Below are 69,114 nucleotides of genomic sequence, written 5' to 3' on the forward strand. Positions count from 1 at the left end.
TAGGGGTATGGTCTCCTTCGCACTCATGGACCCCCAGGATGTGTTTTGTGTCCCAAGGGAGATGCATCCCCCCACCACACAGCAAGGGACCAGCAGGTCTTACATAGCAGGTGCTGGGAAAAAACAGCTGAACTCTGGCAACTCTAGAACTCAGGAGATCAGACTTTACATAAAGATGATGCACATTCCTCAAGGGCTTTTTTGTATGTCCCCAAACAAATCACACCCATGTGTGCACTGGAAAGGATGCTCAGGGAGGGAGATCACCAGTAGGATGTGTGTGCTGGTGAAACCCATGCTCCACTAAGGGAGTGGCTGGAGGAGGTTTGGGCTGTGGAGCAGGTTTTGTTTCAAAATCTACTGTGATTACGTTAAACAGCTCATGAGTGATTTTGAACAACTAAGTATTTTATGTGGGTTAGGAAGTTTTCACTGCTTGCTCCGTTATCTTCAGAATGAAGAAATCTCAGGCCCACTTTAGCAGCACAGCCCCAAACTTCTCCTGAGTGTGGCATGAGAGACAGCAGTCACCCCAGAGCCTTGTGAGGCTGCCCAGGACTCTGCCCCACGGGGGACATTTTCCATGTTCCCCATCCACAGGATCAGTCTTTGGTCGCCCTTGCAGAGGGACCTGTCACATCACTGCCCCCAGCAGTTCTCCCATGGGCATGTCTCAGATGGGCAAGGCCCATTCACACCAGACATCCTCCTGATGTAGTTCTCACCATGGCTAGTTTTCCTCCAAAACCTGGCTATTTATTAAACAAAAGATTGCCACCAAGGAGTCCACAGCCTTATCCACAGCTCACCCCTTAAGATGGACACATTAATGGCTTTGGAGCTGCAAAATGAGGGTGATCTTAGCTCCCACAGCCAACTTTGTAGCAACGTGCTTGAAGAGTTGCTGCATAACCTGTGTGCATGGCTCAGCTTGGGAGCAGCGGCTCTCTGCCACGGGGAGCCAGTGTCAGGAGCGAAACATCTTTCATCACCCCAGCCAGCTCCTCTGGGAGACACCAGGCTCTTTCCCGGGACCTGCCTTGTTCTTTCCCTCACCTCCTGATTCATCCTACAACCATTCCCACGTGTGTGGGCTCTCCAGTGCCTTGGAAGCGGCGAGGGCGTGCTGCTGCCTTTGCATGATGCGGTTCCAAACCAATCAGCCACGACAGACACGCGAGTCCATTGGAAAGCAGCCTTCATTACAGCCAGCACAAGAACAATTTGTTTCCCTCATTCCATCCAGAGCTGAGCTTGTCACTGCTCCGTTTGTGCTGACTCAGTACATAACTAACACAAAAAAAACCCCATAAAGAAAAACACCCAACTTGAAGTGCTTAGTGCTGACCATTCTGCTGGCCAGATGGGGGCTTCACGTTCTGCATAACGCAGAACAGACCACACCATGTTCAGGAACTATCTGCAAAGTGCAATAGGATTTATTTTATAATTAGGGGAGGGGGGAGAGTTCACTGTAAAGGTGAGAAGCAGCCCAGGGTTCAGCACAGAGTGAGGAGTTGCAGATGTTGCTGCGGGGAAAACTAGCTTGTCCTCTGGCTCCCAGCCACAGACGCTGCTTCTGCTCCAGTTCAGCCTCATTAATGTGGTCCAAGCTGTTGACAGTGCAACATGGGGATCGGGGATTTCACACCAGCTAGATTTGCTCATGTTTAGTGCATAAATATTTGTTGCAAGCATTGACATTCGATTTCGACATGTTAGAGATTAAGGGGTGGCACAGAGGTGACAGCACCTTCCCAGTAGTGCCTCTTTTTTTCCAGAGGGGAGACCTGTGTGTTCCTTAGAGTGTCCTCAAAGGCATCACCAGCTTTCGCTAAACTGGAATACGCACTGGGAACATCATGACCCCGTTTTAAACACAGCTGTCCCTGCTCTGCCCACTGACCTCCTCCTGCAGATGAGGCTGTCACCATCAGACCCGAAAGTCCTGTTGCACACAGGTAAAACAAGTTTCCCTGTTACAAAAGCAGCAGCAGGAGGAAAGTGTCACCATCCTAGCTGAAGAGGAGGAGGAGTGTTGCCATCAGCAAGGGCCATGGGGGTGGCGCAGATGTACGAGAGCCAGTGTAGCTGCTGGGCAAGCAGACAAAGAGCCAGGGCCAGATCCAGCCTCAGCAGCTGTGCAGACTCACATGTGGCCCCATGGTTTACAGCACCCTTTCAGCAGGGCTGTGCCTGGATCCCAGCTTGCCTGCAAGCCTTCAGACTTGGCCTAAGGAACTATTTTTACACCTCAGTACGTGCAAATAACATACACGGAGATGTTTACATCATACCCCTCCCAGCCTGTCAACAAACACATCAGCTGCCTGGAATCTTTGCTTTCTTTGCATCGTAATATTTCTGGATCTGGGATGTTTTTCCACCACTGGGTTTCTTCATTTGCCATGGGCTCTTCAAAGCCAGTCCTGGGAAGTGAAGCAAGAGGAAGGGGAAGCAGGTGGTGTGGGAGACTCTTTGTCTGCAGTCACAACTGGTCTTTTATAACAAGCACCTTTTCTTCCAGGTCTCTGTATGCAACAAGGGGAGATGCTCCGTGCCTGGTTTTCTTTCAGGCAGAGGCAAACAGATTGCCACACCACTCCTTGATGTTTGGTATTCGAGGTCTGCTGTGCTGACTAGCTGTTGGGCAGGGAGCAGTCATAAAAATTATATGGTGTTGTTCCTGGGTACTGAAACTGCTGCTTGGGAGCTCAGAGAGGCCCTGGCTCTCAGTAAGGAGGATCAGATGTAAACAGGGATGAGGAATTACAGAAAATGTTAATATTTTCCTTTAAAGAAAACTTTTAATATTTTCCCTTCTGAGTCATACAGGCTTTGCCTGAGGCATCATCATTCTGAGATAAATTAGTGGATTATCAGATGGACTGGCAGGACACAGAGCTACGATGCAGCGTTACCTCATTGCTCATGTAACTGGGCTTATGCCTGGACTGGAAACCAGAGAATCACAGGGGAAGAGCTTAGATCAACATCTGGCTCATTTTGCTCTTTTGGGCCAAACATCTTGGCAAAGAGGCTGGCATAACATTATCACTCCATCTGGCAAGCAAGTCCCACAGAAATGCATGGAGATATCTTTTTCCACGGGGAGTCCCGTATAAGCCACTTACCTGTCAGAAAGGAGTGCAGCTAAGAGCAAAGTCAGAATTGTCCCCATTATCCAGGGGGAAGCTCTAAGATGGGTGACAAGACCGTGGTCTGCAGTGCAGGGTGCTATAAGCTTGCCCTGATGCTTTGAAATGGTTTCATTGTTGTTTCAAGGGCAGCTGAAGATCCCTCATCTGTAGGAGATCCCATGGTGGGGCCCAAAGTCAGCACAGCTTGTTCAGCACCATCTACTCCTAGGGTACGTAAGTGCATGGATAAATTAACAAAGGGATTACAGGAGGAAAAGCCATGAAGAACCCATTTTCTGAGGTCATGACTTGACCTTTACATTGAGGCAAGCACCACCACTTCCATGGGGAGTGGCGTGTACAGGGAGCTGCGTCCTAGTGAGCCAGACCTGGAGATCCATCACTCCCTTCTGTATGGGGAGACCTGACTGATAACCAGTCCTTACAGGCAACAGCTGCGGGCTTCACAAGCTGCTGTGTGCCCACCTGCCTGACCTGGGATGTGTAGCTGGGGGTGACACCGCGGTGGCCCCTTCATTGCAGCTTGGGCACTCACCAGGCTGCCCTGCCCTACTCATTCACCAGCCCCTGTGGCCTTGGCTTCTGGCCCTAGCAAGAAGCAAGTACGTGCCACCTCCCTCATTTGTTCCCTTTTAAATATTTCCTGTTTAGCTCCCACCCACCTGACAAAGATGCCAGCAGGGCTGGCGGGGACCCAGAGCTGCCTTTTCCCTTTGCCAAAGGAGGCTGCAAGTGGCACCAGTGGGCTCTGCAGAGAGCAGAGCCTGGTCTGTAGGGATTGCCTTACCCACCTTGGTCAGGTCAGGTCCAGAGTCCAGCTTGTCTCACTCATCCAATGCCTTAGTGTGTAACTGGAAGGGGCTAATGGGTGGAGAAGCCTGGCTCCCCTTCATAGGGCACTGACTGGGACTGACTGCTGGTGCCAGGGGGGTTGTCTGGGTGCAAGGCAAGCATGGGCAAGCTGTGAGGTCCTGCAGCTGAGCATCCCCTCCATGAATATGTCCTTCCCCAGTGGCTAGGAGCCGCTGGGTGAGTACTCACACCGGCTACACTGCCCAGGGACCTCCAGATCTTTCATTGTCTCTCTGGTCTTGGTGTTGGCTGCTGTACAAATGCTTTTCCAGGTGAACTTTTGTGTGTGGCTTCCTCATCTTCTGCCTTGGTTTTCTTTCTTTCAGCTCCAGCATCTCCACCAGCCTGATAATTGTGTCCTTTGTGAGGACAAAAGAGCTCTCGCAAAGCCAGCTCAGACTCACGTCTGACCGTGAAAGAGAGCAGAGTACCTTGAAGACTCAGGGAGCAATGCAGATGGCTGCTGAGGGTCTTACTTCAGGCCCCCTTCCCCACAGCCAGATGGTGGGAAGTCCTAAAACACAGCTACTGGGCTGGTTTTCAGGCAGAGTGAGCAAGGCTGTGTCTCTACCACAGTAACAAATATCTGTTTGTGGGCTCCCTGGCTGGCTGCAGCAGCAGTGGCCTGGGCAGAGCACTCTGCTGAGGGAGCAGTCGAGTATTTCTGTGCCTTCTTGGTTTTTTTTCCACGGGGTGTTTCTCCTCCACCTCTCGCTGCACTTTGGACCGCAGGTGAATCGTGTTTGGGTGGGTGAGTCACAGCCTGCTGCCAGCGTTTCCTTTCATAACGCGCCCACGTCACGGCTTTTAAAGAGGTCAGGTTGTTAGGACTCAGCAGAAAAGCTGTCACCCAGAAACCTGTCCTGGTGGATCCACCGGAGCAAATTGCAGGTTTTCCTTCACAAAAAGCTTGGCATCTGTTCTTTGTGGATTTTAGGAACGCATTGCAACGAGGATTGGGGTGTAAAGAGCCCACTCTGCTCTTCTGAAAGCGAATGCCTAAGTCCTCAAAGAGCTTGCAGGGGAGAGAAGGATGCTGTGAAAGTTGTGTAGCCATTTTTAGGAAGCAAGCAGTTCAGTGAATAAAACTCTGCTGTAACTTTTAGCTGCCAGTTAACATAGCAAAAAAAGTCTTCATTTACAGAATGGACAACTTGTAGAAGGACTCAGCACAGAGAAGAGCGAGTGCCCTGCAGGGAGCAGGGGCAGAAGCAGGGATTTGACCTTCCAAAACACCCTTCACCTGCAAACCTCAAGTTCTGTTTGGGTTTTGCTTTTCTTATTATTCGGTGCAAAAAGAGTTGCATAGGAAACCTCTGCCTGGCGCTCTGCAGAGATTAGCAGATCATAATCAGGGCTGCAGCTTCTGTGGCAAAGTCAGGATTTCTAACTGTTTCCATTTTTTAGTGGGATGAAAAAGCAGCTTGAAATTTTCCGTGGAGAAGGTCACTTGGGAGCCGAGGAAAGATTTCTTTTTGATCTTACAGAGGTTTGTTTCCCTAATAAGGTGCTTTATATAATAAAGGCCCTAGATGCAAGATGAAAAAAAAAATCATTGCAAAATAAAGGTCCAACCTTTTTGTTATGAAATTGCTGGCATTTATAGAAAAATGGCTTAAACTGGGGGCATCTCTGCATGAAATGGTATGGAAATTAGTTCTTTCTCCACACCTAAGCTCTCTCAGCATCTTTGCTGCTATGAGGCCCCAGAGGCCCATGTGCTGTGCAGAGTCTCTGCAGGTATCCTAAATGCTGCAAGTAGGGACAGTACAACCCCTCCTCCTCTCCGGGGACCAGCTGAGATTATCATGTAAAAAGGAGCAAGTGTCTGTAAACAAAACTTGCTTAAGTAACTCCATGGCTGCCAGTTTCTCTTGCTGGTCTTCTTCTCCTACCCCACTGCTCCAGTGCCTAATGTGATGGGTGCCTCCATCCGCACTCCCAGCTAGCTGAAAGCGCATCAACTCCAATAAGCCCCTTGAACCTGGCAGATGCTTCAAACAAATGAGGTGGTTAAACATCCCAATGAAGTGAGACCTCCTGCCCAGCAGCACTTGGGAAGCTGCTGATTGTCACGTCCATGGGCAAGCACCCATCCTGGTGCACTAGGGGATGCTCCGTAGCTGTATCCCACGGGACAGCCACTGGCCCCCTGCAGCTGAGGGTCCTCAGCATCCCCAAAAAGCCAAATGCTCCACCTGCTTTTTGCCTCCCCTACTGTTTTTAGAGCCCTGATCCACATGGCTGGCGTGAGTGCTGGCGTTGTACGCCCATGCTCATCACCGGGCTTCGAGCCAGGGCTGAGATGCAAGGAGGACTCTGGGATACCAGAGAACTTGAAATGGTTTTCACCCTTGCAACTTTCTGGAGAAACCTGGTCTGTTCAAATCAAGGCAGCACACAGCCACAGAGGGGAGCGAGCTACATGCAGGGTGAGGTGCTGAAGGCAGGACAGAGAACATCTCGGCTGCCAGAGGAGACGCCAGAATGTTCGCACAGCCGGTCCCTGGGTGTGTTTTGCTTTTTGCTTTCGTGCCACGGGGATCTGGCTGCATGTCTTATATTTGCACAGAGCTTAGTGCACTGGCCTGAAGCAGGGACTGGAAAACACAAACAGCAAACAGTAGGATTTTGCCTGGCTTGGTGCTTGCCATCACCTGGCAGTGCAGGGGGTACCCAGTGCTGGCTCTGAGGACATGAAGATGCTGATGTTTGGGGCACTGTGAGCATGTTGGTGGAGTCAGCTGCAGGCTGCTGTTGGCAAGCTTCACTCACTTTGGGAGCTGGGGCACAAGGAGCAGAGGACCATTTTAAGGCTTTTAGGTGAGATATCTGTCATCAGATGAAAAGCAGAATCTCGCTCCGGCGAGATGGAACACCTCTCAGCTCCACCTGAGCATCTAGAGGCACGCTTGACCTCAGAGAATAGCCTGGCACAGTGTGCTTGTAAAGTTTCCAACCTTTAGTACAAAAGGCAAAAGCAAGGCCTCCCTTCTTCATGTCTAGACACAGAAAATTGATTCCAAGAGATTCTCATCCTGTGGGAACACGGCCTGAGGGGACTGTAAAATACTGCATCTCCATATACTATTTGGAAGTAGGTTGTGTCTTGTGTGAAAGCTCTTCACACTTGCATGGAGAAGAAAGTAAAATATGTCAAATAACCCCACACAGGGTTATTAACCCTGCATTAAGGCACTCTTGTTCACGGAGCAATAACACACGTAGGCTCAGTCTCTCCCAGCTGAAGCCAAACCAACACCTTGAAAACTAGTTTATTTTCCCTGTCTTCCTGTTTTCCCTTTAATCTTTGTGCTGGATAATTAAGACAACATTCCTCAGCATCTTTCCTGCTGTGTGTTGTGATTATACAAGAGCCAGCTGCATTTATTCCATGAAAACAACATCTAAAGCCACGTTCTGTGGTTTCAAGTAACATCCTCCACGGCGTTGACTCTTGAACTCCAGTTTGCCTGAAATCTGCATTACTCAGGAAAATACCCTTAGAAACAGGCTCCTGCAGGAAAGCGAATCGAGGCAGTGTCACCGCGGGTACAGCCTGTGTTCTGAAGGTTTTGCTGACCATGAGGCTTCTGGGCTTGCCGGCCCCAGCGCCGAGTCGAGGAGCTGGCATTGCTTTTAAGGGCACAACCCCCTCCTCCGAGGCCCCTTTCCGTCTCAGGGAGCCTTACAAAACAGGCGAGCGGTTACGAAACGCGGGGCGGCGCTGCCACACGTCCCGGCCCCGGTAGATGGCGATGTCAGCCCAGTTTTCCCACTTTTCCCCCTTTCCCGTCTTCCCGGCGCTGCGCACCCGCTCGGCGCCTTGTGCGGAGCACTGTCCTGCGGGAAGGGATTGCTGCGGGTTTTCCCCCTCCCCGTAGCTGCTTTCCGTAGGTATTCGATAGATGTGCGACCACAGGCGGTGGCAGCAGCTCAGCTCAGCGCAGCCCAGGCGCCCGGAGCCGCCTGTCGCGCAGCCCGTGTGCCGCAGCTCAGGCTGCTCCTTCCCGCACCACGCAGCGTGCGGGGCACAGCGGAGAGACCGGCTCTGTTTAATTCGCGGGGACTGGGCTGTGCCGGCAGCCACACCCCTTGAATTTCTCTCCAGATTCTTTGATGGTTCTGGACAAAACCTGCTCACCTACATCTCAGCTCCCTGCACCTTGTGTTCTCCTCAGCCGTTCCCTTCTCGGGAGGGACAGACAGCACTGGGCAGGCAGTGAGACTGGAGGAATCAACAGCATTTCTGTTTGGAGCCCACAAACACCTTTATTTGCCTAAAAGCATCCCAAGCCCCCTCCAGTGCGTGCTGTCGTTTGCACCCCCTCCCCTTCAGCATGCCCAGGGCGTGCACGGCTGCTCCAGCACAGAAAGGCTAATCTTTGTCTTCTTTCTCAGCACACTTGTCACTACCATGGTCCTGGGGCAGGAACAAAGAGAAAAAGGGCAGCACGTGAGGGGAGTGCTGGGTGTTGTGTCCCATCCCCTGGTACCTTCAGGTATTTGATAGCTCCCACAGTCAGCACCTATGCAGGGGTTTGAGGTGCAAACCTCGCAGGGCTGGTGTGCTGGGGCAGTGGTTACCTCCTCTGAGTCGCTGTCAGAGCTGCTGCTGCTCCTCCTGGCCTCTTCCCCATGTCCCTGCAGGGGCAAAGAGGGAAGGAATGTCACCAGGAATCCCGGCACTCCTGTTTGCTGTTCCAGGCACAGCCTAGAGTCAGATGTCTGGTCTTGTGGGCATCTCAAGCCAGGCTTTGCAGCACTGGTGCAGCTGGGGACCCAGAAGTGCCCATGGCCCCACCACAGTGGTGTGTACAGTGCAGACAGCATCACTGTCTACAGCAGCATATGATTTGCGTTGAAACAGCAGGAAAGGAAAGTAGAACTGACTAGGAATATTGGGAGCAAAGAGAGAGCTGTCTCTCCCTGGAGAAGCCATGCATTCAGCGTGATTTCTAGGCCACAGGTAGGATAGCCCCATGTGCCAGAGGTGTGAGGTTGCCATGGGTCAGACATGGCTTCCCTTCACAGTCACAATGTAAATCAGTTGGGGCTGGTGCTTTCCAACACCCAACAAACTCTGGCTGCCACCCATGCCTGTCTGTGCCGAGCATCCTTCTCCATGGGACCCAGTGGCAACTTGGGAGCTCTGTATGCCACATCCCAACCGTTCAGCAGCTATCTGCAGAAAATGCCATCATTCCCCTACCTCCTTCTTTTTCTTCTTCTTCTTCTTGTCCTTCTCTTTTTCTCCCTCAGCCTTTTCCTTCTCCTCTTCTTTCTTCTCTTCTTCTTTGTCCTTTTCCTTCTCCTCTTTCTCCTTATCTTCCCGTCCAAACCCTACAGCAGGGCACAGAGGGAGGTTCATTGCCAGTGTGCAGTGCCCAGCACACACAAACCCAGCAGGTGCTCCTGTGTTCACAACACTCACATTTCAGGATTGTCGACATTTCACCGAAGCCAGAGAGCTCTGAGGCACGAGACTGTCACACCTACAGCACAGAGAGAACCTGAATAAGTAACTGGAGAGTAGAGCAAAATGAACTTTTCAGGGATGAAAACACCTCCTTGGATCTCACATACAGTTTTCTCTATGTGAAAAGAGGCCCTATGCACTCCCTTCCTCACAGAACAGCAGAGGAGGAGGTAAAGAAGTCTAAGGGCCAGATCTTGTGCTCACCCAGGCAGCACCCACTGTCCACCACTCAAGGAAGCCACAAGTGGAGGGAAACCCCCTGTAAGCAGGTGCAAATTACAGGAATATTTCAAATGATATGAGGATGAATCAATAGACTGCAGGCACTGAGGCTCCCAGGAAACCCCAGCAGAGAGGAGACCTTCCCTGGGGCCAGGGTGACGGCAGGCAGAGAGATGGAGACAGCAGTGAGCACAAGAGAAGCTGAGAGAAAAAGTCTGAGCATTAATTTGGTGCCTGGAAGATGACAGATGAAGGCAGCTTGCTTTTAAAAATAGCTTGACCAAACAACATCCATAAAGTGGCCCAGGCAGGTGAAACCCTCCCTCTTGCACAGAAACAGCAGAGATGAGGGGTCAGGTCCCTTCTGCTCAAAGGGAAGAGCAGGGTCATTGCTCTTCCACAGCAGGAAACAAGGAGACAGTTTCTTTTCCAGCCGCTGATGGAGGAAGGCAGAGTATTAATGCTTTCTTTTAATGTGCTGGGGTTGTGGTTTGAGGGGTTTTTGCCACAAAATGACATCAACTAGTTAATATTTGGGCTTTTAAAAGAGCTGGTCACAGGCTCTGAGACTGCAACATCGATTTGTGTTCTCTAGACAGGTTTGAAAACCTGGGATGCTGGGGGGCAGTGGGAAGCAGTGGGGTTTGGAGCAGCATCTGGGGAGAGGCAGGTTGAGCAGTCAGGGGCAGAAGTGTGGGAACTGCTTGAGAAAAGGCATAATCAGTGCAAAGTTAAGATCTAATTAATAATGAACAGTAATCTAATTCATCTCTGTAATTAAGAAGTGCAACCACTAATTGAAAATAATTACATTTTAATCTAAAATCATTAAAAATAATCAAATGTTAACAAAAGAAAAGGTAGCCCCTGGGAAGGTGCAGGAGGTGTAGTTGATGCCCTCACCCCACGTCCTGCTCACCAAAGCTGCTCTGCAGCTCCTGCAGCATGTGCCCAGCCCCAAATCCACAGGGATGCCCCTGCCTTGTGCCTTCACTGCTGGTGGGGAGCAGATAGGAAAGGCACAAGGTGCACTGAGGTGAACCTCAAGCTTTGCACTAGGAGATGGGCAACTAGACCAAAGCCCAGCAGCCAGGACGGGGAAGGGGCAGTGCTACCCCAATGCCTGCTAAGAAATGCCACCATGAGGGGGTTACAACCCTTTAATTCCCCACCCCACCCCAAACCTTGCCCCTGAGGATCAACCAAGGTGATTTCCAAGAGATGGGGTAGGTTCCTCAACCCAGACTCTGCCTGCTCCTGTGCAGGGAAGTGGCATCCAGCACCCTGTGCAGCCTTGGCAGCAGATGGTGGCTCAGATGAGGGCTGCCAACATCCCAGACCAGCAGATCCAGTTTTGCCTGTTGCTTTGGAGTCTCAGTCATCCTTCATTTAGGGCAGGCAGGTTCCCCTGACCCAGATGAGCTGGTTCCCTGAAGCCTGGGCAGGCAAACCAGCAACACCCTGTGACCAGCTCTATGGTCCCCACTGACAAGCGGCGGTTGTCCCACACAGCCGAGCTCGGCGCAAAGTTCACATGGATCAGACCCCTGGCTATCAAGGCAAACCTGCATGTTCATACCCCACCAGATGCAACAGCCTGAACGGCCTTACTCCCCCAGGCACAACAGGCTGACAGGTCCCAGTGTTTGTGCTGGATCCCGTCTCACCCAGGGGACTGGAGCCCTTCCTGGGAGGCTCACAAGCGGTGCCCAGTTGCCATCTCCACAGAGGGTACAGAGCGTGAGCCATCCCAGGGATCCTCCTGCTGCACCCTCTGCTCCCCCTGCCTTCCCACTCTGCTTTTCCAGCCTGTAAAATTGATATGCAAGTCTGTAAATCTCCTCAATGATGACGAGACAAGAAAGCACCTTACCTGGAGCTGGAAAAGGCAAGCGGCGTCTGCGATGCTGGCTGGCAGCTACCAGGGACCTGGGTATTTGAGTGATGCGGTCTCCTCCCCCAGTCCCATATTCACAGCAGAAAAACTGGCTCTGCCACCCTCCATGGACGGCACATGACACCAGGAACACGACCAGTCACATTCATACCCACAAGAGACATTGCCTCCAGCATGGGCCTTTGCAAACAAGCAAGCCAGGGCAGCTCTGGAGGCTGTGACATCCACAGGGACCAGCCCTGGGACCAGAGAGGGCACTGGGGACTCAACCGGGGAACACACCATGGTCAGGACCCTGCTGGAAGCAGAGAAAAAGGCATTTGGGGGTATCCATAAAACCACGCTGAGAGGAACTTCCAGCAGGTTGTTGCTCCCCTCTTGGTAGGAGGTGTCTGGCAGCCCTAGGAGTTCCAGGCAAGGCCAGACCAGGCAGAGCTCAGTGCTCCCAGCTCCCTCCAATTCTTGTCCTTGCTGCTGGCTTTCACTCCAACATATCATTAAGGAAATACCTGTCAGCAGAGAGCAGTTACCAGCAGGTCTAAACACTTGCATAATGTGCTTCCCCTCTAATGCAATGGCCTCATTTCTAATAGCACCAATATGGGATAATAACACTAACAGTAATGTCAAGAAGGGCTTGTGCACCTGAAAGCTAATATGTTTTCTCCACCTAATAAGAGGATTACCGCTCCCACAAGATTTGCCCCATTTAAAGCCTTCAACTCTACAACAAAGTTGACCCCACAGTCATTTGACTTTAATTGACAGTAACTGCAGCGTGCACGGAGCCCTCTCCCACTGAGCACAACTAACCCTGGGTAACTCACGTGGGGAGGAGGCGGCTGTACAGAAATCAGCTGTCCCAAAAACCTAGCCATGTCTGTCCCAGGCCACCTTCACCAGAGCCTGCACCAGCTCCTAGTGCAGAGCAAGAGTCCCCTCAGCAGTTTTAGGTTGGAAAGAAAGGATGGGTTTTAATGTCAAAGGTGGATCAACCCTGGAGCAGCACAACAAAGCCAGTGCGACAGAGCCATCAGGGGGGTGCAGCCAGGGACCACTGTGGTGGAGGTGTTCACAGGTCCCAGGGCTGCCAGGGAGGCTGTTTGGTGTTGGAATGGGCTGCCATCAAATCTCCCTCCTCTGAGCAGTTCCTCCCACCTGAGGAGGATCCTCCCTCCCACCACCATGCTTGACCTTGTTTTTAACCAGTGACCTCATTGCTTGCTCCCTGCCAGCCCCAGCCAGGCTCTTGGTACTCTGACATGAGGGACCTCAGCCTTCAGCATCCTCCAGTTAGAGCAGCCCAGGGGAGACTGCCATCACTCCCTGGACTTGTGGACACAGAGCATTGCCCCAGGAAACTGGCTCTCAGGGGCTATCCACCCTGGCCTACCCGCATCTTACAGCTGGGGATTGGGGTCTGCCACTACCCTGCAGGACAGCAGAGAGTGGCAGCAACAGCCACTCCTTGGTACTAGCCCAGCCAAGGCACAGGCCCTGCTCTCACCCTGCAGGGGGCACAAAACTGCCATTTGAAGGGAAAAAAACTGCCAACGGCACCCAAAACACCAGCACCTGGCCACAGGGAACGGGGCTGTCAAAGAACAGGGCTGCAAGGGACTAGTGAACCTTCCAGAAAACAGTAATTGGACAGTACTGGACATGTGCATCCTTCAGCTCTGTGCCAAGGAGCCTTTGGCTCCAGAAGACCCACCTCTCTGCTTAAATCACACCATCATACAGTGCTGCTTATTTAGGATGCACTGTGCACACCTGGGGAAGAAACGCTGGAGCTCTCCCTCTGACACAAATCCTCCCTTCCTGCCTCTGAGTGAGGCATTTAATCCGTGCTGCAGATGAGCTTGGGACAGCTGAGCCACCCGTGGCAACAGAGCTGCTGCTTCTTCCAAGCGAGGACAAGTGCTCATCCCGCCCGTGTCAGAGGTTGCTACTGAACGTGTGTGTTTTAACAATGAAAACCGAGGCCCTGGGAAGCTGGTTAGGCTCGGGCCTCGCTCCCAGCCCTTGCCCATCAGGAGAACCAAGCCTGTTTTGTTTTAAACCTTTCCACAGCAGCTGCCAGGAAGCAGCTTTTACAGCTGCAAGGAACAGAATCTCTCCCAAGGAAAGAAAATAATTGTCGAAGGTGGGTTGGTTGGGGGTTTTTTTTCCTTCTTCAAGTCAGTGCCAGCATCTTAGCTAACTCCTCTCTATTCTCAGCCACCTCTCACCTCCCCAAACACTACCAGCAGAGCTCAAATTACTGCCAGCTCTCATTAGGTTCATGCACGAGGGAAGGCTGAGCAGTAAGACCTCCAGACAGTCGGATGCTGAATTCTGATTAATCCTTCGGGTTGGGAGATTTCAGCAACTGTGGAACTGTTCCTGTTGGCTCTGTCTTGCACTGGGCACACAAATGAAGCTGGTGCACGTTTGATTATTAGCTGCTGTAAGGAAATCCAGGTGGGCATATGACTGAAAGAATTACTGTCTGAACTGTCAAAGAAAAAAAATCACCTCGTTGCCTTTAATTATTAAACTACACTAAAGCACTGCAGGTCAGTAGGATTCATCTGTGAGAAAACCAGCTGCTTTATATAGATGGAACAGATATGTATGTTGCATCTATATAACAGAGCCCTGTTATCTCTATTCCTTGTGTTCTGACACGTCTGTAAATTGTGGCTTCGTGGCAGGAACAAAGCTGCCATTTTACACTGCTGCAGGAACTGGAGCTCGGCTGTGGGAGCTCTCACGCAGGTATCACACAGACCACAGCTCGCTAGCAGAAAAGCCTCAGCTGGCCCTGCCCCAGAGCAGCACCTGGCCCTGCCCACTCCGGGCTCAGAACAAAAGTAAGCCCACAGTTGTTCTCATTTCACTCATGCCCCAGCTATCTTGCTTTTAACTGAAACTGTTGTCAAAACAAATCCTTTCTTTAATACTGCTACCAACCAAAAGAAGAGAAAAAATGCAGAGCTCATTGTAGTGCAGATTTTTTTACCCCAGACGTTGCTCCTTTCAAGTCTAGTTTTCTTTAAGATGTAAGAAAAAACCCCCAACCAACTCTCCCTTCAGAGATCTGATGGGGACTAAGGGAAGGCTTTTTACATACATATAAAATCAGAGGAGCATTAGCCAAAAGGTATTCTAATATTAAAAACACTCCTCTACTGCACAGAGAGAGCAGAGGAATGTTAAGCCTTCAGTACAGCAGAAAGGTGCAAGACCTGCTGAACCCCAGAGGATGTTCGAGATGGGCCCTGAGCATCATTGTTACCAATGAGCAGGCACAGAGGCAGGTGTGACACCCGCTCACCTCCGGTCAGCTGCTCCGGACCGACGGAAGTTCTCTTTTAGCTGTGCATTTCTGCTCTTGTGATTCCAACAGAGGCTGCTCCCTCCCAACAGGCAGGCTCAACAGACACAAACTGCAAAAGGGAACAAAGCAGGCAACTTTCACAGCACAAAGGAGCAGATACTGTATGTGGAGCAGCTTCTGAGACAAAATAGGACTCCTGCTAACAGAACCAAATTGCTTCCTCTCCCCCTGTACCTTCCAAGAAGGAGCATGTTATTGTAGGGGTTTGGGTTTTGTTGTGGTTTTTTAACACAGAAATAGAGGAAAATCAGTATCTGAGTTTGTGAACAGCCCGTGGCTGACACATCAAGCTGCACTGGAGAAGGGGAATCCTCCTGCTCAGTCCTCTCATAACATTTCCCAAACACAAATCAATCTCTTTTAGCCAGTTCTCGTTTATTGCTATAAAGCAAAATATCCACATTCTTAGGGCCAGATCAGCATTTTCCCAGCTCCTGCTGAAGGAGCACTCTGCAAGAGAATGAGAAACGGCACCCTAGTGAGAAGCCCCATCCCACATCCCTGAGTCATTAACAGGCATCTTCAGGAAGCTGAGGCTTCTTTTCAGACAACGGCTTGATCAGGAAGACTCTCTGCTTCGTTCTTTCCAGCTCAGGAACTGCAAGGCTCATGATCATAAATATTTGCCTTTTCCTGCACCTCCTATTCAATATTCACTATCAATGCAGAGCTCTCAGGGATCTAATTATGTCTCTCTGACTTAAAAAAAAAAAAAGATGCCACCGTGACTTTAGCTAACCCTTCAGCTAGCCAGCCGCTACTCCCTTTCTCCAGCATGCTCTTTGCAGCCCAAGGAGCTTCTTCAAAGAGCTTGTTAACACATACAGCAGAGGGATTTCAGTGAAAGATACAGACAGTCCATAAAAACAGAGAAGCAAACTGCACTTTAAGTCTGTCACGTTGTCCGGCAGCCTGGCCTATGCTAATCACATCTCTCAATGTGCTGTGAGAGCTGTCACTGCCAGACTGCACTTAATCACTGTTCCTGCAGCAGCAGCAGTGATCAGAGTTAATCTTTTTCCTTTTAATAAGAGCCATTACATCATTCTCCAGCACAGAAACTACGAAGTGGGAAGGTCGAAAAGTTCTTAATTAGAAGGATTTTTATTACTGTGATAGTTCTGCTCTCGCCTCAATAAGAGAGATCTGCAGCACTGGCAGCAGGAGCTGGAAGGCATCTTGGATATATGAAGCACTGTTTGAAGCCTGTGAAAACAAAAATCAAAACACACACACGAATCATTATCTTACCAATCAGCTTTCCTACCCACATGCTCGCTTCAAACAGCGCTGATCAGGGCACAGCGAAACAGAAGCCCGGCGCTTGGTGGATTTTTAAGGCTTCATTCTAGAAATTGATTTGATGTTAAGTTTTTAAGGGGGAAAAAAAACCCCCAATTGCTTAACAACTGCCAAAGAAGATCAGGTGTAATCCAAACATAGGATACTGTTTTCAAGAAGAGATGAGAAGAATTTATTTCCAAGTGAAGCATCAGAATGCTGCAGCAGGAAGGAAGAAGGCAGCAACAGGAAACACCCATTTCCTACCCCACCTCACAAGTTTACAAGCACTGAGAACCAACTTCACAGCTGGGAGCAGTTGGGACTCTCACATGCTAGTTTCTGAGCTTGCCTAAGGTTTGACTTTGGACATTTAAATTGTAGAAATCCAGACTGCTGAATTTAATACCTGTCTTCTGACCCATCCTTGACAGTCAGCTGAGACCACGTTAAGGCTCAGTCTTCCCCAAGTAACTCACCTCTTGTGCAAATCCACAGACAGTTATTAAAACTTTAATGTTATTAGACAGGTAAGCAGAACCTTCAACCATGGGTTAGAGAGCTTGGCATGCATAAGGATACTGAAGTGGGAAAAGACAGCATATCTACCTTTTAAGTATTAGCTTAAAGTTTTAACTTTAGCATAACTGACCTCCAAAAACACTCCAGTGATTAAGGGATTAAGCACATCTGCTTTCTCTTTGACCTGCAGAGATCAGACATATATTATCCTGATTGAAAATTTGATCACATTTCTTCAAGCAAGATAAAGCTAAATCCTCAGTAAGTTTAAATCACCATCACTCCCTTGACTACAGGAAAGCTAAGTCACAAGCTTCAGAGGACCTGCCTTGTAGCATGCAAATAAGAACAAAGCAGCCCACATATGCCCAAAACAAGTCATATGAATACACACATTACATCTTCAAATGAGCTGTGGACAACTGGAGAATTGAGAGATAATGATGTTATCTTCAAAAACACCTGAGAGTTTTGGAAAATCCACACCAGGATCACAAACCTTATTTCCCTCTCTTCAGTGCTGTCAGCCCCCTGTGCCAGGCTGAACACAACGGGAGGCATTCCAAAGCTCAGCACACATTCAGCTGCCACTGTTTGGGGATCACCTCACAGGGCAAAAAAAGGCATCTATAAATGTGCAAATGCAGAGAGCTCTAGGTTCTTAACATCCCAAAGCTGGAGCCAGCCAACTACATCTCATTCCTAAGAGCTATGGCAGAACTCTTACCCCTGCAGTCGTTAAGCACGTAGTAAACTCTTTAGAGAAGGTTGACAGCTCTTTACACAGCACAATCGTCATTCTGTGGAAGCAGAGTGGGGAAACCATGCAGTAAGTACAGTCACAAGAACAACTTCTTTTCTCATTCCTCTGAAACACATTGTTTCCCTGCATATAAAGCTAAACTAAACCAAACCTGATAGAAAGCATATGAACAGTGTATGAAGATACAGAAGTTCCACACATACATTAAGGAGATGAAAGATGGAAAAATAAATAAAGCTGAAGATCTGAAACAGCACTCAGAGGACAGACACATCCATGCAAGAGGAAAAGTACTGACTTGCTTTTTTTTTTAAACTGAGAAGCATCATTTTTTCAATCACAAAGTGCTGCCATTTCACACACTTGCCATGTACCTCCTGACATAACACTCTCCTGTCATGCATTGTTGGTAAGACCAATCCACTGATTAGCTGCAGAAATTTACAATGTCATGTACCCAACGTATTAAATAATTAACAAAGAGGTAATTATCACTTTGATACAGCTGCTTTGTTATATTTGAAGTGTTTATAACACTAACTAGCACAACCTTGGGGCAAATATTCTTCTTAACTACATAAAAGCTTTCAAGTAGGGTTTCCTGTTTCCTATCAAGAGCCATCTTTAAGCTGGAACGAGAGAGATGCCACCTATTGCAACTTTGAAGACAAATGCAGAATTTCAAGAGCCCTGCATCCCATGGAATTGTACAGAATGATCAGAGTTTAACCAGTGTGTAAGGCATTACATGCTACACATTTACTACGAGATGAACTTACTGTGAAAGGGACTTGGCTCTGTCTGTGGCTGTTACCTCTTGTTTCTGACCATGTAGAAACAAAGCTGCTGTTTTGTGAAACATTTCAATGCAGCATGCTGTCAGTTCAGCCAGGCTCCTTATAGCAAATGCATGAATATCCTGCAAGAGGTACAAAGATTCCCCATATCATACGAAATAGTAGCTTTGATTACTTAGAACAAGTGAATCACACAATGTACTACCCCTACACTGCCCTTCCAAACCTCAGAATCTGCAGAGAAATAGAAACCCACAGACTCTGGGATTCACAACTGTAACTTAGCAGCCAGAGAAACACTCTGCAGTCAAATATTCTCTTCCTTCATTATTCGGTTACCTCCACTGATTTTTTAGCATCATGGTCACCATCTCTGGATCCTGCTTCTTGGTTTCCTTCACTCTCTTTTTGCTCTTTAGGAAGACTGCTGTTGAATTGTGTTATCCATTCATGAGCAGATGTCCTCACCTGTATGAAGATGTGCCACATCATTTAAGGATTGGAATGAAGCCCCCCACCCCATGCACACCACAGAACATGGAGTACTAGATCCCTAGAGAAAGGAATCAACTATGATTCCCCAGCTAGTGAGGAGAACCAGGACAAATGATACTAGTGCCTTCGGGACTTTTGTAGAGGGCTGGCTACACTGATGTAGCTGAGGGCAATCATTTCTCTAGCACCTGGTGCTACCAGAAAGACTTCGACTAATGAATCCACACAAACCCTACACGGAGATGCTTTAAAACCACGTCTGCAGAATGCTGCTGCCACTCGGTGGATCTGAAGGGTAGTGAACCAAAGGCAACAAAGTCAGTTCTGCCTCACACCAACTCCTGGGCACAGTACAACCAGCTGCTTTGTATGGAGAGCTTCAACTCATGACTGCAGGCTGATTTCACCGTGGTGGCCAAAGGCTTACCCACTCCCAGTTATCTTTGCCATCATCTACTACTGGCCAGTGACAAGGCAAAGACACGCTGCTGCTCACCGACTCTGAGCCAAAGACATCACAGAACATCAGTTTGGCCCATGAAGTCAAAGGAAAAGGCCCATCTCTTTGGCCTACCATTGTCAAAGAATCTAAAACACGGCTTTTTTCAGATATTTTCCCAGGCAAAGCAGGACTGAGAAGCAGCTGCTGTGTGTGAGGAATCTCTCCAGCTTTAAGAAGGTGGGAAGTAACTCACTCTGATCAGTTTATCCGGCTTTGAGGAGATCTGCAATTCTGAAAACAACTCTGTGACTTCTTTTGTGAACTCCTCATCTCCTAAAGGGCAGGAAAGGCGAAAGAATCCACACAAAGGACAGATATGGTGATAAGCAGCACTTCAATGCACAGCTAGTTCTGCACAACACTGTCAGCTGTTTCCTTCATTTCTCTTTGAATCGTCACCCCAGGCAAGAACACATCAAACCTGGTCTTTTAAAATGCAATTTATACGTTAAGTTCTGAAAAAGTGGAGACCTTTTGCCTTCTCAGTTCTGGTTTTGTAGCTAAGGGAACTCCTTTTTTGTTTTTTACAGGCAGCACCTTGGAGAGCCTGAAGTACCACTTACAGCCCACAGTTCTCCCGCTATATACAGCAGGGCAGATGTTAACAGTGGGGGGAAGGCTGCGAGATCCATCATAGGCAAATATAAAAGACACATTAAATGTTAAATGACAGCAAGTGCAGGTGTGTAAGTCCTCCCTGATGAGCCATTTAGGTAAAAGCAATGCAAAAAATTTACATTTAAGTCTGTATAACCCTCCAGAATCAGATGGCTCTTATGTCTGGAGGCACCTCTGAGCCTTTTGGTCTGGGTGGCTAACTCTCATTAAAAAAAAAACAGAAAAGGCTTTTTGCTTTCCCACAGGTTAGACAACTCTATTCAGTTTTTCCCTCATGGTCAGGGAACCCAGAATCTCTTTGAATTTGCAGCTTGGCTCAAGGTCAGTTGTATGAACTGCCTGGGAGTCAAGCAACTTTAATCCTTCTCTGGCAAGAAGTCATTCCTGCTACAGAATGAATGCACAGCAGCATTGCAGAGATAAAGGGTATTGCTACCTGTCATGCTCCTGGCCACAGGCAGCTTTAGGATTAAGCATACAGCTAAAGAATAACTTAACTTTGGCATCACGCCCATTGCTAGTGATCAGGGCTGGCTGGTTCTACACTGAGAAATTCACTGAAAACCAGCTTCTCCTCCCAGAACCTGGGGCTCTCTCACCCTTCTTTTCTTCCTCCTCCTCTTCAAAGAATTCAGGTAAAGAAAACGCTTCCTTTAGTTGTTCCATGTCCTCCTTCAGCATGTCCAACTCTTCTCCAGAGAGGGTGTTTAGAACTGATTTCACCTAGTCAGGGGCAGCATAGCCAAAGAGAGAATTGTAAATCCAGCAAGAAAAGGAAACAGGAGAGAAGACGCAGCCCTGGTCTACGCTGCACGCCGAAACCATCACAGACTGATGCCAAGGACAAAGTGCTACTTTCCTATGCAAGGGAAACAGACCTATTTGTGAAGCCCAGTTAGGTAATAATGGATACTTAAGGAGGTATTCAAACCCCTTTCATTAAAAAACAAAACTAAAAAGTGAATGACTGCTGAAACTGCATGGTGATCTGCCCTCCTCGCTGCCCCTTGACAGAAACGGCCATCTCTGCTGTGCTTACAATGCTCTCCTCTTCCCCAGACCAAGGCAGCAAACAGTACGAGAGCAACTTGTGAAAAGTCGTTGAAGACATGCAGGAATTATGGCTAGTTGGGTAAGGAGAATGGCTTTAGGAGCTGAGGACCGGACACAGTGCTCCCAGGATGAACACCAGATCACAACGCAGGGGTCCAAATGAAGTTGTGTAATCAATCACTTTACAGCAATTTCTGAGCATCTGATTTTACATCTATATACTTCCATTTCTCATTTATTTTTTTCCCTGCTCAGTCGAACTCAAAATAGAAGGCAAATTGCTCAAGGCCATTACCTTTGATTCACTCTCTCTGGAAAGCATCTCTAAGGCCTCCAGATGCGAAAGACCCTGAAACTCATCAAATAGTAACCCATAATGGGCTTTCTTCTCCGTAGCCATGGCAACCTCAGTAGCTGTCTGCTGCTCTTCTTTCTCCTTTGCCTCTCGTAAAACCTGAAAAAGAAAAGCAGCAGACTCAGGTCAGTGCCAGAAGATACAGAAGATGGGAGGAGAAGGTTTTTGGTTCAGTAGTTGTTGGCTGCTTAACAGCAGGACCACAAAAGAAGGGAGAAGAAATTAAAGCAATGAGGAGCTGCTATGGAACTGCCTTACCTGTGATAATGTAGAGTTTCTATTCATTAGGCCCTTTGTTTTTTTGAATCCAGGGTCTCCCTCAGCTATTACATCCATTGTCTTTTTCCCAATGAATTCCAAGGCATCCAGACCTCCACTAATAACACTTATTCCCTAGAAATCAGATTTGGATACAGACAGCATGTAAAATTCGCAGCAGACTATTTAATTGAAGAAACTCTATTAGGGGATATATACCAGCACTCACATACAAACCAAGGTGGTCCGTATCACCCTAAAATTCAACCCTAATAACCATAAAGGGAGCAGAAGGTCACAGAACGAGCCACTATGTATTGCCATCCAGCAGTTTTACTGAAAACACTCAGAGAGCTGCAGCAATCTGATGGGAAACTCATTTTTATTTCATGAACAGGGTGGTTCTCAGCACAGTAAAGTATTAAAGTATTTAGTTTTCATCCTTCCAATCAGAAACCACTAGACCCGTGGGGTGCGACTGCTAACTCCTGTTCAAGCCTTAAAAGCAGAAACAAGCTTTCTGTCTGCAGCTCTGAGTCACAGGCAAATTGACAAGACAGCAGATCACAAAAGCAGAGTTTCTAAGGGTAATGGGTTCCTTTGAAGTGCATTTCTCATGGTCACAGGAGCAAGCTGATTTCCAAGCAATTTGGGCTAGTTTCATAGAAGTTTTTGAAGAGAAGAATGGATTTCATCTCTAGGCAGTTCTGTGGAAATCAGTGGAAATATTCCAGGAATGAGTCTGACCCTGCATTTACCTGAATACTCTAAAGGAAGGGAGCAGAGCTGAGAGAGTACAGAGGTGTCATGCATGGGAGTGGACACACCACACAGTCCACCCTTAGAGGTGTTTTTGTTATGCATCAACGTTTAACACTGAACTACTGAAACTCAAGACAGCTGACATTGCCAGTGACATGCAAAGTACAGGGTAAAGACTGTAAGAAGGCTGAAACAAGGTTTTCCCCATCCCTCCCATGACAGTCAAAATTAAGTTCCCTCTCATGATGTTTCAGATAAAAAGGAAAAAAAAAAACCTCTCTTAAACCCATTTTCTCCTGCACTCCCAACTCACTCACTGTGCTTTGGACAGCAGTAGAGATGGTGGATAAAACTCCAAGAGCCCCAGCAATAGGAGAGGAACTGCCATCATCAACTACATCCATGCTGCTAGCACTGGGATCCTCACTTCCTGCATTAGAAGGCAGAAAATTAACTTCATCACTCCCCTCAAAGGATCCTGTCATCTGCAGAGAGGAGAAAATTACCAAACTCAAGCAGGGCTAGAATTTGGATTCTTTTTCTACCTATTTTTCAGAGCTAACAGAAAGATATAAGCAATGGAGTACTATTTTAGGACATGGGTGTCTACCTCAATATACAGGATGCCAGGTAAGGTGATGTTATTTTGCTATGAGAAACACTTCAATGCTGTTCTTTTGCAGTAAAAACTGACCTCTTGCAGCATCTCTAGTCTCTGAAGAAATTTCACTAGGGCTGGGGATCCCAAGGGTTGTTTCTGCTTTTTCTATGACATTTGAAATGCCTTGACCTAGAGAAGACAGCAGTATTACTTTAACCATGAGATACAACAAAAAGCAGAAAAGAAAGAGGATTAGGACTGCATATTGGTTTTGGTTATTCTGGATTCTTCCTGTTCGAGACAGTTTACCCAACACTAAAACCTACTACTACCCAGCTTGCTTACCACCGTAGTAAACTCAAGTTTCACCTCAGCTTTTAAATCAGGTTGTAAATACCAGCTGATCATCAGTTTAAAAACACCAGCTGAAACATATGCAAACACCTTAAAAGCTTGGAAGTAATTTTGCCTGTGCACATCCCCTCAATCTCCCTGTACCTTTTGGTACAAGTTTTCCCCTTAACTTCAACAATCCTTTTGACATTTTTCCAACAACTGCTGCTATAACAAAAATCCCCTTCTCTAGAAACCAGCTCAAAAAGCACCAACTTGAGACGTGAGGTACGGTTCAAGCATTTATCAAATACCAGCAGGAGCCTTACCTACAGTAGCTACAGTAGCAGATGCAGTTGACAAAAGAGATTTCCCCCAGCTTCCCCAGTAGCCCCATCCAGTCTGAACTGCAGCAGGAGAATCTGAGACCTTTAACAAAGGAAAACAGGAGGGAGCGAGGTAGGTATTGTGCTGAGGAGCACAGGCAGTCCATGAGGTGTAACTGCTGTGCAGCTTTTTCTCTTCACATGAAACTGCAGTGTGAATTGTCAAAAGAAGCAGTGAGGCCTATGGTCAAAACTATTCTGTGCATAAGGCCATGAAACATGAAGCTACTCTAAGCAGAGCAAGCAGAGGAATGTACCTGGTGTGTTTCAGCTGCGGGTTTTTCTGTGGCAGCAGGCTGACTCGGGGGTTTGGGTTCCGGTCTCTTCCGAGTCATAGGCACAGACTCGAGCTCTTGCTCTCTCTCTTCACTGCTCTCAGTGCAGCCAAGTTCCTCTGCTTCCTGTCCATTTTCGGCTTCATAAAAGGTTTCTTCTTTCAGATTTTCACTGCTGTCTTCCTCGGACATGACTGCAAACACCTGTAAAAGCAAAGCAGATAATCATTCTCTGGTACACGTTGACATTAGTGCAAAAGCATCACATTTGTGTTTGAAATATCAAGCACAACAATCAGAAATCCCTACGTAGCCACACACACCCGCACAAACAGATTATGTTCTTGAGGGACGTGTGTACACTGAGTTTCTTCCAGTCAGGTCTAACAGTCACACTTGGCAGTTTAAAGTCCCACAGACACGTGTGGCTCTATCTAACCGACACACCCTCTCCACAGGAAAGAAACAAATTGCTAACTCTCAAAAGCAAATTAAAGGTACAAAAAGTCCTCAGATAACTGAATGACTTGCTTCATCATAGAAAAGGGAAAACACGTTGCTTGCAATAGCTGCATAGAAGGGTGTTGGATATGAACTGGGATAGCTATCAGCCAGCCAGTTTGGTAGAGAAGCAGCAATTGGTTTGCTTCTGTATTTAGGGCTGAGCTTCACCAGGGCTTTAACACCACCCAGGACTTGCAATATGCTCCAGCTGCCACAGCAACCAGCCCTGATATTGACGATAGTGCCCGCGAACAGGGCTGCCAGGCTGCCGCCTGCTCACGGGGGCAGAGGTTTTTCTCTCCTCCTGGTTTGCTGGCAACATTTCACCAGCTCCCCGGCAGCAACTTGAAGGCAAAGCCAGGCAGGGCCGCGCTGAACCACAGCCTCCCACCGTCCCTGCCAGCGCGGAGCAGTGTCCCCGGAGAGGTGGGCTCCGATGCAATCAGAGCAGCTACCCCCAGCCATGGGATCTGGTTGGTTTCCAGCCCAGGAAGAGGACAGCAGCCCCTATGGAACAAGCAGGTCTAGGTGACAGGCCAGGGACGCTCCTCCCGTTTCCCCGTGACTCCAGCACGTCCTGGCCTGGCCGGCCGTGCTGAGCTGCACCCGGGGCAGCCACCGGGCCCGTCTCCCCCCGGGGACACCCCTGCGCTCCCCTTAGCCCCGGGGCGGTCTCCCCTGCGTCTCCGCCTCCGCAGGAGACCCTCAGGGTCCCGTGAGCCCCATACGGAGCCGCCCAGACGGCCCAGAGGCTGCGGTGACGCGCGGCCTCGCGCTGCTCTGCTGCCCCACGCGTGCCCGAGAGGCGCCCGCAGCTCCCGCGGCACCGCCTGCCCCACGGGGACCCCAAGTGCCGCGGAGCCGCCGTCCCCTTGGGTCTCTCCGTCCCACGGAAAGCCCGTCCAAGCCCCTGGCGCCTCCCGCCGCCGCCCCGGTGCCGGCGCCACCTCACCCGCCGGGCCGGGCCGGGCCGGGCCGCGCCGCCAGCTCCGCGCTGCCCCACGGGCGGACCGTGACCACCGAGGCGAGGGCAGAGCGGCGCCCGCGCCTGACCCGGAAGTGCGGCCCAGCCCGGAAGGGCGCCTGGGGGAGCACGTCCGGGCGGCGGCGGCGGCGGAGGCGCGCGGCGGGACCGGGGCGAGCCAGGCCAGGCCGGGCCCGGGCGTCTCCTGGCAGCGAGAGCTGGCAGCGCCGCTCCCGCGCTGCGCTACCGCGGCGTCACGCTGTACCTGGCGGCATCGGGAGTGGCGGGAGGCGGCGCAGCGGTGCGTAGGCCCCCCGCGGCCGGTTGGCGCGGAAGCGCTGCCCGGGAGAAGCGGCCGGTGTTTGTCGCGGCGCCAGGCCCACGCGTGACGTGCGGGGAGCGCGGCTGGACGCGGGGCTTCCCGCTGCCCCGGAGTCGGCGTCTAAGGGCGGTTTTGTGCGTGGTCGTTGTCAGCTGAGAGGGGAGAAGCAGCGTGTGCTTGTGTGCAGCCGGCCGGGAGCTGCCCCGTGCCCCGTGTCTGCAATTAAGGGACTGCATCTGCGGCAGCTGTGTCCCGTAGCCAGCCCCGTGCGGCGGGGGCTGCGGTGGGCTCGGCAGCTTGGCTCTTGACCTTGGGTTTTTGGGCAGTGGGTGCAACTGCTCCTTTCAGATCCCTCAGTGGTGCTGGCAAAGAGTGAGCGCTCTTTACAACCTCTCGCACGCTTGGAGCACCAGTGCTGTAGCTCAGCAAGACCACGACATCTAATTGCACAGACTTCCCAGGAATTGAGTCTTCAGGGCTCTGCCGTATGCTGCTCCCAGCCTCAGAGGAGGGCCAGAGGGGCCACGTGGAATGGCCGTGACGGCCTCACTTCTGCAAGCTGTCACACTGCGAGTAGGAAGTCTGCAAAAGTGATCTGTTTAGATCAGTTTGGTGTGTGTTCATTTCACTTTCTGTAAATGCCAAAGCAGACAGGCTTCCACATCATGTGCCAGAAGCAGCAGTCGGTTAGAGCGAGCTGTAATTGTCAGTGAGAGCGGGCTGTGATCTTCCTTATGGAGCATCTTCCTTGCAAGGAAAGGCTGTGGCAACTGGTGCTGTTTAGTCTGGAGAAGAGAAGACTGTGAGGGGACCTCATTACCGTTTACAAATGTCTACATGGTGGATGTCAGGGTGTTGGGGCATCATGTTTTTCTGTTGTAGCTAGTGATAGGACAAGGGGTAATGGAAAGAAGCTGGAACACAGCAAGTTCCATTTAAACATAAATTAAAAGGAGGTGAGGGAGCCTTGGCACAGGCTGCCCAGGGAGGGTGTGGAGTCTCCTTCTCTGGAGGTTTTCGGAACCCACCTGGACTCGTTCCTGTGTGATCCGATCCTGTGTGATCCGATCTAAGTGGACCTGCTTTGACAGAGTAGTTGGACTAGATCATCTCTAAAGGTCCCTTCCAAACCCTACCATTCTGTGGTCTGTCAGGTGTGTCTCATTTTATGGCTTTGCTTTCATGCAGGTGTGAAATGATGTTATGAGCACGGATGTTATGAGCCGTATAACTTGCGACCTCTGGGGCCCCAGGTTTGCAGTGCCTTATAAATGCGTGTAATTTTAAGTACTATCAGTACTCCACTGACCTCAGTGGGACTACCCGTAGTGCTCTAAGTTAAACACAGATACACTTCTTTGGGATGAGAGCCAAGAATGACTCATACAAGCACATACATCACAGATTTTTATCTGCCTACTGCTATTTGTTGCTAAAACTTATGGTTTAATAAAGGTTAAATATGCTGAGCTCAACTTCAGGTTCAGTAGTAAAACAGCCAGCTTCTTCTGGTCTGTACGTCTCATCTTGCTTGGGCTTTATGCTTTCCTGAAGAGTTGTGAAGGTGGCACTGTTCATGCTGTATCCTTTTTGGATCCTTTCTCAGCCCCAGCAGCTGTTTGGCATGAGTGAGATGCTCGAGGAATACGGATTTCACAAATCATTTTCCTTTCCGCAGCGCTCGGCAGTGAGAGATCGTTGTCTGCTTAGCAGTAATGGCTTTTCCAAAAGCAGAATGTGACAAACAATATCTAATAAATCAGAGCTCGAGGAGTTTAATAGTAAAATTCAATGACCCATCTCCAATGTTTTATACATTATGCGAGCTCGGTACAAATATAGTGGAGAGCGTAGGCAATTACTGAAGATAATTATCTTATCTTTACGAGGGAAAGTGTTGCCGAGTATTTGTTGTGTTAAATAATTGTCTGAGGTTCCTGATGGCATTTTAGGAGTGTCACAGACACTTGGATATCTAACAGTTTAAATTTAATGCATTAAAGTAACAACAACACAAGCGAAGGACGGGAAGGACTGCAATTATTCTCTAATAAATCTGAAACATTGTTAGTTGGGAGGTCATTGTTTTAGAAGATTGCAAGTTACTCTGATTCGGTAGTGAAGAAGAGGGTTTGGTTTCCCTGCAGAGCTATTATCTCTTGTAACTGCATCAAATGCTGTGAAGTTGAGTCCCACATGGTATGCAACAGCCATTAAGTGCAGTGGCATTTTTAACTGAAGGCAGCTGGGTCATGGAGTGATTGTATGCCAAGGACCTGTGCCCACAGCGCCTTTACTTGCTTTGACAGGCTCTCAAATGGCAGCTCTGGCAATACCAATCAGTGATCCACAAACTACTCACAGCCTGCCTTTAAGAAATCTGCACAAGGCTACCAAAATAAGCAGGACGGTCAACAGCAGCCTTTTGAGGGCTCTGAAAGTACTAAAACGGAACATAAAAACACTCCTTCAAACTGACCATCAGCCTTCTGAGGGCTCTGAAAGTACTGGGGGTCTGAAATTGGAACGTAAAACCACTCCTTCAAAGTGATCAGCAGCCACCTTAGTGCTGGGTTTTCTCAGACCTATGCAGTTGGTGTGGCTGAGATGCACTTCTCCCAAGGCTTCTCCAAGGCTCTCCATAACGCTTCCCCTGAAGTGTGACTGGTGGAAAACAAGAACAAAAGAGGCCTTGGTTAGCTGTGGGAAAGTAGCTTCTTCAGCACAATGGTATAATTGAGTTCTCAGTATTGGTCTCAAACGAAGGGACAAGAGGTGTGGTAGGAGACAGTGGGCCTAATAAAGGAAAAGAAAGAGGGCAGATGAAGGGATTGCTGTTTACAGGGAAACAAGTGGAGGGCCTGTTCTGTAGTTTCCCTTGCATGATTCAGTGAGTGAGTTGGTTAGTCAAGCTTGAAGGAGGGTTGGAGACAGCTGTCATCTTTGCCTTCTTTGTTAAACTCGTTTTGGCAATAGCCACAACAGAAATGGGTCAGATAACACGTTTCTCATCAGATGGCAAGTCTGGAATCTGGTTTGTCCTTCAACAAATTAACTTCGTCTCAGAAAAAAGATCCCTCATCTGGGTAGTGTGTTATCAGCAAATTTTGCCATTCCTGAGCATGCTTCATTTTCCTCTACCGAGAAGACAATTAGTACAAGTCACGTGGGTTTATTTATATTGCATGGCTTTCCAGAACCGATAGGACATGTGTCTGGTTTAGGCAGTGTTAACTAGTGATTTTGGAAGGATGAGAAGTGTCTGCATTATTTATTAAGAAAATGTGTTCTGCTGTATTGTGATATTTATGAAGCTCAGCTCCCACTAGCATTTATTACTGGTAAAAGCAAAGATGATACATTTGAAGTCACACGGTCATTTGGGATGAAGCCAGATATTCCTTAAGATAATATTTTGGCTCGTGGCTTCCGTGCTTCATAAATTGTATTGTAGGGCTCTGGAGCACTCCAGCTGGAATCATAACTTCAGGGAATGCATATTGGATTAGAAATGTTCTTGAATCAGGCTTCCAGGAAAATGGATTACAGATTTTTCTCTTGTCATTGTCATCTCATTTTGCTACAAGTTGATTTTATTCTGGGTTTTAAAACGGAACATCCTGGTGTGCGAAGAACATAAAATTAAGGGCTGTGTCTTAGTGCCTTAAAATATCTTTTTGTGCACGTCCATTTCAATAGTGTGAATGCTGTGTCTAGACAAAAGAGATCTTCAAATTGCTGTGAGACACAGGACAGCGTTTGGGTAGAGTGATAAACAAGATATGACTGCTGAGGTGTAGCAGCATCTAAAGTAAAAGAGTTTCAACAGAAGCTCATTGCAAAGCAAACAAGGAAAAGGAGGCAGAGTTAGAAAACACAGCAGCAGCAGCGAGAGAAATTGAAAATAAGGAAGTGTGTGTTTAGACATATTCAGAAAGGGGCTTCCTCTCTGTGGCTGTAACTGCCAAGAGAGTCTTCCCAGCACAGGAAATTACAAGCATGTTGTTTAGTATTTAGCCACCCAACAGGGATTGTGCCTCTAAAACCAAGTAAGTAGGTGTATAAATACTAAAAATCCAATGTGTGTGTGTATGTGTGTGTGTTTTGGTTTTTCTCTAGATGCTAAATGAAAGACTGGCTGTAGAAAACCAGGGCTTAAAAGCACTTTGATATTAGTGGGGAGGGAGGCAGAAATTATATCCTCTTTCTTGCTTTCCTTCCTCTGTTAAGAAAGCGCTTCTTCTCTGTTAACAAGAGCAGGATCCACTTTCTGACCCTAAAGATAGCTATGCATTTTGAGTGGGCTGAACAATTTGTTCTCTTTTTTCAAGCCTTTTTCCCCTTAATGATTATTGTTCCTGAGATTATTTATTTGGATGGGAAGATGAACATTTAGAGGACTGAAGGTTGTGCTAATGCCTTCTTACCCTTGTTTCATTACTGTGTTCCGAGCAGAGCTCTGATTTGGAACCTCTCGGCTGGCAGTTTATATTATGCTAATGGAAATCTGTTTGCTGGAAATGAAATCTGAATATGCTGTAAGCTTGCTGTCGTTAATAAACTTAATTCTGGTTGTATTTTTTTATTTTTTTCAGTTGGATTCCCATTTTCCACTCCTAATATTGATGGTCTTTAAAGTGCATTTGGATCCAAGACATTTTCTATCACCGAACAAATCGAGAGCCTCCTCTCATCTCAGTGCAATACAGACAGCTTAATATTGTATGACCTCATATTTCCAAATTAAATGAAAAACGAATTTTCTCTAGCTTTCCATGAAGCTCAGCTATTGCCTGTTAATTTTGACTGTTAGTGCTGATCTTTCAGTTGGATTTACACTGGAAAATGTAGCTTTTAACGGGACGGTTGCTTTTGAGTCTTTGAACGCCTCACTTCATACAGTGTCTCAGGCTTTAGTAAGTTCTCCAGCAAACCATGATATCATAGCCAAAGAAGGGACCAGTGTTTTAATTGAATGTAAACTGAACATCAGCCAGTATCAGTATATTCTTTGGTATAACTCCAGAGGACACCTGCTCAAACAGAAAGATGAAGGTGAGCTTTTCTGTTGTTTTCTGCCCTTCAACATTCCTCTTTTATACAGCATCTGAAAATCTCTGGGACTTTGTTACTGTTTTCTCTTCCTATCTCCCCCTTTTGACAACGGAAAGGTAAGGAGAGAGAAGACAAAGCTTTTGCCCTCTGGCATGTCAATTATACCTGAGTTCTTCTGTTTTAGCCCGTCCATCCTGCCCCACAAAATCATTTCATCTGACAGGCATCACAATACTCAATACACAGAAAATTAATCTGCACCCTACCAGATACTAACTGATGTTTTCATTTATCATTGCTCTGGTTTGTATTATGTTTTTCCAAACATAACTTGTGTCCTTTTCCAGATGGCAATCAGTCTTTAAATTTTGTTAGAGGATTTTTTTACAGCATGTGGTAACTTACTACATTTGTTTTCTGGTTTATGCACCGGTGAGACTGTGGAAACTAGCACAGTTTGTAACGGCCAAAGATTAAATATGTGCTATTTAACCCTTTTGTACAGAGGGAGGACATCTTTTCTTGTCTCTTAACAGTTCTGTCCCTGTAGTTTTTAGTTTTTAAGAAACAATGTCTTTTAGAGATGCATGTGCTTTTCTCTATTAGTCATTGAGGTAATTGGATCTTCTCAGAGGCTATTTTTCTATCTTTAAGTATTCAGTAACCTCTTTGTAGTTATAATGCCATCTGGAAATCACTTCAAAGTAGAGTAATTAGAAGAATGAGTTATTAAAACAGTTTTCCCCCAAAGTTATAAATGCACAGGAAATACTGTATAAAACTAGCTTCTCGTATTGATTTCTTCTTACGTGAGTTTTGCTCAGCAGAAAACCACATCTCGAGAAAATCCTGGGCTCTTTTGCCAGCAGAGCCATTTACAGACTCTGATCGTTTTCATGGGTCACTTGACTTTTGACTCTGAACATTTGGAAAATTAGACTTTAGAGAGGACAGTCTTTCAACGTAGCTTTACACAGTGGGTAAAAAGCACTAGTTGAGGATTGAGTTCCCTGTCAGAAAGAGGCAGCAGTCCAAAAGCACGCAAGAAAGTGCAGATGAGAGAAAGGAGAAAAACCAGAGAAGCAAGCATGTGGAATAATTTACCATTAAGCAGTAGGATTGGTAACAGGGTTGTGACTTTCTGCATCACAGGCACGTGGAGGGAATTTCAGACCTTGATGTACTGCTTGCATTATGCTAGAAACAGACTGCTAGCTTCCAAGCTCTGTCTCCTGTTGATGGAGCAAATAGGGCATATCTAGTTTACCTCGTGGTTTTTGTTTCTTTTGAATCCCCAGGTGGGCGGTGGAGGATTGCTGACAATTCCCTTAACATCACCAAGGTCAGCTTTGCCGACCGGGGGCGGTACACGTGTGCCGGTGTTGATCGCAATGACACCTTCTATTACGCGGTCACCCTGCGGGTCATCTTCACCTCGGGAGACATGAGTATCTACTACATGATTGTGTGCCTCGTTGCCTTCGCTATCACCCTCATCTTAAACATAACCCGCCTGTGCATGATGAGCAGTCACCTCCGCAAAACAGAGAAGGCCATCAATGAGTTCTTCAGGACGGAAGGGGCTGAGAAGCTTCAGAAGGCTTTCGAGATTGCCAAGCGGATCCCCATCATTACATCTGCCAAAACGCTGGAGCTGGCCAAAGTCACTCAGTTTAAGACCATGGAGTTTGCTCGGTACATCGAAGAGCTTGCCAGAAGCATTCCCCTCCCGCCTCTGATCCTTAACTGCAGGGCGTTCATGGAGGAGATCTTCGAGGCTGTGCGAGTCGACGATCCCGATGAAGTCGGTGAGGAGGGAAAACAGACGCAAGGCTGCGGCGCCCAGGCTGCCATATACCCCATCAACCCAGAGCTCAAGCGCAGCGATTCGCCGGCTGGGGACTCAGACGATGGCTCCATGAACGAGCAAGGTCAAGAGATAGCTGTTCAGGTGTCCATCCACCCGCAGTCAGAGGTGCAGAGCATTGACACTGTGTCTCACGATAGCTGCCAGTTTGCACCTTCCGAGGAAGGTGCCTGCTGAGTCCAGCAATACGCTGCTGTTGAAGGAAGCACAGGTGGCCCCAGGATGCTGCAAGAGAGGGATCTGCAAACAAGCTGCCTCAGTTCCATATGCACAAGTGTTTTCCAAACTGCAGGGTGCCAGAACTGCTACTGAAATCTGTATTTTCTGTCAGTGTCGATGTAACAGTTTCCAGTCTGTTAGAGAAAGCCCTTTGGAATATTGTGCAGTGGCTTTTCTTTTTAAAGCAAGCTTGCCACACTTAAAATATTTTACAAACCAGGAATTCCGTGTCCTTGGCTCCGTTGTAGTTTCTGATACTTTCAGCTTGTATTAAAGTGGCCCAGCTGAGCAGTACAACTTGCAATAAGATCTTTTCCTTTGTGAACTTTTTCTTCCTTCACAAAGTGGAGCTGGAATTCCTTTGAGTCAGTGGTGTTGTCCTGATGAACTGTGTGCTCTTTTTCTATTGCCTTTTGGTGCGTGTAGCCCATCAGAACCACGGTGAGCTGGAACAAATCTATTTTGTGTCGTGCGCTTCTGTGTTGCTCTCAAAGTATACTGGATGTAGGAAAGGAGTAGGACCAGGATCAGCTGCTGGACTAAACAAATTGTTGTAAAAGCAGCCTACAGAACAACCAAGGGATCACAGTTTTCCATGCACCTGCAGAAAACTTGTGTGTACTCCAGTGTGTGGAGAGAGAATTGTTTCCAAGCTCATCGCTTACCCTTGGTGCTGATTGCCAAAGCGCCTTACCCTGGTTCTGTCTTGCAGAGTGAAGCAGGAACAGCACTGCCAGCGCTGCCTTTCCTTTCACTTTGCTGATTTCACTCGTTACAGAAAATCCAAAGTTTTACGTCGTACTTGACATTGTTGTGAGAAAAAAGAATGACAGTAATGTGTAGTGGCATAATCTGAAAACTAATTCGTCTACAGGCCCGGTGTCTCAGGCACTTCTTCCTGAGCAGTGTTTTAATAAAGGAGGTGAAAGGTGGTGAGACAGGATTTGCTCTGGCTAGTACTTTCAGAAAGCAGCTGAGGCAAGTGGTTAGCAGATGGGCTGGCTGAACTATTGACCAGCCTCTGTCTACAGGAGTGGAGGAACTTGTTGAACCTGTCCTGTCTCATCAGCTGAGGAGAGGTGGCATAAGGGAGAGGTGCAGGTGCTGACAGACAGCACACGTGTAAATACTTCACCAAGGATCTCCCACACGGCTTCCTTGGCCGCAGAGATCCGGCCTTGAAGAATCAGAGTGCAGACAGGAATCTAGTTTCTTCTTTCACTCTTTGGTGCTGATTTTTTTTTCTCCTTAACATTTGTAAGTTGTATCACTTAAATAGCATTTTATGTCCCGTTGAGATTTAGTGGATGTAAGGCTTGTAAGCACTCCACAAATTAATTTCTTACAACTACTGGAAGCATATTGCCATATAATTTTAACAACTTGGCAACAGGAGCACCATTTAATTTCCCACAACTCTTTTTTTCTTTCCTTATTATTACAAAAATGTCAGTTGAACAAGGGATTCTGGACAGCTGCTCGGGGTTCTTAAGAGGATTTGACTTTACATTTACATGAGTAGAGGTGGAAAACAAGCAGGCACAGTGATAATAACAGGATGAGGCCGTCTCATATGATGCACGCTCATAACAAAGGGTCTGAACTAATTGTAGGTGTCGTATCCTATCAGAGAATGGGAAACCAAAGCATCTATTACCATTTTAGACTACCTTCTGGGGAAAGTTCTGCAGCAGCTGGTCACCAGGAAATGCAGCCTTAGTTGGCTTGGGTGTGTTGGAGAAAAGAGGTGTTTGTCAGGAAGGAGGAAAATTGCTAGCCGTGGTTATAGTAACATTCCCACCAGCTTTGCCACCCATTCCCAAGACTGTAGCAAACTTACCTGCTTCAGGGGAATAAAGCCTTCTGTAGTCATTTAAAATAGCTACTGCTCTCATCACTAACTTCATTTTTGCTTCCATGGTTTGATGGCACTTTGTGTCCAGGTGAAAAGTTAGTATAGGTTTGTGTAACCTGCCTGCTTCCCTTTTAAGTTTTTTTGAGGTGATGAGCATTAAAAGATACTCTTGTGGATAAATGCCAAGGTCTAGGAGCCCTGCCAAGATGCTGCTGGCTTCACTTCTGTACTACGCTGAGATCTGCAGGTTTGTTGCACATGCATGAGTGGAGATTTGAGGGCTTTTGGGTGGCCTAGTTGAAAGAGGTGAAGGCTACGAGAGGGAATGAACTAGTTTAATCTCCTTTGTTCCACAGGCTGTCAGGATTGTACCTGCACCTGACTTTTTGTCCCATTAACAGCTTCTGTGAAACTGTTGCGTTATACGCAGCAGTAGCATCCTGGACATTTTGCCCCGAAGTACATACACAATGTAGAGACGTAGCTCCAAAATCAAACCTCCATTTAATTGCTTCCTAAGAAGCAGTTGTGCAATCATGATTGACAGATGTCTCATCAGACGTGGCAGCTTACAGGCAGCAGAATGACACTAGAGGTGTGTCAGGTGGGCATCGGGAGAGCAGTTTCCAGCAGTTTCAATCTGTTCTTTGATTTTTATACTTTATTTACATAGCTCCAAGTCCTTCCTAAGAACAGTTGCTTGTTGTCCTTTTGCTGGTGGAGAGGAAAAGATGCTCATGCATAAGGGTCCTCAGAAATGCAGTTGCAGTGTCAATTGCTGGACAGTGAACGTAAGAGTTTTGCTGAATGATGACAGTATTTTGTTCACTAAGTTAATTTCATCCCCGGGAAGGAGGCGGTTTCGTAAGGATTTCAGTAAATCGGGAGCAGTTATTAGATGTAAGAACTGATCCTACTCCCCCTGAATTCAATTAGAGCAGATTTGAAGCTCCAGTGTATGTTGCAAATGATATTACAGGATCTTTATGCATCTGAGAGCAAGGATGATGGTGATGTTATGCTGTAAACGTAATTTCCAGAGAGTGAAACCTGACAGTGGTTTCCAAACAACTTGTGAATTGTTCTTGTTACCCAGAGTAGTTGTTGTGCACTTAAATTCATCTGATGCATCTAATTTAACATTAAAAGATGATGTAAACATCAGTGTTTCTCTCTTGTTGTAGGACAAGGAGAGTCTACCTTGGTTTTCCTTGCTTTAAACTAAGTCCTTTGACAATCACAAGGCTATTTTTCTCTTCTTTGTGACTTACATTTATTTTAAACAATGTTAAATCTACTTGTTATGCCAGAGTACCTAAAACTAACTTTGTAGTGGCTATTTGTATTACCTGGATTGGAATGTAGCTGTTTAATGTAACCACCTAGGATTTCATACTTTCATACAATGAACTGGTAGATTTGCAAAATAAATTACAGACAAAAGCTTTGCTTTGTCAGGGGTTTCGTTTTTCCTCAGGGGTGACAGGTGCCTGTTCATCAAGGTTAAGTAGCACCTGTATTCAACTAAGCAGGATGTTGTTAGCCATCCTGACAAAGGTTGCTGGGATATTCATTTGTCTGATGGACTCTTCTTGCTATGGCATCTTTGAGTCTGTCTTTTTTGTTTTAAGTCTCTAGATCCCAGTGCATCTCATCTGTAATAATTGTTACCAGCTGCGTGAGCAAATGGCAACAGAGCCAAAATGGTTTGGGGAAGCTTGTATGTTCTTGATTTCACTTTTGTAAGCTGAAAGGGTGAGCATGAAGCGCAGTGACCTTCAGCCACTAACTGTATTTTCTGTTCTTACCCTTTTCATGGGATGGTACTATTGTATATTATAATCACCTCTTTCTTTCTTTCTTTTAGTCTTCCTCAAAACCCAATGTGTTTGAACACGGCTTAACTGATAAAAAGCCACACAGCACCAAAGTGGAGTATCTAAAGCTTTCAGGTGACCAAGTCTGTGTTGCTGTTTTCCCAGTGAGTTGCTGAGATGACCTAAAGAAATTTCCAGTCCTGCACCAAGGAAAGCGTGTGGGCTGCTCTCGCTCTGCACCCCCGGAGCTGGAGGAAGTCTGACTTTACCCTTGCTCTTTGCTAGCCAGCAGTTTATTGAATTACACAGGGAGGGAGGAACATCCCCTGGAGTGCTATGCTCAGTATACTGAGGGAGGGCCATCTGTGACCGGGCTTGGGTTCCTGATCACTTTGCAAACAACTGAGAGCATTAAACTCTGACAGGGGCTGATCCCAAGCTTCTGCGTGAGGTGCTGGTTACACTGGGAAGTTATTGTTTCCCATGGGAGTGGCTGATGTTGCATGATAATCCATGTCCTGCAGCTCTGAGTGCCAGCCTGGAGCAGAGAGTAAAAGTGTCCCTAGTTAAGTTTAAACTGCAATGCCCCCCATCCCAAATAGCAAAAATGCAGCTTGCTGAGAAGCCCTCTGTAATAACTGGTGAGGCTGTGCAAGGGTGAGTGAGAGCAGACCTCACCCAGATTGTTTTTAAAGAAGTCTCTGGTTGCCAGTCTCTGCATGAGGAAGATAATAGAATTAGGGCTGAACCTTGGGGATTTTCCCATGAGAATCCATCTGCTTAAAGGAAGAATTATTGGACCCATACTCCTCAGGCTAGGTCAGTGTTCAGTCAGCGTCTGCTTTCTATCTCCATGTTACGAGATCTGCATGAATGATAATGGTTCAGTTTCATAAAGCTCCTGTAACCTGCCTCTTCATGGCCCCATCCACAGTGAGCAACTTTGCGTGGATCAAAAGCCCTCTTCCATTTGGATAAAACCAGATCATGGAAAGGGGAGGTTCATTGGGGTCGATTGTACTTTAATTTTAGGTGTGCTCCTTAAAAAACATGCAGTTTTTCTTAGTGTGGCAGCACTACGTGAGTCAATCCTGCAAGAGACAGGCAGTAGAGATACCACTGTGTCATTCAACTCAGGCAAGTTACAGCTTATCGACTTCCATTCAGCCAGGCCGTTTCACACCAGCTGCGTCTCCTCCTCGGGTTTCTTTATTGCATAGCAGCTCATTCAGATCTCTCCTAACAGTGCCAGCTTTTTGGCAGGTGGAAGGCAGAATTACACCATCGCTCCAGAAAAAGTAATTGTTTTGCTAGATGTCCAAATACCAAAAAAGCTCCAGAAGCTGGGAAGTTCTGCTTTATCCCTGGTAAGGCAGTGCCTGTTCTTTGGTCACGCCCGGCTGCCAGTGATCGCAATAATACCGAGCAATTAGGCCTTTCATTTTCATTAGGCTAATTAATTGTTTGCACAGTGCCTTGAATATGGAAGCATTTTCCTTTGGAAAGAATAAAAAGGATTAGAGTGGCTTCATCCCAAGATGCTCAGAACATAGTTTATTTATTTTGTGGGAGAAAAATCCTCTCGTGCCCCAAACGCAAACCCCAGGCTCGAGCGTTAGTGCCTGTGCTGGGACGTTCACATCAGCAGACACACACTGATGCTACATATGGCCACCCATCTGCCTCCACCTTCCATACGGTGTCTGGGCTTGCTGCTGCATGTTGATGAGGCTGCGGAGAGGCTGAGGTGTGCTGTCGAGGCTGCAGAGAGGCTCGGGTGTGCTGCCAGGCCTGCGTGTGGGCTGCTGGCAGAGCCATGTGTGCATCAGCTCATCATGGCCAGCACCGTGGGGGTTCTGAGCAGTCTGTCGGGACAGCACTCAGAAGGCAGAGCCCTGGGGTGTACATGGCTGCTGGAGACTGTCTCGAGGGGTTTGTGCTCAAAAGCAAATGAAACCTGAGCTAGGATTCCGTGAGGAAGGGTACTGAGTGGATGCAGGATTGCAGAGGCTATTGCTAGCTCTGTTTTACATGTATCCTACTCGGTGCCTCTTTGTACTACCCTATCATTAAATACACACTTCATATTCCAAGTGTGATACAGGCTTGCAGAAAGCCATTTCGGTGGAAAGAGAGGGGAAGCATTCAGCTTTAAGAGAGAGGCTGCCATCACAGACTTCCAGCCAAGTAGTTGGAGATGGCCAGCTGGAGTTCCCCTTGCCGTCCCTTCTCTCTGCCTCTGCTGCAAGGCCTGTTAGGGGCCATCTGCGAGAGTTGGAAATTGTGTCCTGTGCCACTTTCTCTTCCTTTAAAGATCAGGACACTGACAACAGCCCTGGATTTGAAGGGAGCAGGAGAGGCCACCCAAGATGTGCCCTCAGCCCCAGAGGTCCATCCCGTCTTAGAAGCAGCCGCTGGCAGAGGTGTCGCATCCCCCAGACGATCTGTTCCCCCACTGAGCTGTCCTGACTACTTGAAAGATTTCCCTAACATCTAGCCCTAAGCACCTCTAAATTCATCACCAATCACATCCTACCCATGCTACTTCTGCTGCATCTCAGCCCAAGTCAGGACCACCCCAGACACGCAGGAAAGGAATTGAAGGGTGACATAAGGCAGGGCCGATGCTTGGATTTATGTCCCTGCCGTGTCTGCAGAGGTCACTCTGTGTTCAGGCTAAGCCTGCAGAACTTAATTGAAGTCAAACTCCTTTTGTTTATTTAATGCCTAGGTGTCTGAGTGTTGCTTCTTGGGCTTTGGACCTTCCTGCTGTTAAACTGTGCTGGATCATGCAAATGTTAGTGCTGGCAGCAATGAGTCTGTGCCTCTGTTCATGTCAAATGAGCAAATCTGGTATTTTGAGTGCAGCATTCGTGAGGTAACTTCCTAGGTATGTGTGGTAGGGGACGGCAAAACACACAGGCACATCTCACCATTCTCTTGAGAGCTTTTCAGCATTTCACTTCTTTTCCCTCCTTGGTGCCTTCACTTTCCTGCATGGTAAATATTCACACTACCTTGCCTGCCCAATGGGAGAATCCAAAGTTTCTGTTTGTCTTTCGTTTTTTCCTTTTGTGACTTTTTCTCAAGCTTATCTCCCCTAAATAATGACTAGGGAGGGAGGACATTGGACCAGAATGGACATGAAGGAGTTTGGACAACTGTCCTCAATTCAAGGACGTCTTTGCATTGGAAATCCTTTATGCATCACACTCTGTTCTAGAGAGTTGGCTTTAACAGCAAACCTCTTGCAGCAGGGTGTCACTTCACTTCCATACATTACTTGAAATGCTTCATTAATTTGATGACCTCGTGGGCTCCCAGAAAAAGCCATTTATCAGTGTTTTGAGGAAAGAGAATTCCTCTGAGCTAAAGGGACTGTTTTGTTGCTCAGATTTATTGCTTGGCTGACTTGATTCACCATTCAAACATGATGATTTTTAGCTGCTGGGCAGTGGCCCTTTCAATGTTGAAACTAATTAACTGCTAGAATTCTTCTTAGGAAGGCTGTTTCCTTACTGTTTGTTGGGTTCTGTTGGGTTGAGGTTTTTTAAATGCACAGAAATAAAGCAAACACAGTCCTTGGAACACAGGTTGCATGGTTACGGCATCAGCACAGCCAGCACTGTGTTAAAATGACTTTGTGTTACACAAAGTGAGGCTGTCTGCTGTCCCTGCTGTCGACGTGACACTGTACAAAGGTAAGATGAGAAAAGAGACAACATCTGTAGACAGAAGAAAGGAGGGACGTCACAATCACAACCAAGTGAGAGCTCGGAGAACAGCAAGAGGAGTCTCTGATATAGTTAGGGGTCCACAGCCATTAAAGATCTGGGCTATGGAGCTTGCTGGCAGATCAAGGTCAATGGCTATGCAGCTGGGGAGTCCTTGCACATCCCTTACCCTCCTTCATCCCTGCCACTGCTGTTGCAGCCTGTATTTCATAGCTCAGATAGATCATAAGGACTGCAGTACCTGCTGTCAGGACCTTGTGAGGACCTTGTGTTGGAGGAGGAGGCAGGGCCAGCTGCCTGGTTGTCAGGACACATCCAGCTGCAGGAAGTTCAGCCGCTGGTTGTTACCTCATCAGGGAATTCTGCTCAGCAAAATATTTTCTGGAGGAAGTTTATAACCCCTGCAATACTTCACGGTGATGTCTAAAAAAGGCATAAACAGGTCTAGAAGCTCAAGCACAGCTAAATTCAGTGCCTGTTGTACTCCTCCCTGCAGGGTTTTTGTAAAGCACTGCTGCCCTGCTCCCTGCTCCCAGTCTGTAGGTGCGAATGAAGTATAAATCACAGCTGTTAACTGAAAGCAGGGAATCCCTTGCTGGCTCCAGCGAGCTCCTCATCTGTCTTTGTTCCTGACAGTTTGATTACCTTTATCATCATCTTTAAATGCAGAGCTGCAAATACCATTAGTGGTCATAAAGAACAGCAATTCTTCTTGACATGCCTCAGCCACAGTGTCCTCCTTGACTGGCAGCAAGGAGCACAGGCCAGCTGTCTTTCTCCTGTGAGCCTGGGCTGAGAGCCTCAGCCCTGGCTGTCAATTCCTCTCCAGTTGGCTTCTTCCCTGCATTTCATTGCACATGGCTCCAGGATTTCCAGCCTTCTTCTGAAGTTTCATAGTCCAATTGCTCATTGCTGGAGCAATGAGGAGCATCCCTGGGTGTGTGATAGAGGAAGTCTTGGCTTGCCCTGAGCAGAGAGTGTGGGGGACCATCTGCACCTGGGAGAGAAGAGAGCTCTGCTTCCCATGGATGCTGCTGGAGCTCTCCTGGCCTTGGCTCCAAAACGATCATGAGATCTCTCCGATAGTTCTCTAGGTGAAGTAAGAGGACAGTTGGTGAAAGTTTGTCACAGAGGGAAATTGAATGAGGAAAAACAATCTGGTGGTCAAAAGAATAGCATCTTGGGACATGCCATACTAATCAGCTTGCCCCATCTCTTAGCTCTCAGCCAGAGCATGTTCCAGCATCCCCTAGCCTGGAAGGGTGACCTTAGAGGCAGGACAAGAAAAAGGTTTTGAGGGAGACAGTACAGAGTGTGACCCTGAGGGTGTACCAGGCACAGGGCCAATGGGGCAGGACAATTCTCTTTGGTGCCTGACATTTCCCTCTGCACCAGTGAAGCCACCCCTCAAAGAAGCACACATCTGATCCACATGTCTTATTCATCAGCCATCCCTGCTGATCTCTCCTTGCCTGTGAGCACCCACACTTTGCTTCCCATCAAACTGTCCTTGAAGCAACGCAGCCAAGTGCTGGGTGTATCTTTGCTGCAGCTCTCTCTCATCTTGGCAGCCCAAGGTTTTTGGTTTGTTTAGCTGAAAGGGAGCCTGGGTCAAGGCTGTTACATACTGAGCTGAATCCAAACAGCAAGAACATGATGGTGAGTGGGGAGCCAAGATTTGGGCTGACAGTGGCAATAGCAGAGGGTCAGTATCATCCTGGGAAGCAGGGTAATGCAGACGGAGAAAGGGGATGCTGGTGATGGATGACATGGGAAGCTGTGGGATCCCTCTCATGCAGCCTTAGCCGATTGTTGGGTGGCAGGGACACATAACAGCCAGGCATCCATCCCTGGGGCAGGGCTGGGAAGGAGCTCTTCATCCCAGGGGCAGGGTTTGAAAGGAGCTCCTCTCCTGGGGCACCACACAAGCCGCAAACCATCCCCAGTGGTACTGGAGGCAGCTCTTGTTTTGAGCTTGGAGAAAGCAGTCAGGTGCGTGCAGGCACCAAGCTGCAGCCCAAGGACTATGCAGCAGGCAGGAGAGTTGAGGCTGCTCCTGCCTGCTCTGAGCAATGGCTGTTCCCCCACTGAGGACCCGCAGCTCCTCACCACAATCTACCTGGGGTCCAACCCGTGGTGGCAAATACAGCATGTTAAAGCCTGGGTGGGCAAGGAGATCCTCAGCACTATGCTGGCCAGCCTGAACCCAGGCTGGAGAAGGGGTTATAGGGGACAGGGAGGATCAAGGGGCTGAAGCCAGCAGCTGGGAACAGAGATGTCCAAGGGACTCAGGCTTGAGTGACAGCCCTGTGCCCCGACTTGCCTGTAGCAGGGGCTTCCCCACCAGTGGCATCCTGTGGCAGAAGGGCAGGAGATAAAAGCCAACAAGGAATGAAATTGGTTTGTCATTCTTTCTTTGCAGACACAGATCCAGCTCTGACTGAGGGATGTAGTGATTACAGCAACTTAATTGCATGGGGAAAACCCTTCCCAGGTGGCACACATAGCCCCAGGCCAGGCCTTCAGGACAAACCCCAAGTTATGGGTGTGCTTGCAATTGTGCTGCTGCCAGCTTCATGCTTCAGGGAGCCCTGGAGAGGCTGAAGAGGCTGAATCTGCTCACCCACCTTCCACTTGGTTTAGGCAGCTGGGCAAAAGTCCTGGGTGGCTGAGGAGGTCCTTGGCAGCCAGCCTCTCCTCCCTGCCACACCGGGGCTCAGCCTGGGTGATTTCCAGCATCGCTCACTCCATTTCAGTGCAGCAGGAGAAGAGGCTTATGGTCACCTTAAAGGAATAAACGACGCATAAAAATATTTGATCAATTAAGCCGAACGATTTGGCAAGCGCAGGCTCCCTCTGTACCCATCCTCCTCACAATTGCCTCATTATCCAGCCCTAAATCAAGCTGTCACAGCCTTTTCTCTGTATTTTTTTTTGGCTTGAGGGGAGCGGGAGGGAAGAAGGGAAGCGCTTTCCAGCGCTCAGCTCCAAAGCAGGGGAGCGTCTCTCTGAGCGGGGGGCTCCCGAGAGCATCCCTCCCCTTCCCCTGCGCCACCCCGCCGCCTGCCCGCGGTCTGCCCGCGCTGCTGCTCCGTCGTTCGGCTGCGGGGCGCGGCGGCACCCGAGCCTGCGGCAGCGGCGTGCGGGGCGTGCGGGGCTGCGGGGCGTGCGGGGCTGCAGGGCTGCGGGGCTGCGCCTCGGCTCTGCGGGGCTGCGGGGCTGCGGGGCGTGCGGGGCTGCGGGGCTATGCCTCGGCTCTGCGGGGCTGCGGGGCTGCGCCTCGGCTCTGCGGGGCTGCGGGGCGTGCGGGGCTGCGGGGCTGCGCCTCGGCTCTGCGGGGCTGCGGGGCTGCGGGGCTACGCCTCGGCTCTGCGGGGCTGCGGGGCTGCGGGGCGTGCGGGGCTGCGGGGCTACGCCTCGGCTCTGCGGGGCTGCGGGGCTGCGCCTCGGCTCTGCGGGGCTGCGGGGCGTGCGGGGCTGCGGGGCTGCGCCTCGGCTCTGCGGGGCTGCGGGGCTGCGCCTCGGCGCTGCGGGGCTGCGGGGCTGCGGGGCTGCGCCTCGGCTCTGCGGGGCTGCGGGGCTACGCCTCGGCTCTGCGGGGCTGCGGGGCTGCGCCTCGGCTCTGCGGGGCTGCGGGGCTGCGGGGCTGCGCCTCGGCTCTGCGGGGCTGCGGGGCTGCGGGGCTGCGCCTCGGCTCTGCGGGGCTGCGGGGCTGCGGGGCTGCGGGGCTGCGCCTCGGCTCTGCGCAGCGCCCAACGGGCCTTTTCTGTGCCGCTGGCTCAGGCGCTCACTGTTGGCTGGGATGTGTCCCAGGAAGGGGACACATGTCTCATGAGGTTCTGGAGGTGGCCTCCACTTTTCTCAAGTGCCAAAGTGAAGAGGGGTCGGATCTTGCTTTCTTCTGTCTAAATCACTTGTGACAAGTGCCTGGAGACCCTTCTCTTGCCTTAGCTGGGACAAACGGGCCCCTGGAGTCCCATGCTCACAGAGACACCTGCACTGTAGTATCAGACCAGCCTCTTTTCATTGGGAAACCATGAGGGAATTGCACCGAGAGGCTCTTGATGTGAGCTGGTCCCAGAGGGACTGTGTGTGTGTGTGTGAGCCCCAGACAGCAGACACGGAGTCTCTCACTGTTCATTAATCAAGAGAAAAGCAAAATCTGTCTCTCTGGGACCCTCAATGTTTCACAGGCCCTGGAGAAATCACCTGAGGACCCATTTCTTGCATCCTCAGGACAACAGAGCATGCCTCGCCCTGCATAAATGGAATCCCCTCACCCTCTGTCCTCCTTCAGCTGTGTCCTGAATGCTGTGCTAGGTCTGTTTTATTCTCCAAAGACCAAGCCTACTAAATGGATTTGGAGCCAGACCCATCGATTGATTCTGCTGGGAGAGAGTGAAACAGCTGCAAACTCATCTGTTCAAGCAAGCAGAGCCAGGCAGCCAGAGCATCTCTGCTATGCTGGCCCCCTCTGCAGTAGAGACAGCCCAAACCAGACCCTTCTGCCCAAGAAAAACTTCAACTCGAGATGAAAAATAGGGCACTGTGTAACAGAAACATAGACCCTTGCATACAAAGTCACTCTGGCCTGCATTAACCAAAGATGCTTTTGCCATCCCAGCAGGCAGGCAGGGCAGGGCAGGGCAAGGCAGGGCAGGGCAGGGCAGGAGTGCAGGCTCTGGGACCTGCCACGCTGCTGGGGCTGCTGGCAGCTCGACTGGGCACTGGGCAGCTGGTGCCAGAGAGACAGCTCACAGAGGTGGCATGTCCAATCCACATTGGTTGGTTCCTGTGTCTTTAATGCTGTCAAAACCTGAGATGCTACCGCTGCTTTCTCAGCCTTGCTAATTGGCTGCAAAGAGCAGATTCCAAGTTGCAACTACTTCTGAACTTTAGACTTGCCTTTAAAATCCAGTTCCTACAAGGATCTTACCCCTCCCTCTTTCCAAACACAGCTCTGCTCCAGCTGGCAGAGCTGCCAAGCAGTGCAAGCAGCAACCCGCTCCTGCAGCTCGAGGGCAGGTCGTACACCCCACAGGGATCCCACAAGGGCTTTTCTGCTCCTGGGCTGGTCACTCTGGGCTCCTCCAGCCCCTGGGAACTCTGGAAATAGAGAATGGGAGAGCTCATGTCAATCACCTGGAGCCCACAAGCAAGACCCCCTCTGGGGAGCATCTCCAGCAGATGCTGTGGTGTTTCCAGCCTTTCCCACTCCAGCTTCATGTATTCTCCCTACACCAGTACTGTTCATTCCTCCCAACAAGCTTCTTTGATGGCAGAGGTGCAGGAAAAGGCAGTACATTGGGTGCTGAGTGAAGCCCCTGTCAAACTGTGATCTCCTCCAAGGAGATGGGATCAAAACATGTTACAAGAGCAGCTCAGGCCCAGACCCTGGGCAGAAGTGATGCAAAGAGAAATGAGGGTGCTGGGCAAAGCCCCCTAATCCCTCTCTGGTCACCCTTGAGCCTGCACTAATGAAAAGCTGGGCAATGTCCACGTGTGCAATGCCAGGAGGACAAGCTAACAAGGATGGTGCCTGCACTAATGCACACATGCACAGCCAAAACAGTTGCCAAGACCTTTTCCAGCAAAACAGCCTGAGGCTTGCAAGGAGCTCCTTGCCAAAGCAGAGAAGCTTCATCTCCAGCACATCCTCCTCTTAGCAGATGTGTTTCAGGTCCTACTAAGCTGTAAACAGAGTTGCCAAGAGTTCTTTCTTGGACTCCACCAAAGGCTGCTGGGCAGAAAGGAGCAGAAGTTGGGCCCGTGTGAAACACTACAGCAAAAGCACACTCAATGGGAGTAGTCAGAGCAACAGTTGGGGTTTTCTATGTTGTTTGGTAATTTCAGATCACAGATGGAAATATCTGAGAGAAGCATCTCAGAAATCACACAGTCTGTGGTTTTGCCCTTTTCCCTGCTGTGTTGTGACGGGAAATTGCAGACAGTGTTTCCAAAAGCCATGGAACACCATGCAGGCCCTGGCAAGTTCACATTCAGCTGAAGCAAACTCCACTCCAGCTTCCTCCCTGCCTTAGAAAAGGTCACTGAACCTGACCGCTGCATTTTGCTGCCTGTAGTTTTCACCTTTCCCCCATCTCATTTGACTGCTTCGATGCCCTCCACCGCAGCACTGCTGCAGCATTGCCCTCATGCCAGCCTTGCACCCCAGGAACACCACTGCAGCTCGTGGTTTCTGATGGGAAACGTGATGTGGGCTTGGGCAGGCAGCTGCCAGAGAAAAAGAACGGGATTCTTTAAATACATGATTCTCCAATAAAAAAGGAAAGACAGACTTTGCAGAAAGTCCCATTCTGTACCCAGCAAGAGAAGGTGCTTGGGCTCAGAAGAGCATTTCTGCTGCTGCCTTCTTACACGGCCAGCAGAACGCAGGGCGAGCACTGCAGCAAAGACACCCGTGGCACTCAGGGCTGCAGCTCTGCCTTCAAACCCACATTCTCCATCTGTGCTCAGTCTCAGCAGCACAGCGGTTAATTGCTCCTGTCCTTTCCCTGGATGCCTTCACACTCCTCCTTGTGCCCGAGAGCTGCCCCAGTTTACCCATGAGGCTCAGGGCGAGCATCGTGCCACAGACTGGGAGCAGCAGCATCTTGGTGCTGCAGCCCAGGACACATTGGGACCCCGGGTGTGGGCCCTTGATTACCCTGGAGCTATGCTAATGGCTTGCTATTTTCATTGCATGGGAGTCTACACATGCTGCAGGGTCTGGCTAATTCTGCGTGGCACAGGTGCTGGCGCATCACGCAGCAGCTTATATTTTTTGCATAATAAAGGTAAAGTGACGCTGGGGACAGGTGTCTTTTACGGTCCAGTGTCAGCCGCCTCCATGTTCTGAGAGTCGTGAGCGAGAGGGGAGAGGGAGGGAAGGAAGGCAAAATAAACAGATAAATCCCTGGAACATATGGCTTGTGCTCAGTATCTTTACGCATGAGGCACCCCACTTAATAAAAGTTTAGGATGGAAAAGCCAAATAAAATTGATAATCTGCCCGGGGAGGGTGATTCGGATGAAGTAAGCACATTACAAGGGGGTGACTGATTTACAGTTTCCTTCTATTTGCAGTTTTATGACTATTACAGTTATTCTTGTGAATATAATTCATTACTGTGCTATTATTCCCAGAAGTGAAAATCAAAGGTTTATCAGCCGACACCGGCGAGCATGAAATACTGCCCCAGCACACGGCTCGGTGCCGGGACCAGCGCTCAGAGCACACGGGAGGAGGCAGGAGCCGAGTGCTCGCCACTCCCCACCCCCAGCTCCCACCCCGGGCTGCAGGGAGGGACGGGCAGCCCGAAGCCAGCAGCATCCCCAGCCGGGCAGGGAGGAGGCAATGAACCAGATGGACATCTGCGTGATCTCATTCTCCAAGAGATGATGGACGCAGGAGTGGGAGGGTGAAGCTGGCTCAGTAGTTTGGACAAACGTGGTAGAGGTGTGTGTGGTGGTGGGCAGAGCTGGGGCGAGAGCAGGCACCCCAGAAGCTGGGTACCAAGTGTGGGGCAGGCGTGCAGGCATTGCCGGGGCTGTGGCAGGCTCCCAGGCACGGGTTTGGGCACAGCATCTCGCTGTGCTGCAGGGTGCCAGGGGGCAGGGTAATAGGCTTGAAACCGAGAGAGCGTGACCTGGAACAGGAAAGAATTAATTCAGGAAAGGGTTTTATTTTGACTAACAGCTGTTGCTGGGAGGAACGGACTAAACCAGGGTTTTATTCAACCTGAAAAGCAGTGAAGAGGAGACTCAAATGCCCTTTAGGTTGCTTCTGGATGGACACGTGATTCTGTAGCCCGCATTTAACACAAAAGCCGGTCGTTCCCACTGCAAGGCTTCTCTGGCAGCTCAGGGAGCCACTGGTGCAACTGGTGCAACCCAATGGCACAGCTCTACTGAGCTGCACCATGAGGGCTTTCAGGCTTTTGCCACTCCCACATGCCAGCCTCAGTTGTGAAAACTAAGACAAATCTCTTTCATCCTTCCTTTCCTCCTCTTTTGAACAAGTTTTTGTCTGCAGACAACTCTTTGCTTTCCCCGTTTGGCTCCACGATGGATCCTCACCCCAAAGGCTTCTTACAGCATGCCAGGTGCTCCTGCTGGCCTCCTTGAACACTGATAGACATCAGCTATTGAATAAAATAACCTCCAGAAGCTAATGGGAGAGCCCTGCACAGCACGCAGACCCTGCAACAAACCCCCATGGATGTGGAGAGAAGGGGAGAAAGGAGAGAAGATCAGTATGTCTGCTCCAGACTGAGGACCCCTTCAGCCCAGCATCCCTTGGTCCTGGACAAGAGTGTGATGCAGAGAGCAGGAGGCATTGGGCAGATTTGAGGGATGTTTCCCTGGCATCCACCCACCTGGGTCCCAGAGCTTGTCTCGGTGCTTAACAGCTCTTGATGGATTTTTTTCTTCCTAGAATTTGTCTAATCGGTTTCTGACACCCTGCAAAGTTCTGGCATTGGCAGTATCTTCTGGCAGTAAGTCTCCAGCTGAAGGGTGTGCTGCCGGAGGAGCTTTGCGTGCTTCCAAAGCCTCGGTCGTGGCACTGGGATCGAAGCCACCTATGAGGATGGGAAACACAAACACAGAGGCAAGGACTTTACTCCTCACCACTACAAAGTGCCACAGTGGGAGCAGAGTCTCTGAATTGCTTAAAAGGAAATAAAGCTGTCACCAGCTGCATTGTCAGAGTCTGTCCTCAGCCCTCTGCCCTCTCCAGGGCCCTAGAAATGGCACATCCCAGAGCAGCTGCAAACAAGCTGCCAGGATGAGCCGTAATTGCCATTTAACAGTTTTAAATACCCATAACCCACACTTAAAACAAATGTACCCAGCACATTGGAGTGAGCTGAGCCTCTGCCTGCATTCAAAGTGAAGCACATGTCAAGGGCTCTGTTGAGAAGGAACACTATGGTGAAGCCAGGAGCTGATGGAGAGAGGTGGCCAGACCAGCAAAGGCTCGGTTTAATGCCAGCCCCTCCTGCTGCCTCTGTGACCCACGGTGCCAGCTCAGGCCACTCATCCCTGTCCCAGGCTGGAAGCATCCGTGGCTTCCCCAACACCACGGGCACGGCGGCTTCCAGCCAGCTCCAACTGCACATGCGCAAAATGAATCCCATTAAGCTGCAAACGGCACGAAGTAAAAGCAAATCATCTGCAGCAATAACCATGTACTTTCCCTGCCAGAGGCTGGGGACAGGGGACAGTGAGGCCCTGAAAGTGCCCGGCGAGGACACAGCTCCAGACTGAGCTAACGGCACCCGTGCGGCCGAGAGACTTTAGCATTGTGGTTAATTGTGATGAGCAATAAAATTCCAGCTGGGGAGGAAGGTCCCAGCGCCTGCCAATTAGTCCTGGCATACTGAAGACAGTCTGTAACAGGATTATTGAACCGGTCCTGTTATGCACTGCAGTCTTTGGGGAAGCTCCCCACTGTGCGGCGGCTGAGCTGAGGGGAGCGATGGCACACCAGCACCTGCTGGGGAGGGCAGTGTGGGGAGCTGGGGTGGGAACCAGACACCTGCCTGCCCTTCCCGCAAAAAGAAGCACTTTTCTCACTCCTTGCCTAAAGCACTCATCGTGCCAAAGGTGTTTGAGTCCACATCAAGCAGGAAAGCTGGTCAGTGACCAAGGTTTTGCTGTTCAAGAGAAAAATGGATTTGTTTTCTGCCCTGAAAGACAAATACAAGGAAGCTGCATCAGTCCCCAGCTGAGAATATCTAAAAGGCAGCACTGATGCAAGAAGCTGTTTGCTTGGCCATCTTACTGTAATGGCAGGTATTAGTGATTTGGAGCTTTTCCCTTGGCAGCCCTGCTGAGACTCTGTGTTTGTAACACTACAATTAAGGGTGAGAGGAGGGGCTCAGGCTGCCAAAGGAGCCACGGGTAACATTTGGAGCCAGTGGGTTGAGCGTGGCAGACGATGGAGGGAGCTTCCTGCAGACTCCCTCTGGCTCTGCTTGCTACCAACATTACTGGAGGAATCTCTCTCTGATGGGGGAAGAGATCAAACCTGCTCTTTAGATGACAGTAGCACCAGCAACCCCTGGCTGTGCAAGGCTGTAGCCATTTGCATTGTGGGTGCTGACTTTCACCTCTCCTATGCCTCCCTGCACTTGGCAGGGACCACACCACAGCCCCTGCAGTGCCATCCTCAGCCCTTCCTAGAGCTCTGAAGCCACTCATTACCCCAGAGAGCCCCTGGCCCAGCTGAGGTCTCCTGAATCATCACAGAGTGCCCATGGCCTCTGCTCCACTCAGTGCCCCTCTCTCACTGCTTTTGGCTGAACGGCCAAAATGTGGCTTCATTTTTCACTCCAGACTCAGGCATAAAGTAGTACTGTGCTGAGAAAGGTCATCTCCTGCTCATGGCTTGCTCCAAAACTTCTCTTCCTCTGGTGCAGGAACCTGGCCATCAAAGGGCTCTCCTGACTCCTTGGTAGAGAGACCTGGGAGCTTTCTGATGAGGATGCAGACCCTCTGCTTGGCGCCAGTCACTCAGCAGTGCTGTTCCTGTGGGATGAGCTTGGGAGCTGCTCTGGGGCAGGAGCCCAGGCAAGCTGTGGATGCTGCCTGCCCAGGGAGGACCACAACAATGGCAGGTTGGCAGGTGGATGACAGAATCAAATCAGACACCATTTGTGAGGCAATAAAAGGGTAGGCTAAGCATAAAAAGAGTGAGATGGGAGAAGATGGGTTCTGGGCTGTATCTGCAGGCAGCACTAGAAGGATATGGTCTACAGAGATGAAAAGCCATTTGATTATTAGGCAATATTTAGTGCCTGTGGCTGCAGGAGGGGAAATGATGCTGCTTTTCCCCCTTCTCAGCACTGCACAGAGCCAGGACTCGTCTGGCCATGCCCAAGAGCTGCAGACAGGTAGAGGAGCACAGCCATCACGGCTGAGGCTGTGCCATGACCCAGGGAAAGGTCATCAAAGATCCTGCTGCCAGAGAAAGGCTGCTCTGCCCACATTGAGCTGCAGACAATCACTACTGGAAAACACACTAAGAGAGTCTGAGTTTTATCTCCAATTCACAAAGTGCTTTGCTTTTCCACCTGGGAGCCCGGCATGAGGTTCCTCAAGGTGGGGATTCGTTTCATCTTTATCATCCTGGGCAGATATCAGCAGGTTCCTGGGAAGGTCTGCATGAACTGTTTGACTTCAGCTGGCTTAGCCCAGATGACAAGCACATAGAGCCCAGGGAGATGCAGGAAATGCCCCAGGAGCTGCCTGTGACCCATGACCTGCCTCACTGTCCCCTCGAGGCTGAGACACAGCCTGCAGCCATGCTCCAAACTGACTCTGAATCTATCATTTCCAGAGCATTAATTTCTACTCATTATTGATCCCTTTGTAATACACTAGGACTGTGCTGTGCTCCACCAGCCATGAGTTATGAGCCCATCAATATCTGGCCACAGTAAATGTCGTGCCCCTAGGAGCCATCCTGAGGAGAGGAGAGGAGAGGAGAGGAGAGGAGAGGAGAGGAGAGGAGAGGAGAGGAGAGGAGAGGAGAGGAGAGGAGAGGAGAGGAGAGGAGAGGAGAGGAGAGGAGAGGAGAGGGCTCAGGATGTAAATGCTGATGTGTCAATTGAAAGTACATACCTGCTCCTAAGAAGTAAGGTGCTGATCACAGAGCTAATCACTGTAGCAGCTTCTGCTCTAGGTAGAGCACAGCCCTTTGCTTGATTTGGGAGCCAGAGAAGAGACAAAGGCCAGAGTTTATCAGCTGTTTATGTTTTTGCAGACTTTAGGGTCAGTAGCCAGGATTTATCCTGAGTTAGAGGTGAGCACCAGTGCCAGTGTGTTTGGCTTGCCTGAGGCAGATTTCCCACCTGTGGGATCCAGACCCACATGCCAGAATCCCTTCTCAGCCCACGTTGGTGTCTCAGCACGCACCTGACACCAGTGTCCCTCCCGCCACAGGAGTGCCCATGGGGATGCCCTGAGTGCTGTCTAGAAGGCCAATGAAAAGTACATTAAAACCTTGTAGCTTGATGCTGTGAGCAACTCCCGAGGATGCATTTGAGTTTTTTCATATGTAAATTGTCCTGAAGTCCCTAAGGCAGGAGGAGGCTTCAGCTGGGCAGAGGCAGAAGCAGGAGTCTGACTGGGAGCAGCGGCTGCAGGGCAGGGATGTAACGAGCTCATGAGGAAATGCCAGACTGGTCACCATGAACATCCAGATAAAACCCCCTGCTCATTTATCCCATGGGCAGAGCAGGGGCTTATTGCACATGGGAGCACCCTGCAGACCCACCTTGGCACAGGGCAGCTGCCTCCAGCCCTGCTCACCCATGCTGGTGCCCTCTGGGGTCTTCTCTGTCCTCAGCTTTCCCACGCCCTGCCTCATGAAACACGCAGGCAGCAAGGAGAGAGGGGGAAGCTGGACAGTCTCCCAAAAGCAAATGCTACTTTACTAACAAGGAAATGCTCGAGGGCTCAGCTCACCCCATGACTCGGGTACAGGAGCCCTGTGCACGCTGCAAGCGAGTGGGTGGCCGTGGCCAGGGAAGGGGCCATCGCGCAGCCCCGCAGGCGCTAGAGCGATGTCAGAGGGGGTTTGCTCCTCGTGTGGAAGGGCAGGAAGAGGGATGGCAGCAGGATCCGTGCCCCCGGCAGCACCGTGTGTGATTAGGCGCATTAAAGGACAGTGCAACTGCAGCGTGAGTTGCTCTGGAGAGGCTGGGCTGAGGCGGGAAGGAGGGAGCGTTCATCTCCTCGTGGCTGACAGCTGCTGTGACCGGCGCAGCGATCAGAGCGTCCCGCGGAGGACACGGAGCCGCCGCAGAGCGCTGGCTGCAGCGGCACAGCCCAGGCAGCGGGACCCGGTCCGGGTCATGCCAGTGATGCTGCACGCAGGTGGCTTCACTCCCAGGGAATACGAAGCGTGCACCAAGAGTGCTGGGGCTGTTGCTTGTGTCTCATGGCACCACAACGGCTCCTCACCCAGAGGGCACACTGGGATGTCCCCAGCTCGCTAATGGTGTCCCTGTGGCAAGGGCAGAGAGGGAGAGCTGGTAGCCTTTCCCAGGACAGGCAGGAGAGGAGTCAAGGTCGGGCTCGGGACAAGAGCAAGACCGAATTGCTCAAGCAGGTAGTGAGCAGCAGCAATGCCCAAGGCTGAATTCACTCTTGTTTGGCTTTGGGTTCCTCTCTTGCCCCTTCTCCTACCCTGAAGGGCTTTCTACACGAAGGACAGAGCTCTACCCAAATTTCTCGCGTTGCAATATTGTGTCATTGATGCCCCTGACATGTCAAGACATCACTTCCCTGCCACCTCCTGCATTTCACAAGATAAACCTGGATTTGGGGGGAAATGGCACACAATGAGCACAAGTGGGAGCGAAGGGACACCAAACATGGACAGCCCACACAGGGACACCCAGTGAGACAAGGGGCTTGTGGCGAGGTGCCCAGAAAGTATTGGAAATTGCAACATTCACCCCATAAACTCATTGATTTGAGAGGGGTGATGCGTTTCTTTACAGGCTCTGACGTGCCTTCAGATGACAATAAGCTGAGGAGTGAGGGAGAGGACAAGAAGGGCTGTCTCTCCTGGCTCTGGGACAAGCACAGCCCTGTAAAGCAAGCTCTGCCTTCTGGCAGAGCTCACACCCAGCTCGGCAGCTTATCCATCACTGAGCTAAACTGCTCCTGCCTTGAGCAGCTCCTCAGCTCTGGACACCTGAGCAAATCCTCCAGGAGAGCAGAAGTCCCCCATGGTGGGACGCCGTGCTGATGGCACAGCTGCAAGCATCAGCTTCCTCTAGGCTATGTTAACAATTTTTATTGTAGGTAATTTTTGTTGTCATGAGCTGCAGGCTCAGAAGTGATAGTTTCTTGCCTTCATCAAAAACCAGAGCAGCTCTGGATGGGCATTAAAACCCAGCACACACAATTTATCTCAAACCACCTGAACTCCTTGTTGTGGTGTATTATCTGCCAGGATCCTCCCTGGGAGCTGCTACACAGCATTTCCCTGCACACAACTCCAGTCCGGCAGAGCCTCTGTGGTTTAGATCATATTTCCTCAATAAGACATAAGCTGTTGGGAAAAAAAAAAAGAGCAAACACACTGCAAAAATGTCAGGAAGCCTGTGAGCACATATGGAGAAAAGGCAAAGCAAGTTTTGGGTTTCCCATCCACGCTCTCTTGAGTGTCCTATTAAATTTGCAACCTGACTAGAGGCAGGAGGATCCAAAGCCTGACTGTTTCACAGCCATGCAGCCTCACACTTGTTTGTCAAACAGCAAAGCCTCCTTAGAGGCTGTTAATTCATCCTTTCAGCATTCACCAAAACCCTCTTTGGTTTTATATCCTGCATGTTGGGACAGGGCAAGCCTGGGTGCTGGATCCCAGCATCCTGGATGCTGCTGCCTTATTCCCACAGGACTGTTCCTGTTCCCTCCATAACCTCTATGGAAATACACAGCAGTACTTCTCTCCAGACCCCTAATACTTCTTTTTTCCAAATAGTTTCTTTCTAAGAAACTTAGAAACAGCTTTAAAACTCTTCTTGGCTCCATTACCCTGAAACACCAATGCTACAAACAAATGGCAACTGTCTCAAATCCCTGTGCAGAGGCTCCTCCTTTGGGGCTGTCCCTCTCCCGATCCAGGCTGCTTGCCCCAAAAAGGGGGAGAAGGAGGCTCAGAAAGGATTGCATGGTGCCCACAGCCATTGCCAGCCCTTGCAAGAAGGGAGACAGCGATTTCCCCTTCTGCGCTCACCTCCAGCTGGGGAGGCAAAGCAGGGTGATGAAGCAGGACTCGAAGCGTCGTGGGGCTCCAAAGTGACTCCGAGGAGGAGCAGCTCAGCAGCACTCCCTTTATTCATTTATTTATAAAGAATGTGATATTAATGTCAGACCTGTTGTTTGAACTGGTTTCCGTGCCGGGAGAGGATCCCTGCTGTGTCCAGGGTGTGTGTGTGTGTGAGTGGAGGCGTGGGCAGAGTGCTAATCCCTGCCCGCCCCCATCACCCCTCGCTCCATCTGCTCCTTCAGATGATTTCCTCTGACTTCTCAGCTCCCTATTCCCCTTTCCACACCCTGAGCTGGGAGTGGCTGGAAATGACAATATCATCAGTGGGGAAACGTTTCATAATGCACATGATTGTTCCTTAGTCCGAGGAATTTTAATTAGCTGAAAATACAGGTGAACAAGCTTTGTAGACCCTGCACCCTGGCAGTGGGACATCACTGGCTGCCTTTTCCTGCCAGCAACATGCCTTGGATGGTCCACTATTGCCTGGTCAGAGCTTGTGCCTCCACACTTTCCTGCAGCTTTATTGTTATGTTATGTCCTGTGGTTTACAGTGCACAGCTTTTACAGCAGGTGATATTTTGGTGTGATTTCTTTTAATCTTGGTTTTGTTTTTTTTGCTCAGCAGCACAACGAGACAAGGGGATTTATGAGCAGCTCTGGGCTTCTGTGACAGCTTTTCTTAGCAAGATCATCACTTTTGTCACTCCTTCTGCTGGCCTTTCTCTCTGTTTTTGGTGGTCCCCAAGAGACACAGTCCACATTAGTCTCCAGCTGTTGTTCAGGCAACCCAAGCAGTGATCACACAGGAGCCACTGTAGCTAAGTAAAAATTTCAAGAACAGCAGGGTTTTAAAAGCCTTCTGAGATACCTCTGCTGTAACCCATTAACATCAGCTCAAGCAAAGTCCTGCTTACAGGGGACAATGGCAAAAAGCATCCTCGGCTAGAAGGCTGAGGACTAATGCAGCAGTCTTGAACGACTGGCTAGGGACTGAGAAAGCAGCTGAGAGCTGCAGCAAAGCCAGGAGCTATAAACTGGCAAATGCATAAAAAGAACCAGAGTGTTATTTCTTAATGATGTCAAACTCAGGACTCAGGTGGGGAAGGTGTGAGTCAGTCCAGCCTGTGCCTGAGCTGCTCCCAGAGGAGCTGCCCCATGGCCGAGGAAGCAAAGACTCTGCCTGGCCGTGAATTTGGGCCTGTGATTGCGGAGGCAATGGCCATGAAGGCTGAGGAGTTCCCAGAAGCCAACAGAGGTGAACTTTCCTGTGGTTTTGTGATGAAGGGATAGCAAAGAGCATCCTTCAGCAGAGATTGTGGTGAGAATTTGGGAAAGCCTTTGCCAGGCAGCCAGCAGCTGATTCCTGATCCAGCCCCATATCAGAAGCAGAGCTATCAAAGCACAGCTTCAACCATGTTTTACTGTAAGAGAACTAATGAAAGTCACTCACTAAAAACACTGCCAGCTCATCCACCCACCCAGCAAGAGTGTGAGGGTAAAGATCCAGCAAAAAATCTTCTCCCCTTTGATTTAGTGGAGTTAACACTTGAGCCTTGTGCTTCTCTTTAGCCTGAACCTCAAAGTAGACACTGAGGGGTGAAGGGACGCTGGTACCACAGACTTACTCCCTCAGCACCTCTCAAGGAAGGACAAGGGCCAACAGCTCCTTTTTCCCACTCCCATCTCTGACAGCTTGCAGAGACAAGGACACTTCAATGATTTTGCATATATGTTTCCAATTATTGCCCCACACATTTGGCCAAATCCTGGACGTTTTCTTCTGTCGTGTTTTAACCCCAGCCAAGCACCACACAGCTGCTGGCTCATTCCTCCCCCCTTCACACACACAGTGTGAAGTACAAAAAGTAAAACTTGTGGGTTAAGAACAGTGCAAGAACCAAAATAAATAAAGATATAATGACAATAATAATAATAATAGTCATGAACAGGAATAGAACAGAAAGAAAGAGAGAAGTGAAACCCAGGAGAGACAAGTGATGCCCAATGCTAGTGCTTTCCTCCCACTTAGCAGTGCCTGAACAGCAGTCTGCCCCTCCCCACCAACTCCTCCCAGCTTCTATACTGGGCATGGTGTCCTATGGTGTGGTCATGAAACCTTTTGTGTAAGGTTACATGAAGTTTCAGGGTCCTTGAATATCAAAGAAGCCAGATATCCACATGGCAGATAAGCCTGCAAGAACCAGTTCCACACCTTTATCAGCAAAGAAAAGGAAAAGAAGAGCCAGATGTCTACCAAAAAACACTCTGAAGAAGACTCAGGGATTAACTAGATGATCTCTAAAGGTCCTTTCCAACCCCTGTCGTTCTATGATTCTTTGAAGCAAACAACCACCAGGAGACCCTAATAGACTCAGTATGCATGTGGGACTAGAAGGACACAAATGTAAATAATTTCTTGGAAGACTAATGAATATGTAAACTACTTCTCTGCAATATAATGCATGATCATCTCTCTTCTGCAATATATACTCAGCTTGTTCCATGCAGCATGCATGTTTGTTGGAAGGATCCCTTGTGCATCCCGAGCTGCATTAAAGAATACCTGCTTAACAACAACTCTGTTATTATTGAGTCTGTTTCAGAACCCTTACCAAGACATGCCTAACTTCTCACTCTCAGTGTGGAATGTTAGAAAGCAAGGGGGGTTTGGAAGCTCTGACTTTGAATCAGCACTTTGCCTCCAAGGCAGCTCCTGAGGCATGGGCAAGGTGGTCTGTTGAACACGGAGAGCTGTGCCTTGGGGACATTATAGACACGAGTCCCCAGTGATGGTCACCATGGACTCCCCTGGCCATCCGTCACCAAAAGCTGTTCAGACTGACAGCAGGGCAAAGCATTGCCCAGGCACTGACCTCCAGGGGTTCCTGGTGGCCAAGGAATGTTAGAAACCACTGCAGGGACACACATGGCCTTTGTAGGCTGGAAACACTTGCCCACAGCCCCTGGGGCAAGGGAAAAGCTAAAGCCTCCAGCAGAGGAGGTAGAGAGGAGATGTGGGATGTGTGTCACAGCTCCAAGGGCAGGGTAGATGGAGAAAGGGTGACAAGCAGAGGACACAAATATCTATTACAAACAGCATTGTTAGAGCTGGTCCTGCCCCAGAGCTGAGAGGGGTGATATGTAGGGATCTCTTTGTATGAAATCTGCCTGTTGAAAAGAAAATTAACGACACTTAACCAAAATTCACCAACATATAGCCTACATCAACAAGGCATCAACAAGGCATTAGCAGAGCCTCCCTCCCTGGAATTGCAACCAGCCAGACCTGCAGGTTATATTTGGGGATTCAGTGAGGAATCTTGTATGGTTTCCATGCAAGGGGGCAAAGCAAATAGGGCTGGTTTATTTGGCAGAGCCACACTAAACATTAGAGGAGGAGAGGGAAAGGCTTTGCTGGCGCTGGGTGACGAGGGGAGCAAGGGATGCTGATGGAGTGCAGACGAGCCATCTCCTCCTGTGCTGGATGTCTGCAGGACACAGCTGCTGCAGAACCAGAGCCAGGCTGGGCTGGTGCAACACAACCCAAACCCAATCTGCTCAATAGAGAGAAATGTCAGGAAGATGACACTTCCAGCTTTAGCACTCGACGGGAGGAGTTAGCAGAGAGATGAGATGCTCAAAGTGGTGCTTGCTGTCAGCAATCAAAAACAAACCCAACCAGAAGAGGGTAAGGATTTGGGATGGAAGCAGAGCTGCAGATGCTGGTAAAATAAACCTTTGGTGGAGGGACAGGGCATCATTCATCTTTCTGAAACTGCTGGAGGACTCAGGCTGACCCAGGCATCTCTACCCTTCATTCCATAGGAGACTGATAGAAGTTCCAGGAGGAACCACAGCCCGTGGTCAAAATAATAATTAAGAAAAGGAGGCAGAAAGCAATCAAAGTCCAGGAGAGTGAGACGAATTTGAAACCAGGTAGGGATTTCCCGGGAGATGGGTTTGCTGGCTGAAAATGCCTCTGGCATAGAAATGAAAATCTCTCCTTTGGGAATATTTCAAGATTGATGAAAAATTATGAGCTTCCCGTGGGAGAAAGGGTGGGAGAACCAAAGACATTCACCTAGTCCCATTTCTGCCTTCAGGGAGGAAACAAAATGAATGGGCAGCGGTTGAGCAGCCGTGCGCTGAGCGCAGAAAGCCCGAGGAGCCCTCCTGCAGCTCTCCCACCTGCTCTGACTGTCTCCTCTGACGAAGAAGGAAAAAAGAATGGAAATCTGAGATTACATTTTGCCCCAATTCAGGTCAAAAATTGGCTTCGAAATCACATTCTCAAGCACGGGATGGGATTTCATTTTCCAGCTGGCAGCAGCAACCTTGCATCAGCAAAACCTGTGTTCTCTGCACCGCGCTCTGCCCAGCCTGTCCCAGTGTCACCAGTTTAATTAGCTGCCATCCCCAGTGCCTGCGGCTCAGCTTAACCTCATGCGAATAAACCTTGCTGTGGCTGCTTGCACCGGGGAGCAATCGGTGTCTTTCTCCCCGTTTTTTCCCCAAGACTTCAAGCCTGGCAAGAATTAAAACTCAGAACAGCCCCAGGTGGATTCACACCGGCCTCAGTCCCTCAGTCTTTTCTATTATCTAGGAGGAAAATAGCAAAAAAGGCACTGAAAGGAAATGAATCCTCTAGCTTGATGCATGGCTTTCCAGATTGCCAGTGTCTGCCTGGGGGTAGGATTAACATCTATCACGGGCTCTGATGGAGACAAAGAGCATTCTCATCAGACACAGGAGGGTGCAGAGGGGCCAGGAAGGCCATGTTGGGGTACAAAGTATAAAGATGGGATGGAAAAATGAGCTTTAGACTCAAAAAGAGCAGGCTGTAACAAAGCAATAATGGAAAAAGTGATGACAAGGAAGAGAGGTGTCAGCTTTTCATCATCTACTGGTTGGGACAGGGTGGGATAGACTGAAGCAGCAGCAAGAACATTTGGGGCTAAACATCAGGTGTCCCTGTGTGAGCTGAGGGGGCTGGCAGCACGTGTGGCTGGGCAGAGCAAGTGGGGACAAGAAGTCTGCTTGAAATTTTGCATGGTCTCAGACAACAGAGGAGACTTGGACAATTCCTTGGAGAGGTTTGTTGAGGTGGGGATTTTCTTGCTTGGCTCCATTGACTGCATCAGGAATCTGCCACTGGTATCTCAAAGCACTGAAGTGATCACTTTCCCTTTGGATACATGATCAAAGACATCTCCAAAATAATAGTAGAAGATGGCTGGGGTATTTTCTCCCAGAAAGAGGAGCAGTGCCAACGGGCAGGACTGTGCCTGCCGGGCTAACCTGCATTTCTCTGCATCCCACAGCTATGTCCTGCTTCTTCCCCCAGGGCTCAGCCACCAGCCAGACCTGCCTCATCCACAGCAAAACCATTTCCCCGCAGCAATGAGCAGCGGAGCACTCAGAGACAGGGTTTCATCTTGCTCTCAGGGTAGAGGAGGGGAGTGGGAGGGCTGCACAGGAGGGGGTAACCCTGCTGCTATGGAGTTTACCAGCCTTTTATGGTGCCTGATTTTTGTCATCTGCAAAGCTATCAGCTGAAAACGTCAAATTAGTGCTGTTAGTCCACTGCACGGCTCTTATCTGCGTCTCTCAGGATGGAAGACACTTCAAGATGATTATTGTTCCCCACTGCTCCTGAAATGAAATCGGCCCTCCCAGAGAGCTAAAAAGGAACCGAGAAATTGTTTGTCTGAATTTGCATGAAAAGCCTTAGAGACGTAATGAAAGGGGGTGACAAGCCCAGTGTCACCTTCTGCCAGCTAAATGATGGAAGAAAAATATTCCTTTCTGCTTCATTTCAGGGCCTCGACTCCCTCTTCTGTCCCTCCCCTGCCCCATGCCCTCTGCCTGCGCCCAAGCTCCCGAGCCCTGCACATCACCTGCCCTGTGACTGCCATGAGGGCTGCCTGCTTTGAAGCAAAGTGAGGTGCCCCCTGCTCTGAGATACCTTGTCCTGTTGTAGATTTTCACAACATCACAGAATGGTGCAGGTTGGAAGGGATGTCTAGAGATCATCCAGTCCAACCCCCTGCTAAAACATGTTCACCTCGATAAGGTCACACAGGAATGTGTCCTGATGGCTGTGGAAACCTTCCGAGGAGAGTCCACACACTCCCTGGGCAGCCTGTGCCCAAACAGCAGAGAAGATCCTGCTCATGTTCTCGTGGAACTTCCTGTGTTGCAGCTTGTGCCCATTGCCCCTTGTCCTGTCACTGGCCTCATCCCCTCAACACCCACCCTTTAGATATTTGTAAGCATTGAGAAGATCTCCCTTCAGCCTTCTCTTCTCTGCAATAAATAGATGTTCCAGTCCCCTAATCGTCTTGGTAGCCCATCTTTTCCCCAGCTTAGGAAGTCCCACACACTGGAGAGGGGCTGCAGTGACACCAATTCCTGTCCCAGCCACTCCACTATTACAGCTTGATATGAGTAGGCAAAGCTAACATGGTCTTGCAGGGCAGATGGATGACTCTGTGCTCCCAGGGCTCCTCCTGATTGCCATCAACCCAAACCTGCAACTCCTGTATGGGGCAGGAGCTTAATGAAGGGACTTTGCTGGCCAAATATCCACAGCATCAAGGCAGGACCTGCTGGGAGTTGCCTGGGGAGAAGTTCCTCACTGGGCTGACCTCACCACAATTCAGCAGGCAACTCCTGCTGTGCCTAAACAGGACTCTACATGCAAGTTCTGCTCCAGTCAGGCATGCTGGTGTGTGTGTGGGGGTGTGTGTGTGAGCATGCTTGCCCATGCTGGACAGCAGGCAGGCTGTGCAGGCAGCTGCCTCGGGGAGAGCTGCAGCTGCCTGCCAGCACTGAATCTGCTCACAAGTCATACTTTGTGAAATTGCTAGTTCCCACCAGCCTTGTGGCGTTTGCTGCCTTCCTCCAGCACTGGTTATCCCCAGCTTGCAGCTTTCCTTCCGAACAGGAGCACCTGTCTAGATTTCACACTGGGAATCACGATGCAAACATGTCTGAAAGCTCAGAAAGCTGAAAGCAAACACTGAAACCACAGAAACTCATGATCTGTTTGGTTTGAGAGTGGAGACAAGATATTCTGCCTCACTTTATCAGGGCAGTGCTGAGCCATCTCCTCCCTGGTGACCATGGATGCTGCTTTCTGAGACTCCAGCCCCATCAGTTCCTCTATTCCCACAAATTTCATCCCACATGGGTCTTCTCTCTTCTGCCTCGAGCCAAAGGGCTGCTTGAGCCTCAACACAAGCTCTGCTCAGATGCCTGGAGTTGCGAGGGAACCTCTCTGCAGGGACCTTAATCCGCTTTATGTCTCTTTTAATCCATACACAAGAAACTACCTTGGAGGAAGGACCATCTTCTGCTGGGATCTCTTCTTCAGTTTTGACTTTTATCTCTAAATCAGATCCTGCAATGCTCCTGGTATGGCATCTTCTGCTGTCAGTTACCCAGTGCGGGGCTCTCAGATCACTGTCCCCTTAACGAGAAGGGGCTGTTCCCCCATGCTGACACCACCAATGAAGGGCAAGAGGAGGCAGAGGGAAGGGGCTGATGAGCTCTACAAGCACCCACTGTGCCAGAGAGGGAGGTTCAAAGCAGCAATAACTCATCTTCTTCCCCTCTCATCATCAGGGGGAGGCAGATATAAGCCCCTGCTCCGCAGGAGGGTGGAAACTTTCTTCCTGCTCAATACATTGATCCCATCCCTGCCCAGCCACAAAGCTGCCATCACCTCATTGAACAAAGCAGACATCCTCAGATTCATGTGGCAAAGGAAAGCACCCAAACCCTGGGGGACTGTGGTTTAATTAGTGTGCTGGAAGGTGTGATAGTGAGATGAGCCCAGGTAAGGAGTCCAGGCGGTGAGGGATGTGTGTGTGATACTCTGCCTGTTGCAAGGCACTCTCTTTGCTTTATTGGCAGGCTCAGGTGAAGGCAGGAGCACCAGCCACCACTGCCAGCTGCAGCAGGGCTTTTAAGAGAAATGCAATGCTATGGCACATGGAGGACGCAAATCTGCTCTGCCACAAGGCTGCATCTGGAATGTTTAACCCCAGCACCTCACTGGCTGTGGCTCTGTGAAAGAGTCAGGTCTGATAGCTCACATATGTTCCCATTTCCCCATCACCCTGCCTGGCTGATATTTCTGCCTCAACCCCCACGTTGATTTAGGGGATTCTGGGAGGGTTTTAAAGCAGAGCCACAGCCCCTCCCACACACTGGGAGAAGTTTTACAGGGCTGGTCTGTGTATATATTGTGGCAGCAAGAGGGATGGGTGAGCACTTGTGTTGCAACATGCCATTCCTGGGGAAAGGATTCCTGTCCTCAGCTGGACTCTGGCTGAAGAAATACAACGGAGCAACCAGCATGTGCTGGGGCATCAGTGTGGGAGAACAGTCAATACTGGGGTCCCACTATGGACACCCCGTGGGACATCACCATGCCCATCACTCTCCCACACCCCAGCAGAGCAACACCATCTCCTTTCTCAGCCAGACATCTCCCAAATGCAGCATGGGCAGCATCTGCAGCAGATATGAGGTCCCACAGGGTGTTTCCTTCGGATCTCTGCCTGCTTTTGGCTCCCTGCAACAGCTTCTGCCTCCTCTCAGACCGACCAGGAGCAGCAGGGTCACAGCAGGCTGTGAACTATCTGCACACAAGGGAAAACACAACTGGAGTCACACGAGTGTCTTCGTGCTGCTGCTCAGAGAAACCATGCTGACACATTCTCCCTCTTCCCTGTTTTTCCCACCTCCAGCAGTGCAGTGGGAGTTTTCTTGCTGCTTCACCTCCCACAGCCAAGCTAAGGTGGGATATTGTGTAACGTCCCTCAGGGAAGGGAAACTGAGTCACAGCGTGAGGGGCTGGGATCCATCCTCCCACTTGGCTGGAGGGTGACCAGGGAGGGTTGTGAGCAAGCCCAGCCCAACCATGGCTACGTGGCCAGAGGAGTTTCCCACAAAGGGGAGCTTGGGTGCAGCGGGGTGCCTCCCTGCAGCAGACCTCGTTGCCATGGTGGGGAATAAACCTGCCTGGAGCGAGAGAGAGGAGAATGTGTAAACAGCCATCACATCTCTGGGAAGGCTGGTAGGCTTCGGCTAGCTTCAAGGGGAGAAAATCAGATGGAAAATGATATGGCTGGGAATTAGGAGGAAGCTTTTGGAGTCAAACAGAGGGACCAAAAACCCTTGCTACAGAGTCAGAGAAAAAAACAATGGGTCTTGTGGTTCAGTGGTGACGTGAAAGTGCCAGTTCCAGTAGGAAAATGTGCATATAGCCAAGGAAAGCTAGATAGTAGTCATTGGAGTATGGGAGATGTGAAATGTTAAGAAAGCAAAGAGCAAGATGGAAATGCCAGGGAAAAACCATGCCTGCAAGGGCTAAGAGCAATAAGAAAGCAGTTTTTAAAATGATATTTGTGTCATTACAGACAAATGCTTAATAAGGATGGCAAAATTGCTCATGATGATACATAACAGGCAGAAACAGACAGCAAATATATCTGTTTGGTATTTGGAAATGAGCAGGCAGCTATATTTGTGTCACGTCAGGCTGCTGAAGAGCTTTCTTGTTCATTAATGATATGGCCTTATTAAATATCATCTGCCAGGAATAAACACCAGGGAAGCAGTAGGCCAGGTTGCCTCGGCTCTGTGCCCTGCCCAAGCTACAACCACGGGTCCTGGGGTGAAGCCCAGGGCTGAGGGTGCTGCAGGAGGTAAAGGAGGGAGGGTAAAGGTGAGTCAGCTCCCACACAGGGGACATGGGATGACCTGGATCGGTGCTGCCTGCTCAGCCTGCCTTTAATCCTAGGCAAAATAAAAGAGCAGCTGATGTAGGATTCAATTAATAAAGAATTAAGGGATAGAAATCTAATTAATGCCAGTCCACATGGTTTATGGAAAACAATGTCTTGTCAAACAAAGGTGGTCCATTCTGTGATGGGGTAATGAGACAGGTTGGCACTGCACCAGCACAAGCTTTGTGGGGCCCCAGCTCTGAACTGGAGAGCATCCTGGTCCCACAAAACTGATGCAATGCTTGTTAACAAAAAGCTCAAGGCCAGGATGAAATCTGGGCTACAAGGAACTCATAGGATGGCAAGGACGCTGGCCCTGCACAGCCCTGGCTCACCCTGGCTCCTGGCCCTGCTGGCAACCTGCAGCTGTGGCATCCACACAATGGCATACACAAGGACTGCTGCCCTGCCAGACCAAAAGCTCTTAGGGGTTGGAGTTTGCCACGTTAACAGAGGCAGCAGAAGCCCCTTGGTGGCAGGAGGCATGTGCTGTCTCCCTTGACAATGTGTGATGTGAAGTGACCTCTGCTCAGATCCCACTTTTTGCACAGTCAGCCCCCTTTTTCTTTGGTTTTTTCCATGGTTCCCTCCTTGCTTTCACTTTGGTATCTTTTTTTTTTACTCCTTTTGGTTCAACTAGTAGCTTCCTGGGGTCAGATTTTGGAGACAAACTAAACACTATGAGTGCAAAAGGGCTGAGCATTTGTTAAGGCCACAGTGATGCTTCCCCCTGCACCCACTGCAGTGCACAGCAGGATTTTGGGGGGCAGGGGCGAGTCCTCCCTCTCTGCATACAGAGCCAGAGTGCAAAGGCTTGCTGTCTGCAGGGATGTGGGTTGTGATGCTGGTGGCAGAGGATCTCTGTCTGTGAGCAGTGGTCTGTCATTCCTCTCTCCTTGCACTGCTGTCACACACACATCTATTTGCCAGAGACGGCACATTTCTGACATGCTGCACATCACTCTGCTTTTGCTCCAGAGGAGAAATTATCCTTCCAGGAAAATACGAAGATGTGCTACACTGGGTGGTCCTGATGCAGCTGATGTATCAGCTCGAGGTGCAGCACTGGAGAGGGACTGTGAGAGCAGCTTGCAGGACAGCACAGGCTAAAAGGATTCCTTTATCAATGGGAGGAGAATGGAGAGAATCGTTTCTGCTCAAGATACATGAGTGGAGGGGATGAGGGAAACATCACAGAGCTCCCAGTACATGCAGAAGCATGTTGGTGGTGCGAGCCTTGCTGGCCATGGGTCCACACAAAGCCCTGTCCCCACACATCCCCAGGATCTGTGTCCCCAGATGGGAAGCCCAGAGGTACATCTGCTGTTGGTTTTATCTGTGCTCCAAGCTCAGCCTGTGTCAGACTCATTGTGATTCTATGTCCTCATGGCATCTCCTGACACTGGATCATTTACAATGCCCTGGAGGCAAATACAATGACTCATTATTATTAGTTAATGAAGCATCCAAGCACTAAAGCCACAGTCTGCCGAATGGATAAAGAGCTCGGGCTGAATCCGATTTACCACACATCTCTGTCTCCTCTGGCAGCAACAGAGCTACTGCCCACTGCAGCTCCCCGGCCCCTTCCCCACTCGTGGGGATGCAGACAGCAGCCAGGCACAGGTAGGGAGCAGGGCTGGGAGCACCCATCCTGCTGCCAGAGCCAGGGAGCAGTTCTGGCTGTTCCCCTTGTGTCACTTCACAGACCAGAGACCACCAGTAAGGCACCAATGACTCCCTTCCTGCAGTGCCATGGGCTTCCAGTGCAGAGCCCTGGCATAGAACCCCAGGTGATGAGGGACCCCAGGGGCAAGGGATCTGCATTTTGAGCCTGCACCAAGGGGCCTGGGAGGGACAGGGGCAGGAAGAGGCACAAAGGACATGGCACGTCCTTGGCTGGCCGCACAGATAACTCAGAATCCCCCAGGCTGCATCTCCCTTCCCAGAAGGATAAATATTTGATAACAAATTACTTTGAAGATAATCCACTTAATCCTTTGCCATGTCTCCAGGTTTCACTGTAATTAAAGTGTGATTAATTTTCTAAAGAAAAGCTCAAACCTCATGCCTCTCCTAGCCCCCTCTCCCCAGGGTGCAAGAGATGGGCTCAGCATCATGACAGAGGTGATGGGGTCCTGTCAAGCCCACCGCTGATGGATGAGCAAAGCCAAGAATTGGACCCACACACATCCCACACAGCTCACACCACCAAGCCTGGAGCAAGGGCATGAAAGCCAGCTGCGCTCCTGGCACTGGGAAGGGCTGACACAGGCATGCAGCTTCCAAGAGCTGCTCACCTAGATGTGTCCCTGGACTGGGAAGGGGCTTTTGACCCCATACCAGCTCCCCCTAAAGTCTTCCCTCAGCCCTTCTACTCCTGTAGCTCTTGCCCCTGCCCAGAGCAGCTGATGTCCTGCTGGTGTCCCAGTTTTAAGTATGAGGTCTGCAGAGCAGTTAGGACGCTCTCCCTGTGTTCTTCTGTATCTCTCAAGGGCTGGTGTAGCTCCACACTGGGGATTTCAGATCCTCATCCCTTAAGCCCAGTCTTTACAGAGGTGAAAATGTCTTGCAGTGGTTTTGCTTATGGTAGGGAGCTGCTGGAGCAGAGCCGACATGGGCCAGGGAGCTGTGCAGAGGGGAGGTGCATGGGCTGTGTCCCACTGATGGAGCAAGATCACCTTTCCATTCCCCAGGCATCAAACTCAGGATTGACTCAGCTGATCAAAAATAGAGGGTGAGAGGAGGTGTGAAAGCCAGCAAAAAGGAAAAAAAAGTAAACAGAAAGAAAACCCAACCAACCTAAAGCAATCTGTGCTTGCTTCCCCTGGGGTCCTACAGCCTGAGGAGGGGGGACTTGGCTTGTGTTGGGGTCTTTCAGAGCTGATTGACACTTCCAGGGAGCCACACTAACATCTCCCTGATGCTCCCAGGCAGAACTGATCTCCATGGGGCTGGTGTCAGCTCTGGGTCAGTGTCACACCTCACAGCACACCAGGAGTGGAGCCAAGGGGAGCAGATGGTGGTGCTGGCAGCAGGTGATACCTCTGGAAGAGGAAGGCAGGATCATCCCTCTGCTCCTCACTTCCCACTATGGCTATGGGGGACTTAGAGACATTTCGACATTGGTAACATCCCTCATTCCCAGCTGTGTCCCTTGTCCTAGACTTGTTTGCAGCAAAACCAGGTAGGATTTTCTGAAAGTGTCTCTCAGGCAGCATGGGCTGAGCTTGCCCCAGCCCCACTTGTGTCCTGTGATACCACTGTCCTCTGTCACTGGAGCAGAGCAAGGGAGAGGACAAAGGCAGCTCTGTCTGCTGGCACTTAAATGTTCCCCTTCCTTCACAGCAGAGCAGCTTTCCTGACCAACACTGGGAGGATGGAGCTTGCTCTGGCTCTTGGTCCTGCATGACCACTGTAGAATCATAGAATCTTGCAGTAGTAGGGGTTGGAAGGGACTCTGCTGAAGCAGGTTCACCTCTATCAGGTCACACAAGAACGCATCCAGGCAAGTTTGAAAATCTTTGAGAGAAGGAGGATCCACACCCTCCCTGGGCAGCCTGTGCCTTACAGCAAAGAAGTTTCTCCTTGTGTTTAAGTGGAACTTTTTGTACTCCAGCTTATGTCCTTTACTCCTAGTCCTGCCACTGGAGACAACAGAATAAAAGTGTCGCTCCATCATCCTGACATTCACCCTCTAGATGAGGTACCCTCTAACAGCCCCAGGTCTTGCAGCCTTTCCTACAGGAAATGGTTGTCACCACCTTGCTCTCCCCAGGGAGTTTCCCAGGATAAGGACAACTTCCTCCTGCCCAGGTTTTGAGGCTGGACACCCTGAAATATTCCCAGCCGTGGCACAGGCCAATAGGACAAATGAAATAGCCAGGAGAGTAAAGCTGCAGGGGGAGTTTGTTGGGAGCTGTCCCTGCTTGGGGACATTGCAGCACATCACAGCCATGAAGCCACCAACCTTTGAGCCAGGCAAGCTGAGATGTCTGTGGCAGCCAAAAGAACATTAATTTGTTCTGCTCACATCTAACGAGGACATGAAGCCTGGTGCCTCCATTGCACCAGTCCTTACAGGGCTGTCCTTATTACCTGTCCCAGGAGAGCGTCTTCAGGTCAACTCTGTTAAAAGAAGCTTTGGAGCTTGGGACTATCCGTGGTACGGTAACCCACCCCTCCCCCAAGA

At 49.7% G+C, this 69,114-nt stretch overlaps 3 protein-coding genes across 11 annotated transcripts; 1 reads left to right on the plus strand and 2 right to left on the minus strand.

The window, feature by feature from the left end:
* Positions 1–8,285: 8,285 nt before the first annotated feature.
* On the minus strand, positions 8,286–16,919 carry LOC133626149 (uncharacterized). Of its 3 annotated transcripts, XM_062003117.1 has the most exons (7): positions 16,245–16,919; positions 14,931–15,042; positions 11,588–11,906; positions 9,448–9,508; positions 9,226–9,356; positions 8,601–8,657; positions 8,286–8,436 (listed from the first exon to the last, which is right to left on the minus strand). In XM_062003117.1, exons 4-7 carry the CDS (start codon positions 9,464–9,466, stop codon positions 8,392–8,394), a joined length of 252 nt encoding a protein of 83 aa, XP_061859101.1. In that variant the 5' UTR covers positions 9,467–9,508; positions 11,588–11,906; positions 14,931–15,042; positions 16,245–16,919; the 3' UTR covers positions 8,286–8,391. The 3 variants fall into 3 exon arrangements, with proteins under 3 accessions (XP_061859101.1, XP_061859102.1, XP_061859100.1); XM_062003118.1 differs by lacking the exon at positions 11,588–11,906; XM_062003116.1 differs by lacking the exons at positions 11,588–11,906; positions 14,931–15,042.
* Positions 15,348–25,808, minus strand: FAM114A2 (family with sequence similarity 114 member A2). Of its 5 annotated transcripts, none has more exons than XM_062003111.1 (14): positions 25,728–25,808; positions 23,977–24,198; positions 23,663–23,762; positions 23,094–23,189; positions 22,717–22,829; positions 21,638–21,772; positions 21,320–21,478; positions 20,571–20,694; positions 19,547–19,626; positions 18,696–18,824; positions 18,339–18,478; positions 17,524–17,596; positions 16,927–16,980; positions 15,348–16,199 (listed from the first exon to the last, which is right to left on the minus strand). In XM_062003111.1, the coding sequence occupies exons 2-14, from the start codon at positions 24,184–24,186 to the stop codon at positions 16,101–16,103; spliced, it is 1,512 nt and encodes a 503-aa protein (XP_061859095.1). In that variant the 5' UTR covers positions 24,187–24,198; positions 25,728–25,808; the 3' UTR covers positions 15,348–16,100. The 5 variants fall into 5 exon arrangements, with proteins under 5 accessions (XP_061859095.1, XP_061859093.1, XP_061859092.1 ...); XM_062003109.1 differs by lacking the exon at positions 25,728–25,808 and adding an exon at positions 25,451–25,541; XM_062003108.1 differs by lacking the exon at positions 25,728–25,808 and adding an exon at positions 25,446–25,541.
* On the plus strand, positions 25,592–36,223 carry MFAP3 (microfibril associated protein 3). 3 transcript variants are annotated; one of them, XM_062003113.1, is made up of 3 exons: positions 25,592–25,763; positions 30,380–30,839; positions 32,138–36,223. In XM_062003113.1, exons 2-3 carry the CDS (start codon positions 30,560–30,562, stop codon positions 32,881–32,883), a joined length of 1,026 nt encoding a protein of 341 aa, XP_061859097.1. In that variant the 5' UTR covers positions 25,592–25,763; positions 30,380–30,559; the 3' UTR covers positions 32,884–36,223. The 3 variants fall into 3 exon arrangements, with proteins under 3 accessions (XP_061859097.1, XP_061859099.1, XP_061859098.1); XM_062003115.1 differs by lacking the exon at positions 25,592–25,763 and adding an exon at positions 25,805–26,938; XM_062003114.1 differs by lacking the exon at positions 25,592–25,763 and adding an exon at positions 28,739–29,833.
* Positions 36,224–69,114: the final 32,891 nt, after the last annotated feature.

This window comes from Colius striatus, chromosome 9 (assembly GCF_028858725.1).
Source record: "Colius striatus isolate bColStr4 chromosome 9, bColStr4.1.hap1, whole genome shotgun sequence".
Lineage (NCBI taxonomy): Eukaryota > Metazoa > Chordata > Aves > Coliiformes > Coliidae > Colius > Colius striatus.

Coding starts and splice junctions, on each gene's coding strand:
- LOC133626149 (XM_062003116.1), bottom strand. Junction 8,658..9,225: donor AGAAGAAGAAAAAGAAGGAG/GTAGGGGAATGA, acceptor TTGCCCCTGCAG/GGACATGGGGAAGAGGCCAG. Junction 8,437..8,600: donor CTGACAGCGACTCAGAGGAG/GTAACCACTGCC, acceptor TTCCTGCCCCAG/GACCATGGTAGTGACAAGTG.
- FAM114A2 (XM_062003111.1), bottom strand. CDS start 24,186: ATGTCCGAGGAAGACAGCAGTGAAAATCTGAAAGAAGAAACCTTTTAT. Junction 21,773..22,716: donor CTACTGCTGTCCAAAGCACA/GTGAGTGAGTTG, acceptor TCTGATTTCTAG/GGAATAAGTGTTATTAGTGG. Junction 19,627..20,570: donor GGAGGAGGAAGAAAAGAAGG/GTGAGAGAGCCC, acceptor CCTGCCCTTTAG/GAGATGAGGAGTTCACAAAA.
- MFAP3 (XM_062003113.1), top strand. CDS start 30,560: ATGAAGCTCAGCTATTGCCTGTTAATTTTGACTGTTAGTGCTGATCTT. Junction 30,840..32,137: donor GCTCAAACAGAAAGATGAAG/GTGAGCTTTTCT, acceptor TTGAATCCCCAG/GTGGGCGGTGGAGGATTGCT.